The 72,089-nt window shown below is 48.4% G+C and overlaps 1 protein-coding gene and 1 pseudogene across 2 annotated transcripts; both read left to right on the top strand.

The window, feature by feature from the left end:
* The first annotated feature begins 7,069 nt into the window (after positions 1–7,069).
* On the top strand, positions 7,070–11,181 carry LOC136508393 (pyruvate dehydrogenase E1 component subunit beta-3, chloroplastic-like; annotated as a pseudogene).
* A 2,252-nt stretch (positions 11,182–13,433) lies between these two features.
* On the top strand, positions 13,434–17,952 carry LOC136508189 (actin-related protein 6). Of its 2 annotated transcripts, none has more exons than XM_066502815.1 (8): positions 13,434–13,868; positions 14,574–15,350; positions 16,092–16,290; positions 16,365–16,428; positions 16,956–17,040; positions 17,118–17,168; positions 17,292–17,354; positions 17,476–17,952. In XM_066502815.1, the coding sequence occupies exons 2-8, from the start codon at positions 14,644–14,646 to the stop codon at positions 17,603–17,605; spliced, it is 1,299 nt and encodes a 432-aa protein (XP_066358912.1). In that variant the 5' UTR covers positions 13,434–13,868; positions 14,574–14,643; the 3' UTR covers positions 17,606–17,952. The 2 variants fall into 2 exon arrangements, with proteins under 2 accessions (XP_066358912.1, XP_066358913.1); XM_066502816.1 differs by having other exon boundaries at positions 14,603–15,350.
* Positions 17,953–72,089: the final 54,137 nt, after the last annotated feature.

Genomic DNA, 72,089 nt, shown 5'->3' on the forward strand with positions numbered 1-72,089 from the left:
CAAGTGGTCTCACATCAAAAACTCTTCAGAATCAATGGGAATCATCGAAACAAGTCAGCATTCAGAATCTACCAGGGTGCTGCGGCACCGTCTTTTGGTCCATTGGACCATGTATCGTGTTTGGGCCCATTAGAGGGTGCATCCAGGGGGTGACACCCAAGAATCTATAAATACCAGCCATCGCTCTCCTTAGAGTTTGGGTTTTGTTTAGTTCTTGATTTCCTCGTGAAACAGACATCGTTTTACCGTAACTGTGCCGCCAAGGCTGCTTGCTTGCTGTGAACTAGGGCCCTAGTTCTTGATCTTATTCGCCTATGGCGATTAGTCCTTTCGAATAAAGACTTGAACTCCTTCTTGATTTCATAAGCCTCATATTTATTTGCAATTTCAGATTGCGTTCATCCCGTTCTTGCTTGTGTTCTTGATTCGCTTGCAGTAAAGCCTTCTCAGCGAGGTCAATCACGTTCGCGTGGTTGATAACCAACAGAGCAGTGGTGTAACGGTTGTGGGGGTCCAAATCAATCTTGGTTCAAAGCCTAGATCGTGAACGTCGAGTCTCCACCAATCGACGCTATCATACCTTTTGGAAGATCGGACCTTGTCTACATCAAGTGGTATCAGAGACCTTATTGCCTGTTAGGTATAACTTTGTTCTTCCCTTTAGATTGTTACTGTTTTTGCATTACCTATAGTCTACAAAAAGCCAAAAAATATACATCGTCACATATTTCCTGTCCTATAGCCTCATTGTGCCATGTAATTTCGTCTCTATTTCGCGTTGTTGAGTTTGTACCCTAGGCCAAGTTCTTGTTGCTGGTTTTAGATCGTTTTTAGTTCAGTTTGTGTTTTCCCCTTTGTTTTTCATCATAATCCGTGAACATCTCTAAGTCTTATTGAGTTTCCCTTGTATTCATCAAACCCTAGTCTATGCCATCTTATTTGTTACACTTGTCTTCACTGTTTCCATCAAATCCTTGCTGTCGTGACCAATTTTGCGCGCATTGTTCCTGTTTTGTCCTCTAATTTCGGAGTCTGTTCTTAAAACTGGTCTAGTTTTCACATACGAACTCGGATTTCGACGTTCCATATATCAAAATCGATCAAAATTTTTTTTGGATCCGTCCATCCCCCACTTTGTTGGGGTCAGGAGATTTTTATTTTGGTCAAAAAGTGATCACAATATCCTCTTTTCGTGGTCACAAGGTTTTTGTCGATTTTGAGCACGTCTTCTAGAAATTCCACATGCCACGTCTTTTACTTGTTTAAGCTCATATTGTCTGTGGTTACTTCTTTTGTGCTCCTAAGTGAAGAAAAAATATCAAAAAAAATAAAAATAAAAAGTCAAAATTTCTCAAAAAAACAACGACAGTCAAAAAATAGAAAAAAGAGAGGGGCAAAAGAGGAACAATATCTAGAGGAGCACATAGAGATCGTCATTTGAGTTGTGTTTGTGTGTGCTGATTTCTACCTTGTTCCTAATCATATTCTACTGTTCACATCACTTGATACATCTGGTACTTGAAACGTGAGTAGGCCAGCAACTAAGATAAGTACTTAGGATACTTATTCAGCTTTGCTATTCAGTTGCGAATTTTGCTATTCCTTGCTACTATATTGTGCCTGTCCAAGCTCCACTTTCTTCTAACCAAGTACATGTTCGTCTTGCAACTGTTACACTCAAGCTACAACGGTATCACAGTTACCGACCGATTGCACCGCCTGTTGCTTTGGTAAGAACACTTGTAAGACCGTGGTAAGACGCTTGAGAGTTGAGTGCCTTGTTTTTTCCTTGTCCACAACCTAAGTAGTTGATAGGGATAATATTTTTGTGTTGTCTTTTGCTGTCTTTTAACAATGACAGGTTGTTCATATCCACCGACTTATAATGGTATAGGTGCTTATGAGTACATGGAGTGGGAAATTGCCATAGATAACATATTTGCTACTCGCTTTATGTGTCCAAGGAGGAAGATAAAAATGCATCTAGTGTTTTGCGACATTCTGCTTTATCTTGGTGGGAGTTAGATCCTTCTGATAAATCTCAAACTTGGAATGATATGAAAGATTTTATGAGAGAAAATTTTGTTAATCCATCTCTTGTAATTAATTTCAAATGATGAGGTGCATCAACTAGATCAATCTCTTATTATTCCTCCTGCTATACCTAACCTTTTGCAGGGACAATGTACAAAAGAGCGAGGATGACGTGATAGAAAATGAGATGCTCACAGTCTCATGTGACAATTCGGAACCATCAACTATTACTCCTGCTGAACATGAGAGCAAAGGTAAAGCCCACGATGCTAAACTCACGGAAGGTGAGAGTTCTCTTGATGTGCTGAATTTTTCCACCAAGTCATGCTGTGATAGAGCAAATTTTAGTGGAGCCTTCGCTTGATTTATCTTTAGTCACAAGATGATTTGCTTGATGTTTTTTGTGACGAAGATGACTTGCATGATGATATTTATGTTATACCCATGCAATCATTGAAGAATGATCATGCTATATGTGTGCTGAAATTGAGCACTTGTGCTGAAAATAGACTTGTTATTCATAATGCTAGTGAAGTTGACGAGCCTAAAATTGTTGTCTTCTTTAAATACTTTGGGTTACATTGAATTTGATGTTTCATGTAATCTTAGTTCTTTAGAGGAAGAAACTTTATACATATGCTGATTTACCATGGTTCTCTAGACATACATATCATATTTTTGGTAAATATAACAACCAAGGGCAATCTTTGATACAACGAGTTTACATTTGTATAAATCCTAATTCTCCTTTTATTGTGCAAAGTAATGATCAACTAGAGAATAGTAAAATCAATACTGTTGTTATGTCCATATTCCTCTAGTTTTGCTTTTCGAACACAAGTGGAATCCAAAGAAATGGAGCATATGTTTCTTGTTAGTACTAATCTTTTGCAGGATAGTATTGACAAAGATCGTGTGTATTTCAATCGAGCAGACTACATGTCTGTAGGACAAGACATGATGCAAACCTGGACATGTGGTCATATTCTTTCTCACAACATTGTCCATTTTCATTATTTTGGAAACCTCGATTGTCCTCATGTTGTGCAGGATCGACTTCAAACAAAATCGACTGCCGAGGACTACTTTTCGTCAAGAAAGGGAGGATGATGAGGACATGACCTCCATACATATGACCATGCTTGGAGAACCATATGGAGATCAAGGAGATCAGCGAGGGTGTCCTAACCGAGAAGGAGACCCAAAGCTCATCCGGTTCGAGTCCCCAAGGTGGAGACCCAAATCAAGTTCGAGTCCGGTTCGGGCTCCAGGACCAGTCTGCCTTAAACTGGTCACCCAGGACGCATCCTGGACTCCGTTTTCGATGATCCACATATGGATGGAAATCTAATTTGATAAGGAAGCTAATCCAAGTGGTCTCACATCAAAAGCTCTTCAGAATCAACGGGAAATCAGTCGAAACAAGTCAGCATCCAGAATCTGTTAGGGATGCTGCGACACCATCTTTTGGTCCGTTGGACCGTGTATCGTGTTTGGGCCCATTAGAGGGCGCGTCCAGGGGGTGACGCCCAAGACTCTATAAATACCAGCTGTCGCTCTCCTTAGGGTTTGGGTTTTGTTTAGTTCTTGAATTTCCTCGTGAAATAGATATCGTTTTGCCGCAACTATGCCGCCAAGGCTGCTTGCTGTGAACCAGGGCCCCAGTTCTTGATCTTGTTCGCCTATGGCGATTAGTCCTTTCGAATAAAGACTTGAACTCCTTCTTGATTTCATAAGCCTCATATTTATTTGCAATTTTAGATTGCGTTTATCCCGTTCTTGCTTGTGTTCTCGATTCGCTTGCAGGAAAGCCTTCTCGGCGAGGTCAATCGCGTTCGCATGGTTGATAACCAATGGAGCTAGTGGTGTAACGGCTGCGGGGGTCTGAATCAATCTTGGTTCGAAGCCTAGATCATGAATGTCGAGTCTCCACCAATCGACGCTATCATACCTTTCGGAAGATCGAGCCTTGTCTACATCAACATCCCTTTTCAATCCATAATCAAGAATAATTAGGATTTCTAAAAAAAGTAAAGGGTCCACTCATAGGAAAACCTAACCTTTCCCTGCATTAGGCACTAATCTATTTTTAATGAAGTGATGTAGTTGTTCTCATACTTGCTATGAAGTGTACTAATCATGGCGCTTCGAAACAAGTTATCGGCCTGCCATGAACTTTTGCTCCTCCTTAGGAGCAAATTGTTTAGGCTTCCCCTATGCGGCATGATAGCAGTTCATAGCAGTTAACCACAACACCATCTTAACACACCACCATAGAACGTGGGCTCGTAGAACCGCTGCACCAGAGCTAGCAGGTTCCAGTGGTCAGAAGCACGCGTCCTTGCCGAGTTGAAGAAGCACACGTCCAGCAGCAGGTTCCGCCGGCTAGAAGCAGCGCATCGCCTTCGCCACCACCGGGCCATGGCCCTGTAGGCGGCTTGGACTGAGACGGCCGAGGCGCCGAGGATGACACAGCTACCGAGGGTGGAGCCGAAGTCGGCCTTCCACTTTAGGAGCACGCCATCGTCAGTGCCAGCTCGATGTGGAGGCGCCACAGTTGAGCGGTGCACCTTAGAGCGCGAGTGGTGGACTAGTGGGAGACTGTCCGCGACTGGGCGCGGACAGTGGCTCGGAGCGCTAGGAGACACCCGCCGCGGCGAGGGACAGGATCTAGCCGAACATGTGGCGATGCCGTTGACCAGGACACGCGCGATGTGCATGAACGCGCTGCGCCCTCAGCTAGTGCCTGGTGCGGCGGGGAGCCCGGTACAGTGGAGGAGGAGGAGGGCGGCGGGTCGTCGGGATGACGCAGTCGACGTAGACGAAGACGGAGTCGACGAGCAGCACGATCGCGTGGAAGCGGTGCAAGATGAGGGCGCAACTGCCGAGCACCTTGATGTCGCCGATGCGGTTGAGGACGGCCCGCTGCAGGGGCCCTCCTCCTCCATCCCACGCAGGTTACAAGCACATAGATCGAGATCGGGGAGAGGCGTCGGCACGGGGCACGACCGGGCGGGGCGAGAGCCGGGACGGCAAGGACGTGTGCAAGCACGGGCGCTGCGGCACGTGGTGCTGGTGGTGCCATAGGAGCCATTCCTGTTCGCGCCAAGCGTCCACGAGAATAACCTGTAAGGACGTGATGGCGTGATGGAGGCTACTTTCAATTCCGTCACTTCTGTCGTTTTATTTTAACGGAATGCTATTTTCAGTTCACGGTTCAATCTTTTGGTAGTATTTTACAATGACGCATACTTTCGATGGTATTTTACGAAGATCGTGATCTTTCGATGCTACACAACCAATTTTCCCTTATAGATATACATATTGTGCGTGTATATGATGTTATAACAAAAGGACCACTATAGTCGTGAATAAATTTTTTTTGGTTGATTAATTCTTGATATCGGTACGCCAGGACCTCAGTTTACCAAGAATATCTCTCGGTGAAGGAAGTTATAGATAACTTGATTCATTTGAGGTTTCTGTATGTGGCGGAGAAGTAATAATGACATAATGCACGGTATTATTTGTGTATGCACTAATGACACAATGCACAATACGAGGGGGACAAATGAAGGAGCACATGCCCCCTCCCCTACCATCAGATATATGGTAATACCATCAAGTTGGTCAACATAGCCACTATGAAATCATGCTAGTAATCTTATTACTAGATATGAAAGGATGCATGCCGAGCAAATAACGTGTATGTATGTTTCCTAAAAGATGGCACAAGTTGTACGCTGGTGATAGAGATTCAAGGTTCTCAGCGCGTTTTTTTGAACTTCTAGTAGCTGTTTTGTTTGTGCTGTCGTCTGTTCTTTGTGGTAGATGTATCACTCTTTTCGAACTATCTATGTTTGGAACAGTCCGCTGATTTTAGTTTAGCTGTGCAAGGGTAGGCTAAGATTTGAGATAGAACTTTAGTGTTGGTAGGTTGGGTTAGTCAGTTCTTTTGCGTGTCTAGTTCTGCTTCTGTCTCGACTTCTATCATCTCTTGTATTTCCATCATGCTATAATAGAATCGGTGTTTCCTCGCATGGGAAAAAGTGTAAGTCAGAGCTTCCGACTATAGATTGATAGGACTATTTAGGCCTCTGAGTTATTCATTTTTTTGTTTACTTTGAATTACCCCCGTGTCCATGAAAGAATAGATTTCTAGCAAGTTTAGGACAGACTAGCAAGTGAGAGAAAATACCTTACTATCCCTTATTAAACTTCTTAACTTCAACTGCACCCACCACTTACGGAGAAAGTTGGAGCAATAATTTTTGGTGTTTCTAATAATATATTAAATGTTATTGCACCCACACAACATCAACTATTGGAGCATGATGTCTAGTAGGATGCAGGAATAAATGGGAGTCTAGAAGTTGATTTGTTTTGGGACAAATTTTGAGTCTGGAAATATATTTTTCTAAGGAACAGAGGGTGTGTTTTGAGTTAAAAAAATGTTCAAACCCTTTACAAAGAGTCGTTTGCATGTAGGTATTTATCCCAAGAGTTGCTTTTGTCCAACAGCACTTTACTAATGCTGTAAAAATTCATTTTTTTTGCGATTTCTTAGTCTGATTTTGGATCTGTTATAGTTAGTCTGATTTTGGTTCTGTTATATAGTTGGATCTCCTTACTAATCCGAAAAGGATAAATTATTTCAACCTCCTCTTGTTTGGGCTGAATCCTCACTACCGGCCAATTCTCCCCTCTCGACTGAGCCGTAAAGAACAACCAAAGCCTTTCTTGCACGCGTGACGTTACTGGGCCAGCCCGCGCGAGCAGATCAGGTCCATCCAAACAAGAGGGCGGGCGGAGGCCGTCCCGTCGTCGATGGAACCGAGGCTCGCACCGCCGCACCTGCACCCGGTCCACGCGCGCAGCTGTGGGCAGCTGAGTGCGTCGCGTGGGCCCGTCACCTGATGTGGCCGCCGCCACTGCCGTACAAGCGGGACCCAGACCTCCTCGGCGCATAGACCCCGCGCACGGACGGCCTGCCTCCCCTCCGCCCAGTCCTTCCACCTCGTCGCCCAGAAGCAGCAGCTGGTCGCGTCGCCTCGTGCTCTCCGCCTCCCCCGCCTCGCTTCCTCCTCCGCGCTCCCTTCGTCGAGGCGACAGCGAGGGCGTATAAAGCGCTACCCCCCTCCGCGCGCGTCCGCATCGTCGCCACCGCCTCTCCACTCCACTCCTCGACGAGACCAATGGCGGCCGCTGCGTCCTCCGCGCTGCACGCCGTCGGCGCCGTCGCCTCCGCCAAGCCCAGATCCGCCGCCCCAGGTACTTGTACCTTCCCCTGAAAGGCTAACCTCCTCACCCTGTCGCCTCCACCGCGCCGCGCCACAACCGGCGGTTGACTGACTTGACCGATCTGCGTCGCTTGTGCAGCGGTGGCGAGGAGGAGGAGCGCGCGCGTGGCCGCGGCGGCCAAGGGAGGACCGGGCTCTTCGGGGAGAGGCAGGCTGGTTGCTCGCAGCGCCGTTGCAGTTACGTAATGCCTCCTGATGTGCTCTCGCCCCTCTACCTGATGCGCTCCCGCTCTCTGCGTCGTGCTGATCTGTTTGCCCTGTGGGATTGTTGTGCGTTCGCAGGCCAAGGCGGATGAGGCGGCCGCGGCGGCGGGATCCAAGTCAGGCGGGTAAGAATAAGATACTGAGATGACTTGCTGTCAACCTGAATTGAAATTCTGGCATAATTTGGTCTGTGCAAACAATTCGTGTTGGTTTAGATGTCACCATGAGATTTAGCCCTGGATGCGACTGAATTAGCATGTGCGACTGTCCAGCGGGTTATTATCTATAATAGACTCGACAGGACTTGTAGTCCTGTCCTTTGCAGCTGAAACAAATGTTAGCTGGCTGTTAGGCTGTAATTTTACTCCTTAAATTCGGCTACCTCACAAGGTCCTTGCCAGTGGATGTAAGATTGGATCTGTGAGGTTTAGATGTTGAATTCTGTTAACTAGGGTTCGGGACAGGTCAGCGGAGCAAGCAAGGTTGTCTTATTCCTTAATTTAATGTTTTGGCAAGGGTTGTCTTATTCCTTAATTTAATGTTTCGGCAAGTAGGAGTACCACATGGATTGGGTAGAAATATTAGAGATCAAGCTCAACCAGGGAGTTATGCTCACCAACTCTAGCGATCATGTTCAACACTCTTTTAAGCAAACCCTGGTTTGCACACATGCACATTTGATGTTGCTATCGGTATGAAAAATAAAGGTAGCAGCTTTATGATATATTCTTAGTGAATACTGCCTTCTACCTTCAAAAATGTCCAGAGAACAGGAGGTAAACGATTGGTGATCTCTATCTAGCTAAGTTGGAATGTAGAACTGTGCATTTTATCCTTGTGTTAGAAATTAGAAAAGTAGAATTTTAATGAGGTGTTCTATTGCATTTTGCATTATACTGGATTACTGTCAACTAGAGCATTCTTAATAGAGCTGAAATTCAAGTGCTGGTAAATGGTGGTTGGTCTCTTTGAAACTTCCATCGACTTCTTTCCTTTGAGTTCAATGCAAATCTGGTCTCAGCAGATTTGATACCTGGCCATGATTTCCAGTCCATGTATTGAAGGTTAATCCAAAATAGTTTAAACACTGTTGATGCCTGAGGACTGCATAGTCTATGCTGGGCGCTGAAAGGAACTATTGAGTTCTGCTGTTTAGCAGTGCAAATGAACTTGCCTTCAGAATACATAAAAGTGATTGGTTAGAAACATAGACATTCCTATTCCAGTACTCCTTCAAGCAAACTGTGTGGACAAGTTATATACATGAATGTGGAAATAGTAAGGAAACTCAGGCAGTCAGGCAATTAAGGTCTATAACCTGGTTTGTATTTGGCAGCACCAAATGTTTTGTTTCTTTTTTATTATAAAACTGAAAGTGCTTTTTTTCAAGCAAGCCATGTTGACTAGAGGTAGGCTGGTTATTGACATCTAGATGTATTGGTTCGAAACCTTGAACCGGCTAGAATCATAAACTATACTCAGGCATGGACATTGGGGCACTGGTAAAGAACAACATATACCAGTTTTTGACCCAATATCAATGCACCAAAGCTGTCAGCATTAACCAATTGGTTACCACCGGCAATCAGAAACCAGTACTTTGTTAAGCTTTGTCAGGCAATAAAATATGCTATTAGCCCAGTAAAGAACAGCTTACATCAATTTTTGGACCAATCAATGTACCATTGTTGTCAGTAGTAACTAATTGGTTACCACTGGCAATCAGAAACCTGCTGTACTTTGTTAAGTTTTGTTCCGGCTACAAAATATGCTATGAGCCCACTAGTTGAAATCATAAATGAACATAGAAGTCTTGTTTTCTATATGGAATTTTTGTTATACTGAGGGCTGCTGTTGCCTCTATGAGTAAGGGATCTAGACAATTCTTGTTCTCTTATTTTTCGAGTGTCCATGTTGACAATTTTGATTGACTAAAAGTAGACTGGTTCTTGACTTCTAAATGTATTTGTTTGAAACATTAAACCTGCTAGAACCAGTTAACTTAATACTCGGCCATGAACATTGGGATTTGGGACACTTGGGGTAAACAACAGCGTACACCGGAATTTGATTCCATCAACACAGAAATTGTCATCAGCAGCCAATTGAGTACCACTGACAAACAGAAGCTCGTAGTTGGTTAAGCTTTGTCACAGCAAGAAAATATGCTATTGGCCCACTGGTTAACAACCACTTACACCAGTTTTTTTAACCAATCAGTGTACCACTGTTGTCAGCAGTAGCTTATTGGTTACCACTATTCACTAGCAATCAGGAACCTGTACTTTGTTAAGCTTTGTTCCGACAACAAAATATGCTGTTGGTCCACTAATTTAAATCATAAATGGCATAGAAGTCCTGTTCTCTTATATGCAAATTTTGTTATGTGATGGCTGTTGTTTCCTCTTTGATGAGTAAGGGATGTTGAAATGTAATTTGTATTTGATTTCTATTATTTATGATTATCTACATATGCCTGACTATGTTGACCTTTTCTGCTGTTTAGCCATGAGTTGCTGTTGTTTGAGGCCCTTCGCGAAGCTTTGATAGAAGAGATGAATTTGGATCCAACAGTGTGCATCATAGGTGAAGATGTTGGTGACTATGGAGGTTCATACAAGGTGACCAAAGGGTTGGCTGAGATGTTTGGAGACCTTCGGGTTCTTGATACCCCTATCGCTGAGAACTCCTTCACCGGCATGGGAGTTGGAGCAGCAATGAAAGGGCTCAGGCCTGTTGTAGAAGGCATGAACATGGGTTTCCTTCTCCTCGCCTACAACCAGATCTCAAACAACTGTGGTATGCTTCACTACACCTCAGGGGGTCAGTTCAAGATCCCGATTGTGATCCGAGGCCCTGGTGGTGTTGGTCGTCAGCTTGGTGCCGAGCACTCACAGCGGCTGGAGTCATACTTCCAGTCAATCCCTGGCCTTCAAATGGTTGCTTGCTCCACTCCTTACAATGCCAAGGGCCTGATGAAGGCAGCCATAAGGAGCGAGAACCCAGTGGTGCTGTTTGAGCACGTCCTCCTATACAACCTGAAGGAGAAAATCCCCGACGAGGAGTACATCTGTTGCCTGGAGGAGGCGGAGATGGTGCGCCCAGGTGAGCACGTGACCATCCTCACGTACTCCCGCATGAGGTACCATGTGATGCAGGCCTGCCAAGACGCTGGTGAACAAAGGGTACGACCCCGAGGTCATCGACATCAGGTCGCTGAAGCCGTTTGATCTGCACACCATCGGGAACTCGATCAAGAAGACCCACCGTGTGCTGATCGTGGAGGAGTGCATGCGGACGGGCGGCATCGGCGCCAGCCTGAGGTCGGCCATAATCGACAACTTCTGGGACTACCTGGACGCCCCCATCATGTGCCTGTCGTCGCAGGACGTACCGACCCCGTATGCTTCAACTCTGGAGGACGCCACCGTGGTGCAGCCTGCGCAGATCGTGGCCGCTGTTGAGCAGATCTGCCAATAATCGTGATATGACGGCTTTGTTGAGTTAATTGATTTCCGGATTCGTATTACCGTGTTTTGTTCGTTGTCACATAGTGACTGTCATTGTGCCTTAGACAGACATGTATTCTATTTTACAACGCAGAAGCCATACTCATACGAATGCATTTTGTTCACTGTGCAAAGCTGGATGCCCTTTGTTTGTTCTTGTACATCATTTATTAATTATTAGGTTTCAGCATTCGTTAGTAACAGCAGCGCCGTTTTGGTTCGTCTATTTATACGATGATTGGGGTGTTTGGATACGATGATCGGGGTGTTTGATACCTCCTCCAAAACTTTCCCTATCATATAATATGTTTAGACACTAATTTAGAGTATTAAACATAGATTAATTATAAACTAATTATACAGATGGAGATTAATTTACGAGAAGAATCTATTAAGCCTAATTAGTTCATGAGTTGACAATGTGGTGCTACGATAAACATATGTTAATGATGAATTAATTAATTAAGCTTAACAAATTTGTCTTGCAAATTAGTCTCAGTCTATGCAATTAATTTTTATAATTAACTCTTGTTTAGTCCTTATAGTTAACATCCGAATGTCCGATACAGGATTAAATTGGATTCAAACACGAGTCGGTCCCATTTAGTTTCACTCCTGCACCTGAATTTGTTGGTTGCATCTTGCAGAAGATTCGGGCATTGCATTGTGGCCCCATTTCTGCACTCTGATTTTTCTTCTCCCGTTTCATTCCCGTTGCAGCTTGAGCCTCATCATGTTCTCCGTTCAGGCCCCGCTCGCTTGTCTGAATTCTGAAGGAATCTGGATAGTTTGTAGGAATGCTGGATGAATTTGTGAGAGAAAAACACTGTTTCGAATGAAAAATAAGCGGATCAAGCTGGGTTTAAGGACACGCGAACAGAGCCTGATCAATCATGTCACTCAAACCTGGTATTACTAAAAATCAATTTGAGTTTGGAAACCTATATTCTTCTAATTCACTTACACATGTTGCTTTATGCCATGTTTTCTTAGACCTAAATAAAAATGAAGCGGGGCAGCTACTCCGCTGGCTGGGTGACAGCGATGACGCCGTTCACAAGCCAGAGTACAGAAAGCCGTGCGGCTGTGCGAGCTATCACTAGCAGTGGCTGCAGCAGCTAGGGGCCACCCAGAACCGAACCACAAGCATCCTGATGAAAAGTAAAAGGAATGGTAGTGCTAGTACCCGGATGGACGGATTGACGCCGGCATTGTACTCTGTTTTCTTCGCGTGTACCTGTACTCCACGCCCTCGTTCGGAGTCAGCACGCCCGGCTCACGCCGCACGCGGGGACCGTTCGCGCCTCCGCTTCTCATACACATTACAATATCTGATCTACTTTTGTAATACACAGATAAAACATTTACAACATACGTTAAAAATATTTATAACATACGTCTGAAACGCTTACAAAACACTAGAATAACTTGAAAACATATGTGTAGCTATTACAAATATATGCAAACCTCAAGGTGAAACACTTGTGACATGTACGTATTAAAACACCTGAAACACTTGCATATATATGCAAAATCCCAATCTAGTTTTGTAACATCAAAAGATGAAAACAGTTGCAACATACGTCTGAAACAGATGAAACATACACTTGAAACATACTCTACATGTATAGCCATTGCAACATGTGCAACATCTCGATCTACTTTTGCAACATCGATATAAAATACTTACAACATATCTTTGAAACATCTGAAACACTTGAAACATACGCTTGCGACATGCGCTTTCAGTATAATGTCACCTTGCTGCTTGGACAAATGGAGGATTGTCGTTGCGGTGCTCAATGTCGGCGCGGAGCTCGCCGATGCGACAACGGCGTGGGCAACTCGTCGGCGGGGCAGCATCACAATTAGCATCCCCCTCTCGCCTGCTTGCTGAAGGATCCGTCGTGGAGGCTCGCCGGCTTGGTGGAGCGACCACGATGTGCAGATGTGCAGGGAGGAGAAGGAAGCGGGATGCGCATGCGCGGCGCCATGCATCATTGCCGGAGGTGGCCTGTACGGGTCTGGACGTGGGAGGCTAGGAGCCTGTGACGGTAAGGCTGTGAAGGTGGAGCAGTGTGCAGTGAAGACAGAGCCATGTGTGACATTTGCCACATGCACGTTGCTTGGGCCGGTTCGCAGGTCCAGCGAGCAAGCGTCCGTCCACCGGACGGACACCCTAATAACCCAATAATTACCGAAAAGGAAATATTTCAGGTCATTAACGTTTCCCGCTAGCAGGCACCACGTTTCCTACTTTCCTGGTTAGTTTGCGGCCCTAACTTTGGCCCATCAAAAATAGCGCAGGAGCCCACGAGCCAACACAGAGCTGCCACGGGCCAACACATAGCTGAAAATTGGGGCCAAGAGCTACGACGAGGGGCGCTCCAGTGGCCGGAAGCCCAAAATTTCCCCACCCCCAACGCCTCAGCGCACAGTCGCACGGCCGACGGCTTCTCCTGTTGTCCCTCTCGTTTTCCCTCCCGTTCCCCCAAACCCTAGTGCTAGTGGCGAGGGAGCGAGCAGCAAGGCGCCAAGCATCTGCAGCGGCGCGGCGAGGCGGCGTGTGCACCGCGGCAGCGGGGGGCCTCGAGGCGCCTACCTGCAGGCTGCAGCGGTGGAGCGCCGGCGTGGCTAGCCGCTGGGCGGCTGGGCGGGCGGCGGCCGCTCCTGGCCCGTGCTGAGGCATCGAGCTGAGGGTGGAGGCCGCAGGGCGGCAGAGCAACGCCGACTGCTGTGAGCCCGTGACTGCAGGGTGCCGTCTGCTGTCTGCTGTCTGCCGATTGGAGTAGAGACTAACCGGCAACTGTTAATTCAAATTGTAAGTTAGTTTGGTCAACTGGCTTACCATTTCAATACATTCTCGATTGCAATTTACCAATATTTATGAAAAAATGAAACTGAGACGGTGGCTAAGGCAGTGAAATTCACTTTCTTAGAGTACTCTACGTCTTCACTGTTTCACCAATGTTGTTTATTAGTTTGGTTGTTTCATATCCTCTATATGTTTCATTCAGATGTTTATACTTCCATATGTTTTATGTCCTCTATCTATGTATTTTCAGATGTTGCCAATTCGATATGTCGAACAATTGGTATTTATATATGTTAAATAATTTCAAGTTATGCTCAATTCTATGAATATATGAAATCATGCTCAATTATGTTTTATCCTTGTGTATTATACAACTACTACTATGTGGTATTATAACATGCCAAGTAGGGCTTCAGGTTGTGAAAAATGAATTTGAATACCCAACCTCAGAATCCTGGGCCTGCCACCGACTATATGTTGTACTATTGGTGTCACATGTTTCACTTATTATTGCTTTCTATAAGCTAGCTTCTAGATCCAATGTTTGATGTGCAACATTACTTTTCAATCTAATTCAGACCAACTGTCACACTATCTGTATTTGTGTCTTTGGTATGTCTGTTGCTAAGTTGTGTATTGCAGACCTTTCTATGGTTTTGTGCAACCTGCTATTTCCACCGTGTTTATTTGCATCTTTTCATGTGTGTATAGGCCACCTCTTAAATTTCACTGTCACTTAGGGACTCCTTTCCCTGAGAAGAGGCGGAGGCTGGGATAAACAATGACTGTTGGATCACGTGTGGTGGTGATAGACAATGGGGGTGGCCTTCTCAAGGCTGGCTTTGGCGGAGACAATGATCCAATTGCTGTTGTCCCCAACTGTATGGCCAAACCCCCTGGTGGCAATGCTAATTCCAAAAAATGGTTGGTTGCTGATCAGCTGCAGGCAGAAGATGTCGATGTGACTGGCATGACACTGAAGCGTCCTATTGATCGTGGCTATCTTATCAATACCGAGGTGCAGAAGGAGGTGTGGGAACGGGTTTTACGCAATCTTCTCCAGGTTGAACCTACCAGCTCATCCCTGTTACTGGTGGAGCCATTGTTTAACCCTCCAGCGCTACAACACGCAACTGATGAGCTGGTGTTCGAGGAGTTTGGTTTCAACTCTCTTTGTGTTGCAGATGGTCCTTCCCTTGTCCACCTTTATGAGGCTAGCCGCCAACCAATGCTCTTCCGTGCCCAGTGCAGCCTTGTTGTTGACTGTGGCTTCTCTTTCACCCACGCATCCCCTGTGCTTCAGAACTTTACTCTGAATTACGGCGTTCGGCGTATGGACCTTGGTGGCAAGGCCCTTACAAACTATCTCAAGGAGCTTGTCTCATATCGTTCCCTTAATGTCATGGATGAAACTCTCCTCATTGATGATGCAAAGGAAAAGCTATGCTTTGTCTCGCTTGATGTCCCTGGTGATCTTCACCTTGCCAGGTCTGCTGCCTTCATAATCTGTCACCGTATGTATCATATTTTCAATTCTTCTTTCCGTTTGTTTAGGGTTAATGTATAATGATATTTTCAATTAAATTTCAAGGTCACAGCAACCTTAATTTTGAAATGCCATCTAGGAACATGCAGCATTTGGACTCTGTGTAACCAATTTAACTGCCTCTATCGATAGCCTGTTATTTTCCAAACTTGATTTTATAACTTCTTGAACAGAGTGCATGTGCATATATGTGGGGGGGAGGTAGTGGACAAGGTTTTGTAAGTGAAACTTCACTTGGCATTGCAAGGCATGAAACACCTTAACATTTGAATTTCAAGAATGCAAAACTTATCTCCAGCAAATAAATGAACCAAGCATAATGGATTATGTTTCTGGAATCATCCTATACTTGGGTTATGTTTTCTCCATATTGTTGTTTAAAATGTCTTCTTCAACCACACTGGATTTACAGTGCCAAGAGACGATTTTCTCTCTGGATGCTATGGAATGCCCACCATTGATAGGGTGAATGTTAGTGCCTTAGTGGAGACAAATTTTCTTTGCTGAAAGGTTGTTTAGAAGTATCATCCTAAAGCATATTGTGCTGCATTATGTGAAAAAACATGTTAAATGATGTAAAATCACATTCCTTCAAAGTTGGAATGCTTCTAATTAGTTGACTGAACCAAGGGATTTTATGCTACTCAAATCACTTAGCAGCTTGCTGTGCAATTGCTTGGCAGGTTATCATTTAAGGACAACCCTTTTAGGTGTTCTTACATTCTCCCCGATGGTATAACATACAAGAAAGGGTTTGTCAAGGACATGAATGAAGCACTTAGATATCGCTCTCTGGCTCTCGATGAAGAAGCAAAGAGAAAAGAACATAGCATGGATATAAATAAGTCCGAGGACCGGAAAAAGCCAGAATTAAGTCAAAATGTAAGATCGTTGCCTCTTTGGTCTCAGTTGCCTTTTGTTCTTATGGTATTATTAATGAAGTTAAATCTCTGTAGGAATTTGTACTGACAAATGAAAGGTTCCTTGTCCCGGAGATGTTTTTTCATCCAATCGATCTTGGTTAGTGTCAATGTGAAATGTCCTGTATACTTTTGCTCATAAGATTTTAAATATATTATCTCATTTCTCATCTCAATTCTCAAATTGTTTTGGGAGCATATCAGTCTCATGATTTTCTTCTCTGCATTTTGTTTCGTAAAAACATTGCAAAACACAATAGTGATTTGCTCCATTTGCAATGAATTCAGATCAACCATCAGTTCTTTTTTTCTGATGGGGAGGATTTGCACGGTAAACATTGAGATGCAAAACTAGTAACATATAATTCTTGCGAGAGACCCAGGAGTTGCTATTCACTTGACCTGCTGGTTCGCATGCTCAGTAGTTTGGATCTGCTTGCTGAATTTCACATCTATCATTCTTCTTTTCCTTAAATTTTGGCTAACAATAGAACACAAGACGGTGAAGTTTTGTTCATTTTTCTTCTGCATAGGAGTATTGTTAGGTTCATAACTAATACTCCTCGTTGGCACATCTTTTAAGCTGCTCATTTTTGCCATATTAATCTCTACTTTGCATATTTATAGGCATAAATCAAGCTGGACTTGCTGAGTGTATAGTTCGTGCTGTACAAGCTTGCCATCCATATCTTCAACCTGTGCTTTTTGAGAGGTATCGTTTACATCTGCACCTATCTTGATCTTTGAATATGCTATGCATTTGAGTTTACGTTGTTGTGCTGTTTCCAGCATCATCTTGACAGGTGGAAGCACACTGTTCCCCAGATTCACTGAGAGACTGTAAGTTGTTTCTTTAGCAACACTATGTTGTGCTATTTTGTCGTTGCAAAGGGGCCATCAGATACACTTGTTATTTGGTGTATTTCGAGGTGGTCACTGAGATTGCACTAACTGTATTGACAGGGAGAGGGAACTTCGGCCTCTTGTCCCTGACAACTACGAGGTTAAAATAACTCGTCAAGAGGAGTATGCCTATCTCCCTCTCTCTATATCACTGTCTCCATCTCATACATGCCCGGCAAACACTGAAAAGTGAAATACCCATGTATTCGAATGCTATTAATTAATGCTCGGTTACTTCTTGTAGCCCAATTCTTGGTGTCTGGAGAGGCGGATCTATTCTGGCATCAACTCCTGATTACGAATCAATGTGCATTACAAAGTCTGAGTACGAGGAGATGGGATCAGCAAGGTGTCGACGAAGGTTTTTCCACTGAAGAGTAGAGCTTGACAATTTAGTTGTATGTGGAATTAGAAGTTCGGTTTACAGTAGTAACTCCTCTGCGCCTGGGATTATTTTTAGTAAAAAAATCTTTCTTGTAGTTAACTTTTCAGTAGATACCTCATGTACCCGCTAATCTGATCTGACAACTGTAGCTAGTCATGAGATTGAAATGGCAAGCTGCCGAGCTGGTTTATCCTTGCTGCCTTTAGCGCATGAGTTCTTGTGCCACGCTGAACTAGGGTCTGTTCGGTTGGTATTAAAGCCGGCTGAAGCTGATTTGTTGTGTGTAGATTTTAGCTGATAAGCCGGCTGATAGGTTTAAGCGAACACTAATTTCATGCAATGCAACATACATCGTCGTGAAAATGAGCTTCAGTTTTCAAAATTCAGAATTTTGCTGGCAGTACGGATTTTCCATTTGTACATGTATATATATATATATATATATACTTTTGACAGTCAGTTTCTGAGATTTAAGGTTGTAAGAATTGGCTACAAAATATGTTATTTTGTAGCCAGCTATAGAGTATATATATATATATATATATATATATATATATATATATATATATATATATATATATATATATATATATATATATATATATAAAGATAGCTAGGCTCAGATGAGATTTGCGTTAGACCTGAAAAAAAAGAAAGAAAAACTAGATTGGGGGGCATGAACGCTGTAATGCTAGGAACTAAACTAATCCAGCACTTCCATTCAGAAACGAACATCGTAGATCAGGCTGGCTAATGCTGTGTGCCTGCCTTGCAATCTCCAACTTGCCACTACAACGGTGGCGACGTGGCGTTGCAGATCTGAAGTTAGCCTCAGCGGCCAGCGTGCTTGATCCCTGCGCAAGGACACGAGCCCATTTAGAAAACCCTGGAATATATGAGCGAGAGCGCCCCTCGTTTCCCCCTCGCTCCCTCAACAGCACCGCACAAGTCTCTCTCTCTCGATTTTCTCGAGCGTGGGGCACCCCCCTGTCCCGATAGCGGCTTGCGAGGGCACGGCCCATCCACCGGCGCACGAGAAGACGCGGGGCTCGCCCCACTTAGTCCATCATGGGGCCCACATGGGGCCCTTCTCCTCTGGTCTCCCCGAGGGATGGCGGCACCGGGCAGCCCGGGTAGTTCCCTCGTCTCATCTCTCTCCATCTTCCTCTCATCTCTCCCTCTCCCTATCCGGGAATCCCTAATGCGGTGGGTGTAGATGCGGGTTGGAGAAGGTCGACCCATGGCGGCATGGCGGCATGGCGTCGATCCAGCGACGCGCGGCGGTGTGGTGTCGCCGATCGGCGCCCTGGCAGCCTAGATATAGGCCTGAAGCAGCCCGGATGGCAGCCCATAGATATCATCGACCTGGTGGCGACGCCCTACGGGCGCTCCTTTTTTTTTTTGTATTAATGGAGCGGGCATATTGGCCTCCTTTGAAAACTAGCATTAACATTTAACCATTATGATCTTGCAAAGGCGGGCAAGGTACCCGCCTCTATCAATGCTTTTTGGCCGACTGTAAAAGTAGTTATTGCATCAGTGTGTTATATTATGACTAGTTTTCATCTCTATCTCCAGGATTGTTTGAGATCCAAGCCACTATGTACTCTATATAATTAGGCTTACGAGGCTCAATACTAATCATTCAATCAAGGCGGATCTAGCGGTGAGACCGGGGGCTTGAGTCTGTTAGTTCACAAGATTATCGGCTCAGATGAGTCGACCACTTCATTAGTCTTGTCGACCACGACCGAACACGACAGACAGTCGTTCGACCATACACTATAGCTAGATGTAGAAGAAGGAAGAGAGAACAGAGCATACACACAGTAGAGGCACCAGCATTGGCCGGAGCTCGACAAATCTGAACTCTCTATTTACTGAGTTGCAGTAGTAAGTTATTTATACAACTCTATCCATCTAGTCCTTAGTATAGCTATCATGCTGTTACAGTGACTAGATGTGACAGCTAAGGCTGGATAACGAGCCGGCTCGGCTCGTTTCGGCTCGGCTCGTTTCAGCCTCGGCTTGTTCTAGCTCGTTAAGATAACGAGCTAGCTCGGCTCGGTTCGTTATCCTAACTGAGCCAGAAAGCCAGCTCGGCTCGGCTCGTTAAAAGCTCGAGCTGTCTCGTTAAGCTCGCGAGCCAGGTATAAAAAATACACAAAATATAATATTTGCATTTATCTAAAGTTTGAGAATAATAATAATACAAAAGAAATGAATCTAACAACCTTAAATCGAATAAAAAAATTAATATGCGCTAATATATATATAAGTATAATAAAATACTATAGTATTCATGCATCTAACTACCTTAAATGATATTTTTTTTCCTGAAAGCTTGGCTCGTTTAGCTCGTGAGCTGGCTCGAGTTGGCTCGTTATAGCTAACGAGCTGAAATCTTGGCTCGGCTCGGCTCGTTATCTTAACGAGCCGAGCTGAGCCTGAGTCGAGCCAGCCACGAGCCGAGCGAGCTAACGAGCTTCGAGTTTTTCGTCCAGTCCTTAGTGCAGCTGCAGTGCTAACGAGCTACGAGCTTTGGCGTCTGTTCCTGCAGCTGCTACAGTGCCGCTGCAGAGAGTCCTTTTCGACGTCGCCTTCATTTGCTGTGCATTCACATAAGGGATGCAGAAGATTATCTAATAATTCTTCCCCTAATCCTTCTGCTACCCTTGAACTCCCTCCATGTCGATCATCTTCTTCAGCTCCGTGAGTCGAAGATGGCCGAGCGGCTAGGTGAGGACGTCCGTGAGTTGCCGACCAGTTTCAACGAACTCGATAACGATCTGTCCTCCATCGACACAGTCCTTGAGGAAGTAGAACTTTACGTCGATGTGTTTACTCTGGTTGTGGAGAACCGGATTCTTCGCGAGGGCGATGGTGGGCCTGGTTGTCCACCATCAGTACTGGTGGGTGTGCTTCCACACCGATTAGCTCACCTAGCAACCGGCAGTAGCCACACAACTTGGCACGCCACTATGGCCGCTGCTACGTACTCTGCCTCGTACGTAGACAGCGCCACCACCTTCTGTTTTAGCGATAGCTATGAAATTGGAGCCGACCCGAGGAAGACGAGCACGCCAGATGTGCTCCGTCGTTCGTCGATGTACCCCGCCATGTCTGCATCGCTGAACATAGTGAGCTACAGCCTGCTTCTGCCTATCTTAGGGAAGACGATCCCTTAATCCACCGTCCCCTTGACATAGCGCAACAGTCGGTTCACCGTAGCCCAGTTATCCTCTCGAGGATCCTCCATGAAATGACTGACGTAGCCCACGACGAACGTAATGTCCTGGCCTCGTGTGGACTAGGTAGCGCAGATCGCCGATGATGCTCTGGTAGAGTGTTGCATCCACCTTCGCCGTGGTGCTGGCCTTTGTCAAGCTTCAGTCGCTCCTCCATCGGAGTCACACATAGCTTGCACTCAGCCATGCCGCTCCGCTCCAACAGCTTCGAGGCATACGTGCTCTGATCGAGCATGAGCTCCTCCTTCCCCTATCTCACCTCGATGCCGAGGTAGTAGGAGAGTGCCCCAAGATCGCTCATTCAAAAATGAGCCACCATCTCGTGCTTGAAGCTGTCGATGTCCTCCGCACACGCACCGATGACGATCAAGTCATCCACATACATGTCGACGACAAGCTCCTCCTTCTGCCATCACCATGTGTAGAGCACGTGCTCGGTTGCGCACCGCTAGAACCCAAGCTCACCCAGCGTGGCGTCAAGCTTAGCATTCCACGCTCGTGGGGCCTACCATAGCCCATAGAGCGCCTTGTGCAGTTGGAGCACCCTGTATTCCGCTCCCTTGACGGCGAAACCCAGTGGTTGCCTAGGCGAAGACCGTCTCCGCTAGCTCGCTGTTGAGGAAGGCCAATTTTATGTCCAGGTGATGGACGCACCAGTCCTTTGCTGCTGCCAAGGCTAGTAGCAAATGGACAGACTCCATGCGTGCTACTGGCATAAAGACTTTCTCGAAGTCGATGCCCTCACACTGAACAAAGCCTTGGGCGATGAGGCACGCCTTGTGCTTACAATGGCGCCAAGCTCATCCCGCTTGACCTTGTACACCCACTTCAGGCCGATCGGACGACATCTTGGAGGTGGATCGACTGAGCTCCCATGTCTCGTTTTCCTCGATCGCCTTCATCTCCTCTAGCATCGCCAGTCTACATCGCGCTCAGGCCAGCGCGAACGTGGGTGGTTCCTCTACACTGACAAGCAGTAGCTCTTGATCATTGAGCAGCCGACCAGCCATGCCTAAGGACCATGTGCCGCTGATGATATCGTCCAACATGTGGAACCACACTTCCTCATCAGTTGTGGAAGGCATCCATAAACTCAGTGATGTCACTTGGAGGTGAGGCAAACTCGATCGGAGTCGATGGAGTTCCCTATTCTGCCAGAGTGCTCAGCACACCACCTAGAGTGCTCAGCACCCTGGTTGTAGTGCTCAACACTACTCCTAGACAGCTCGTCACCACTCCTGGAGTGGTCTGCACCCCTCTCGGAGTGCTCGGCACCAGTCTTGTAGTGGTCAGCACCACTGCAAGACTGCTTGGCTCCGCTACTGGGAGTGCTCGGCACCCATCCTAGAGTGGTCGACACCACTATTGGGACCTCCTAGCTCCACTCCTACAGTGCTCGGCACCCTTCCTGGAGTGCTCGGTACCTCCCCAGGAGTGCTCGGCTCTATTGCTGGAGTGCTCGACACTCCTCTCAGAGTGCTCGACACCTCTTCCCCAGCGTCTCCACCACCAGTGGATGACCAAGTGCTCGACGATAAGGTGCTGGTGAAGTCGCCAGCTTTCCCCATGCTTGAACTAGTTCTAGTCCCTAAGCCACCTTCTCATCGAACATGACATCGCACGACACAAGTACCTTATCTCTGCATGGGTCATAGAGCTGGTATGCCTTGGTACCCTCCGTGTAGCCCAGGAACACCATCGGTGTGCTCCTATCCTCCAGCTTGGTGAGGATCAGCTTTGCCTTCCTAACATAGCTGATGCTAGCCGAATGTCCTAGAGGAAGGACACGCATGGCTTGTGCCCATGCCAAGCATCAAACACATCTTGCCCTTCAGGGCCTTGGTGGGAGCGCGATTGAGGATGAACACCGCCAGTGGTCACCGCCTCACCCTAGAACCTTGCTGGCATGCCTTTGGCCTTCATCATGGATCGAGCCATGTCGATCCACCGTCTAGTTCCTTCGCTCCATCACTGCCATTCTGCTGTGGCGAGTATAGGCATGGTGTGGTATCGCACCACACCATGATCCGCGTAGTACATAGCAAACTCCACCAAAGTGAATTCGTCGCCTCGATCAGTCCTCAGTAGGTAGAGCTTCTTGCCACTCTCGGCCTCCACGCGCATCTTGAACTTTTTGATCGCCGCCACTACTTCGTCCTTGCTCGTCAGGAGTTGCAGCCACATGTAGCGACTGCAATCATCCACGAGGAGGAGGAAGTATCGCCGACAACCAGTTTGTGGTTGGTGTGATCGGCCCACAGAGGTCGCCATGGACGAGCTCAAGAGCGTCCTCCGCAGTGATACTTGGGTGCTTTTGGGAACGATAGCCTTCTCTGCTTCTCGACTAGGCAGTTGTCACTAGAGCTCACCTCTATGCTCGATGTGGGGTAGCCCTCGGACCATTTTCTCTAGCTGACCAAGCGTGTCGAAGCTGAGATGTCCGAACTGAGCATGCCATAGCCACGGTTCCTCAGGTGTGCCTTGCCGCTAGGCACACCAGCTGCTCTACCTTCAAGTGAAGCAGGTACCACCGGTTCATGGACCTCTTCACCTTGGCAAGAAGTTGCTGTTCTCGGTCCCTGATCCTGAGGACTTCATCCTTGATCAGTACCTCGCTACCGTGCTCATCTAGCTGACCAATGTTGATGATGCTTGAACATAGCTACAGTGATGTAATATACATCCATTAGCATGCAGTGCTCCCTATTCTAGCACCTAAAGATGATGGTGCCGCTGCCCTTGCATTGCCACCCTTGAGCCATCACCAAACTTCACCATACCGGTAACATCGTCGTCGAGCTCAGGAGAAGGCTGCCTTGGAGCCGATCATGTGGTTGCTAGCACCAGAGTCCTAGATACCACCGCTGCTCCTACTCGCTGCCCACATGTCCGAGGTGGACTTGGGCATGCGGTTCGTCGAGGTTGATAGCTTTCAGGGCCTTCCTAGGTCCTTCCACCGTCATCACCTCTCCCTTCTCCTCGGCCTTGATGTCGTGCAGTACACATAACGTCGCCATCAGGATAGTGGCCTCATCATCATCATCAGCTTATGCCAGATGAGCCTCAGCCTTCTTCTCCTACTTGCTGATTTGGGCACTCCCATTCCCAATGGCCCGTCTTCTCGCTACGCCTATAGGTGTTGGGGTCGACCTTCTTCTTCTTCTCCGAAGAAGCCTTACTACGGTGCTTGCCATCACCACCATGGCTAGAGGAGGCTACCCTAGAGTTCCTCTGAGTAGCCCACTCCTCCTCTGTTAGCAGCAGTTTGCCATTGTCCTTCGTTGCTGTTGCCTATTCTAGGCTGCTCCTCCACTACCCGCAGACTGGCCTGGCACATCCTCAATAGTGAGGGTGGACAAGTCCAGCATCGTCTCTATAGAGAGAGCGATCTGGATGTACTTTGTCGGCATGGAGTGGAGGTACTTGGAGACCTGCCTCCTCTTCGTTGATGGTGACGCCGTGGCTCTTCAGCTTGCTGATGAGCGTCTATAGGCTGGAGGGAGAAGTCCTCCACTGATTCACCATCCTTGAACTTGAGGTTGGCATAATCCTGCTTTAGAAGCTAGGCCATCGCCTTCTTTGCGCGGTTGGAACCGATGTGTATCGCCGTAATAGTCTCCCATGCCTCCTTAGCATAGCTCTTCATCCCCAACAACTCCCTATACTACATTGGTGCAACAGCGAGGATAGCCTCCAATGCTAACATGTCATCTTCGTCATTATCGGTGCCCTTGTCAATAGCATTCTAGAGTCGTCGGGCTCTGAGCTTGACCTTCACTGGTCACCGACCACTCTCCATAGTTGGTGCGAGTCAGCGTCGGCCAACTGGTGTCACTAACCTCCCGCACTAGTGCGAACAACGACCTCCTATCATGGTTAGGTAGCCATAGTAGTGCCACTGCTGTCACCCATCTCCGAACCATCCATCATCACCAACGGTTAGTCTAGCGACGGCGCTTGTATGGCTCCAATACCACTTGTTAGCCCACAAGATCACCAGCTCAGGTGAGTCAATCACTCACCAGTCTTGCTGACCATGGCCGAGCACGACAGATGTTGTCCAACCACACATTATAGCTAGAGGTAGAAGAAGGGAGGGAGAACAGAGCATATACATACAGTAGAGGCATCAGCGCTAGCCGGAGCTCTGTATAGGAGATGGCAAATCTGAACTCTCTATTTACTGAGTTCCAGTGGCAAACTATTTATACAACTCTATCCATCTAGTCCTAGTACAACTACCACGCTTCTATAGTGACTAGATATGACAGCAGGGCTGACTTTGGCAGCTGCCCCTGCTGTGGCTATAGTGCAGTAGGTGAGTCGTTCGGCGCCTACCCCTGCAGCTGCTATAGTGCCACTGCAGGGAGCCCTTTTTGGTGCCGCCTTCACCTGCTGTGCATTCACACAAGGGATGCAGAAGATTATCTAATAGAGCCCCCTACCATCATGGGATCCCTGGCCCCTCAAACCCCTAAAATTTCTACCATCGATGCCACTAAGAGGAGCGAGGGAATGAAGGTCGCCTAAGGTTGAAGACGACAACATCCAACTCACAATACTGGCCACAAACAAAAGATCATAGAGGTCTCAACATCCTATGGCGTGCAAACTATTGACACCACGACTCAAACCAGGGCACTTAATTTTATTTATTTGTTAAGTGCTAACAAAACACTAATCAGGCTCCCCGTCTATTTGCATTTCATGTCATATTGGCCTTGTCGTCTATTTTCCTACCCAGGCTCTGCACCACCGGATCGAATTGATGTGTACATGTGCCCGTGTTCATGCCTAGCTTGGGCCTACAACTCTCCTCCATGGCGATATCCCCCTACACACTGTTCTTGTCTACCTCGGCGATAAAAGGGTTACCATCTACTTGAGTAGTGTACTTGTCGGTTTCCACTCTAGACTGAGCCTTCACATTGCTCATGCTATGACAACATGAGGATGTTAGTAGAATATATGGCATGGATCCGAAAGGATGATGTCGGCTCCAAATTCCCCTTCACTGCCGGATTTTGAATCAGTAGTGGCATACCGGTAGTGATGTGGGGTTCACATCACTGCCAATACTCAGAACCACCAGTGATGTGTAGGCATGACTGTTGGTTCCTAGCACCACCCAACAGTGTCAGTTGAGCCAACACTGCCAGCTTAAGCTTTGAACCGACAGTGTTGCTCAAGACATCACTGCCGGCTTGACATGCAAACCGGCAGTGATAGGTTCAGCAACACTACCAGCTCGTAGCTTAAACCGGCAGTGTTGTTGAAGCCATCACTGCCAGCTTGGTACTAGCCGACAGTGATCTCTTTTTCACCTTTTATTGTTTTATATATATTTTTTTATTTTTTTGTGGAATCAGGTTTCACTTTATATTCGCTATGTAGACGACAGGCCCATCAATATTAAACATTACAAATATTACGGTTATAGTTTAAATGTACTTATGAAGCTCTCGATCTCTTGAAATAAAAAAGAAATTACAATAGTCTAGCGAGCCGCTATGGCCTGTACTGCACCTTGTACTTCACGGACTATGCAATGGAGAATGTTCCTTTTTTCCAAGCACTCTGATATGATGAAGGCTGCTAGCTCCGATGATAGAGCTATGACCTCTATTTCTAACTGTCTATTGTGTTTAAATTTCTTGCGCTGTCATAAAGAAACGGTTTCGAAAGGCAAAAATGTTAGAGAAATAAATAGATCATTTTGTTGAATTAGCAGATATAAATGAATGGGGATTATACCCACCAAATGATCTGCCACCTTCAATTTTATGCTGAGGTAGCGAAACATTGCCCACATTACGTAGAACCCGCATTCATTGTTTCCCGTCGGCTGGTCTAGGGTCTCCAATTGCATTGGTGCAACCTAGAATGGGACCTTCGTCCCACTGACCATTCTTGTCTAGACACTATGCCACATTATAAAGTGTGAAAAAGGGACAACATTAGAATATGCTATGTGCGATTAGAAAATAATATGTTATTAGGTTCCCTTATGCATTAAGCACTTCGACTATGAGATTGAGCAAAGAAAGTGGCTTTTTCTTTGAGTCCCACACCTTGATACAATTTTTTTTAATATCGACAACAATGAAGACGAAATGGTTGCTGCAATCATAAAACCCTAGTTAACGAATAATCGTTAACTACAAAAAAACAAGCATAAAAATAAGAGCAGATGACACATACTCACAATTGTAGGCAAGAAGTATTTCTGTTTTATTACTCATCTTGAAATTTTAAAAAATGGCAGTCATTGTCTCCATCAGATCTTCCACTTTATTTCCATGCATGCCTCCGTATGTTCTATCGTTGACTAGCTTGGGGTCCAAGAAAGACATATGAGCGTACTTTGTTTTGAAGCAATGTTTTGCTACACACCTGCATAATTCATGGGGAATGTGCAGTCGTTGACTATTTGTGTATCGAGAGAGTAGTTAATTATAATATCGTGCGAGTAGGGTACTTACATAGTCCACAATGTCAATATTTGTGTATCAAGATTGCGTCTCTAGAATAGCTGAAACAAGTGATCCCAACCGACAAAGTGCTTCTCTTTATTAGGATAATGGAAAACATTCGGTGGGCGAATAATATATTCGAAACTCGCCTACCCTGTCTCAAGTGCTTGGGCCATGTAATAATCATGCAACTCACGCATATATGTTGTCAAATTTTTATACTCCTCGTTCACCAAGAAATTGCCTCTTTGAAATTGCATTGCCGGTCTTGCCGTCTCATATAGTGAATCATAATAGATGTTCGTGGCATCATCCCTGGTTAATCTGGGGTTGTCTTTGACAATCTTGTTTATCTTCCTTTCATCTTCATGGTGTATTTCTTTGACTCTTAATTGATTGTGCTTACTCTCTGTTTGCCTATTGAATTCAGACTGCACCCTCCATTTAGGCAGTGAGGTAAATAGATTCTAGAATCTAACTTTGTCTTCCTTGGAGGATACTTCTAGCTTTTGTTGGTTCATCAAGTTTGTAATGCTGCCACTCATTGTCCTTTTCTTTTTTTGTTGGTCCACTTTGGGAGCATTAGTGATCGAATCTGAGAACCTTTTCTATGATTACAGGGATGCCTTAGATCTTGTTTTGGGCTATTGTGGAGGAGGAGGAGGAGTCTTCTCTTTTGTTGGGGCTAATGAAGATGGAGGATGAGGAGGAAGAGAAGGAGACTTCTGTCTTCTCAGGGATGATGGCAAGGAAGCAGGGAAGGTAGAGTGATCTCCTCTGTTGGGAGATGGTGAGTGATCATTCTAGGCAGTGAAGATTCACCATAGTCCTCATAATCATCCGAAGACAATTGGTGATCAAGCTTAATGGAGCGCTTGCGCTAGGCCACATGAGCGCCCTTGTTCTGAACAAGGCGTTGCCTATCTTCCTGTGCGGGGTAATCAATGTGCATCTTGTTATACTTCTTATCAAGTATAGTATCAATGCTGATGTGGGCATACCCCATTGGAATTAGGCAGCCATTAATGGTCCCATCTCCCGTAGGGCATGCCTGGTAGACCGCCATCTTGTTAGTTGTCCATTGCTGATGGATGTACAGCCTGACATTGATGGGTTCGGTGATGCTCTCCACCAGATGAGGCACATTCGCCTCTTCATCGTCGAGCAGAGTTGATCCACAGCTACCGCGACTCCTAAACTGTGGGCTAAAGCTAGTTGAAATAGGTTCTTATGGTACTATTCCTGATCCCATGGACGCCATAAGTACATTGATTTTTTCTTGAACCCTCTCATCAATTTGTTTTTCAAATTTGTCTTCCATCTCTTTCAGAATCCTCATATACTCTGACTCTTGTGCCGCTCTACCCCTCGAGCGGCTCCGATAAGTGGAAGATTCTTCCTTGAATGTTATTTTTCAAGGAACAAGACTTGCTCCTCTAGTGCAACTAGGGTGCACCTTGTTTTCAAGTGCTTGGGTGAGCATGTCATTCTCCCTATTAGTAGTGCGGGTCCCTTTCCTCACCTCATCATTTACCTCAGAGATCCTCTGGACAAGGCTGCTCATGGCTAGATTTGTGGAGCTAAAGCTCCCATCAGGGCCATGGTGTACCCCCTCGCCGTATAGAAATATATCGATCTAGGCTCCCAATTAGCAGTCTTAGACTCAATGCCAAGGCATTCCACCTCCTCAAGTTCACTTTCAAATTCATCCATCTTACTGACGTAGCCATGAGAGCTGATTTTATGAGGATTCGTCGCTTTAAGCGAGTTCTCCTTATTTTTTCTGCTCAGTTCCAAGTACTCCTCAGATTACCTGTATTGCTTGAATTCCTGCCAGAAGTCCTTCTGCTTGGCATACACTCCAACATCCCAATTTGGCTCTTTATCCTTGAGGATAAATTTCTTGTACAATGTTCCCTTAAAAGTCATGAAGCATGTCCCATGATTTCTTTTGCTTTTTTCTTGACTTGCTCCTTGTCATAGTCCTATGGGAAAGTGAAATACTGTGGGATCCATTTCTCCCATATGTCATCCTTCTCACTTTTGAGAACCTTCCATAGATTATTATCTTTCTCAATCCACGTCCTGTACTTAGTTGGAATGTAGTCCCTTAATAGTGCCCTGATGACAGTCTTGTATTTGGCAGCAGCTTTTTAGGTGCGAGTGGCTCCCTGACTTGGTCAAACTCAATGATGTGCCAGTGTGCATTCCTACCAGTAGGAAGCTATGACATGCCTCGCTTGGTTCTGGCCTTGCTGCTACCTGAACCATCTAGCTGCTCGGTTGGCTGAACCTCCTACTGGAGACACCAAGTAAGATAATAAACTCTCAATTAATTAGCGTGTGTGGCAACCTAGTCACATGATACCTAAGTTACCTGGTCATCTTGGTAATCTTGATCAAACTGGTGAAGAGTGGTAGGGGTCCATGGTACCTCGTTCTCACCATCCTGATTGTTATCGCCACCATTTGTTGGATCATGTCGCTCTCTCATCCCACCGATATTAGCTGCTTCTTGTTGCCTATCGGTTCTTGGGTGACGGGTTAACGGGCGACGACAAGTCATGACTGTGACATGATCGTGGTCAGTTTTGGCTATGTACAAATACTAGTAGCATTTGTGCATATATATATATATATATTACCCAACTAATAAGATTTAATGCAAAGTCTAATAATAAGTCCACATACAGTTCACGTAGATCAAATGCTGTTTGATTGGCTCCATACAACAAACTCCACCTACTATTCTATGAAACAAAGCCTACATCAACTTCCAAATAAGAAAAGCAATGACCATAGCCATAAATAAAAGCATGGCATCTTTCCAAGACCAAGGAACAATTCTCCTAATCTTCATATCTCCAGCGGGTGGCTCCTCTCCAATCTCCAGTGCCGGCGGATGACCATGGTTTGCACTCATTGGACCATAGTAGGCCCTCAAAGCTTCAGCTTCTGTGTTGTATTTTTTGGAACAATTACCTGGGTATTGATTGACTTGAGCATAGCAATCTTCTCAGGTTAGGTAGATCCTAGGCACCTGACCAACATGCACTACATACCATGCCATGGTTGCCTATACATTTAACTAAATTAGGTTGTCATTCAAACATGTTGTAGACCAAGCAAACTAAGTTTAGTTTATCGAGCAAAGTTGTAGACTATATTCAAATATTCAAACTTCAATTTCCAACACAACTAAATCATGAATTTCAGCATCTAACTCATTTCAATGTATGTTTGAGAACTAGTATGTATTCAACCATGCTTCAAATGACCATAGTGTTTTAAGCTAATTTATTCACCATAGATCAAAGAACATTTGCTACTAAGAAAATTTGAAGTGATTCTACATGAAATCTTGAGAAAAAGGGATAAACAGGCTGCTGTCATCCTCTCGAGCATTTCAGCGAACACCTAAGGGGCATGGCCGAAGGCACACACTGTGGGAGGGGCGGTAGCAGCTCTCCACGCGCTCCTAAGGGGCTTGGTTCATGGTCGGCTTTGGCAGATGAAGGCGTGGACAAGGGAATGGCCGGCATGGACAACCAAACAAGGGTGCGGGCGACAGCGGTGGTCCGGTGGTGTCAAGGAAGATGAGGGTGCTGGCGTGTCACGGACGGTGTCGGGTGGTGTCGAGGAAGATACGGGCGTTGGGCGTCGGACGGTGGCACTGGGGACGGCACGGTGGCATGGAGCAATGTGGCGTGGAGGACCATGGGGTAGGGCATGGTGTCGGGCGGCTTCCTCGTTGGGGACCACTAGGCGCACTATGAAGAACGACCGCCGGTGTGGAGGAAGAGGAAGGTATGAGCGCAGTGGGCGACGGGGCGGGTGGAGGCGATGCTTCGCTGGTGTGGAGGAAGAGAGCGGCGCGGGCGTTCAAAAGAGGGAGAAATATTTCACGAGCGCGTGCTCCGGTTATATACTGATGGCGCATCGTTGTCAATGGCCAAGCCAAACCAAGAGTGATGAGCCTCATCACTGCCGGTGGTAGCCTAGAATCGGCAGTGATGAGCTGCTGCTGGTTCCGCTTAGCCTTTATGTAGAGTTATTTTGAAGTTCCTTACTAACTCATACTTTTAGCACAGCGGTGAAGGCACCGCACTCTGTACCCCATGGCCCGGGCTCGAACCTTGTGTAGCGCAGGCGGGCCAAACTTTTTGATTTATTTTTCAATCACCTAACTGCACTATAAATGAATAAAAGCAAATAAAAAACTAACCCTAACTCAATTACTTTCCTAGTGCAGCGATTAAGTCTATACACTTTGGAGCCCGAGACCTGGGTTTGAACCCCGGGCGGGCCAATTTTTTTAATTTTGTTTTATTTTCAAATATAAATTTACTACACTATGTCTAAATAAAAGAAAGTTAAAAACTACAGCTAACACAAGTACTATCATAGCGCGGTGGTTAAGGCCCGCTACTCTAGACCTCAAGACCCATGCTCGAACCCGAGGCTGGGTCATTTTTTTGATTTTTTTTAAAATATATCTATCACTGTCGGTTTTCAAAATAAAATCAATAGTAGTAATTGTCATCACTGTCGGTTTCTGGCCATCACTGTCGGTTTTTCTAAACCAACAATGTTGATTATATATATATATATACATATATATATATATATATTCTTTTTTAAACTGAATAAATTCGCGCATTTATATTCCTATTGCACCTATGTCCAAATGGCTTGAATTTTTTTGCAAGCATGTACATCTAAATTGTGGCCCCAGACAAGATCTTAGGTTTTTCTGATCATTTTCTTTATTATTATATTTTTTTTTGTGCTAGACAAAACAAAAGATGCCAAATTACATCTTGGACACACTAGAATTTTGCATCCACCTTGACCAAAAATTGGTCCCTAGGGCACATGATACCCTGTGAAAAAGTTTGGCACCATTCCAAATCATTTCAGGGGTAGGCTCAGTTCAACCTCTAATTAATCGGTGACATCACATGAAAATTCAATTAAACAGCAGAAAGTACCAAACCATCTTAGAAAAATCCCAAACTTGATGGTTCATTCACCCATAGCATGTGCAAGTCTAAGAAAAAGTTTAAGAATAACATGACACCAGAATACATATGAACCATAAAAACCTTAGAAACCTATGTGTTTAGTCATTATAACATTTTATAGTTTCTATAAGTTTGTGAAGCAGGTATGACTTAATTTTTTTTACAAGCATGTACACCCAAATTATGGCCCCACATAAGATCTTAGGTTTTTTTTTATCATTTTCTTTATTATTATATTTTTTGTGCTGAACTGGACAAAAAAGACCCAATTATATGTTGGACACACTAGAATTTTGCATCCACCTCGACCAAAAATTGGTCCCTAGGACACATAAGACTCGTGGAAAAGTTTGACACCATTTCGGATAGTTTCGGGGGGTAGGCTCCGTTGAACCTCTAATTAATCGGTGACATCGCGCAAAATTTCAATTAAACAGCAGAAAGTATCAAACCATCTAAGAAAAATCCCAAACTTGGTGGTTTCTTCACCCGTGGCACATGAAAGCCTGAGAAAAGTTTGAGACAAATACGACACCGTAATGCATATGAACCATAGAAACCATGAGAACCTAGGTGTTTAGTCATTGTAACATGAGATGACTTCTATAGGTTTGTGAAGCAGGTATGTACCGCCTATGTCCAAATGGCTTGAATTTTTTGCAAGCATGTACACCCAAATTATGGCCTCACACAAGATCTTAGGTTTTTCTAATTATTTTATTTATTATTATATTTTTCTTTGTGCTAGACGGGACAAAAGACACCCAATTACATGTTGGACACACTAGAATTTTGCATCCACCTCGACCAAAATTGGTCCCTAGGGCACATAATATCAGGTGGAAAAGTTTGGCATCATTCCGGATCGTTTCGGGGTAGGCTCACTTCAACCTCTAATTAATCGGTGACGTCGCGCGGAAATTCAATTAAACCAGAGAAATTACCAAACCATCTCAGAAAAATCCCAAACTTGGTGGTTCCTTCACCCGTGGCACGTGCAAGCCTGAGAAAAAGTTTGAGACCAATATGGCACCGGAATTTAGAGTTCTTGTTCCACAGCACATTAATTACACGACAAACACAAGCCGAATTAAACTTAAACCTAAACAAACACTAATGAGAGGGTGGATACGCAACACCATACATTTGCAGCCAAGTATAGTAATTGATGTCACAGATTGTATAACCATAGCTTTCGATGAAGGCTAATGCCCGTACAATTGCACTCTCTCATGCCTCAAAAGACAGGTGATATGGTCGTCTATAGATATAACCTCATGAACGACCATTGGCCCTGTTTGTAAATCTTATGCAGAACTAGCGTCCTGTAGTAGTGTGCTGGCCGAGGTTCCTAGTACAGTACTCCCAGTCGTACCCGAGTCTCTATGTAGCTTGGTCCAGAATGGCCGACAAGCCCAATGTAGCATATACACTGTCATGGAGCACCACCTGCAAGCGGGGAAAACAAAAAAGAGAGATCATTATTACAATAAAAACAATAAATAACCATGACTCAGTATCAGTGACGTCGACTTTACCACATCCATGTGGTTGTAGCTCGTCCAGTATTCACTTACTTGCGGAATGGGGATATCACCAGCACGCAACGCTTCTATCTTGAAGTGCGAGAAATTGGGCTCCTGCTGGCAAATGTGCTGAAGTGCCACCAAACAGTTGCGCACGACAGAGAACTGGGCGCTTCTCCTACTAGGCATCCATGATCCCGTCCGCTAGATGAATTCCTGATGCCCTGATGGTAGCCTCGAAGGGATGTAGAAGCTTAGTTCACATGTCCAAGTTTGACCATCATCAGTAGATGACGTGTTCTCAACGATGTCTGACACCATGAGCAAGCTAAGTGCGGCTTGCAGCCACTCTATCGGGGCTATCGTCTATGACATATGGAACAATGATATTATTTAAACGAGTCCATACATATTATGAAACAACAATTATTATGGAATTTAAACTACAATTATTAATTAATTAGCATCCAAAAATAAGATGTTGGAAAATATTTCATACGATAGCTAGAATAGGGTGGTTTGGAATGGCCACATCATGATAGAATGGATCATCGCCAGGGTGGAAACCTGGTTCTTGTGGTGGGGGAGGTCCGTTCATCCCACCTAATAAATTCAAGAAATATGACTATAAATATATATTTCATTATATAAAATGTGCCAAGTAAAATATAGCAAACTAAATAAATATAGATCGATGCATATATATACATAGCTAAAATATGAAAGAGGAGAATATATATATTGCATTGTACCTAATAAAATTCAAGAAATATGAATAGAAATATATATTGCATTATATAAAATATGCCAAGTAAAATATCGCAAACTAAATAAATATAGATCGACGATGCATATATACATAGCTACAATGTGAGAGAGAACATATATATACCTACAATGAAATATCCAGGAGCCATGACCAAATCACATAGAGTGAAAAGAGTGAGAAGTGAGAGTACGTGAAACTGAAAAATGAGAGTAAAGTGAGGGTGCGTGCGTGTGTATGTTCCTGGTGGTTCCTTTTTATAGGGGGCAGACACATCACTGCCTGTTTTAAAACAAACCCAACACTGATAGTGTACGTCACTACCAGTTTTGTAATGAACCCGACAGTGATGTGACACTATCACTGTCGGTTTTATATGAAAACCGACAGTGATGTGGCTGACACCATGTACTTCCATGCATGCATGCATGTAATTGCATGCTACAATAAAGGTCATTACTTATGAAAAATATTAATCCTATGATCTTTATTTAATGCTTAAAATATTGTCAAAAAATTTTGTATCAATTGCATAATTTCATATGGGTACGAAAACACTGTCATCCACCCAAAAAATGCTAGATAATTAATTATTAGGGCACCATATATATGTATAATATCCATACATGTATTGCCATTTGAAGAGACAAACATCGATATATATATATATATATATATATATATATATATATATATATATATATATATATATATATTTCAATTACAGAAATACAACATAAAATAACAGAAACCTTAAAATAAAATTACATATACGATAACAAAGACATGACACTAAAATTAAATATACAATAACAAAAACCTATTTTCATCTAGGTTAATGTTACAATCGAAGTGTTAAACACATTATAATATAACCAGCTCAGAAACATTCTTCTAGCACCCAGGTAAGGTCAAATAGGCATTAGAGAGTGCCAAAGATGGCTGATGAGCTACGCCTTTGGGAGACAAACGGAGAGGTTGCCGGGCACTGTTGAACCTATGCCTCTCCAGACAGACAATCTAGAGTACATTGGACAGTTGCCGAGCACCGATGAATCGCTCTGGACAGACAGGCCAGAGCACACCTTATAGAATGACTATCAACCTCATGGCGTCCCTAAGTTTCGACGTTGCTCTATCTTCAGAAACATTCTTCTAGTATCTTTTGTGTGCACCATCCTTACGGATGACCGCGCTTATTGAAATTTGTATGTGGAGGGCTTTCTGTCACTAAGAGCCTATAGATGTGTATACTAGCTAGAGAGAGCAAAGTGAGAAATAAGCAGCAAGAGGGTGGCAAGACTTGGCTATTGAGAGGCTCTCGGTCGAGGACCATTTTATAGGGGCTAGCAGTCATGGTAGGTTATTTTTTTTAACTAAGGCTATTGGGGTAGGTGGGAGCAGTGCTCCTGCTATGGTGGTCAGTGGAAGCACTGCTGGCCTGTGAGGAGCATCTAGACATCACTGTCGGTTTTGGTTTAAAACCGATAGTGAGGGTGGCCTTCTGTGCCGGTTCTAGGAACCAACGGTAATAGCTTGTATCACTATTGGTTTTTAAACTAAAATCGATAGTGATGGGCCCTGCGACACCCAGCAGCTAGGCTGCTTGCCATCGCAACCTTTTTTATAAAAAATATAAAAATTTCCCGCGCCTAGGATTCAAACCCAGGTCTCGAGGTTCTTAGTTCGGAGCCTTAACCACTGCGCTAGAGTAGGAATTACGTTAGAATTAGTTGTACATTTTCTTTTATCCTATCGTAGCGCACTACTAAATAATAAATGAAATATCAAAAAAGTTTGGCCCACCTAGGATTCGAGCGCGGGTCGCCGGGTCGAGAGTGTGCGGCCTTAACCGCTGAGCTAGGATAGGGAGTTCGATTAGATTGGTTTTTATTTTTTCTTTTATCCCAACGTAACGCACTACTAAATAATAAATGAAAAATCAAAAAAGTTTGGTCCGCCTTGGATTCAAGCACGGGTCTCGGAGTACAGAGTGCGCGGCCTTAACCGCTGAGCTAGGATAGGGAGTTTAATTAGTTTGCTTTTCTTTTTTTATTTATTAATAGATATAATGCATATAGTTTATATTCTAAAATAAGACAAAAATTTGTGTCTTGATTATTTAATTTTATGATAATTAATTAATGGTCCATAATTATCAAATAATAGTGTTTGTGAACATTATCTCAATATTTGATTACATAGTGAATAATTTAATTATAGAGATGTGCACAAAATATAAATTAGATATTCAGTGCAAATTACTGATACACCATCTGAATAATGATTACATAGTTAATAATAATCTAACTATCTTCATCAGGTCCAACAATGAGGGCCTCATCGTGATCACATCAGACATAAGCAGGTTCATCACCCTCTTCAAGGATAGGTAGGGGTATTTTGCCCTGAATGCAGGCATTTCCTGATAGCCCCTGTAGTCTTCTTCGTCCATCACTCCATCGACATCGACAATCTTCCTTTTTCCTTCCACGACTACTTTTAGCTTTCCTTTTATCTTGTTGTCCCCTGCATAGAAGATTTGCATAACGTCTTTTGCAAGGATAAAGGGGTCATCTCTGTATGCGGTCTTGGTGAGATCAACGGTAGTGAACCCTTCTCTGTCAGTGGTGATTTCCTTGAGCCAGACCCACTAGCAGCAAAAAAGAGCTGCCTTCAACCGACCATAGTCTAGCTCCCATACCTCCTCTATGAAACCATAGTACGTCGCTTGCACGTTGCTGTTTTCATCGTGAGCATCAAAACAAACACCACTGTTTTGGTATGTGGTCTTTTCATCTTGCTTTTGTGTGTAAAATGTAAATCCATTGATCTCATACCCTTGGTACTTAAGCAATATACTCGAAGGTCCCTTGGCTAAGATATCTAGCTAATTACCCAATGTTGTTCTAATTAAGCGACATCGTAACCAACTAACAAATTCCGCCTTATGTTTTTTATCAAGCCAAGCCTGCGACCTACTTGGATACAAAGTTTACAGCGATTGCCTATGCTCATCAATGTATGGCATCACATCCTCTGCTTGCTGGAGAATAGGGAACTGTGCCTATCTGAAAGAAATGGGGTCATCTACTATGATAGATTTATCCCTGATCGTTCCTTTTCCACCTAGTCTTCTTTCGTGACAAGATTCTAGAACTTTGACCCTATTGATGTCTAGATAATATGTGCAGAACTCAATGGCCTCCTCTGTTGACCATCCTTCAACCATGCCCCCTTCTGGCTTGAATCTATTCCTAACATACCTCCTAAAAACTATCATCAACCTTTCGAAAGGGAACATCTAATGCAGGTACATTGGGCCAAGGGCTCTAATTTTGTCAACAAGATGAACGAGCAGATGCACTGAGATATCAAAGTAAGTTGGCAGGAAATGCATCTCAAGCCTAACGAGAGTTTTGGTTATGTCCCGCTGTAGCTGCTCCAGCATGGACACATCAATGACATTTTTTGAGATCGTGTTGAAGAACGAGCACAACTTTATGATTGGGGCATTGACCTTTGGAGAAAAGATACCATGCAGGGCAACAGGGAGTGGCTGAGTCATAATGACATGACAGTCATGGGCCTTCATAGAGCCATAGTTGAACTTGAGTTCTCTCATGTTCACTAGCCTCTTCAGGTTCGCATAGTAGCTTGTCGGGACTTTGAGTTCATTGAAGAAAGAAATAAGCGCACGCTTTTCTTCCTTCTTCGAGGTCCATGATGCAACCGGAAGTTCGAACTAGCCATCCTCTAGCACCACAGGATGCAACTCCTTCTTGATTCCCAAGTGCTGCATCTCCAGGCGTGTGGCTAGTGAATCCTTCGATGTCCCCCGGTGTCCATCAAGGTGTTAAGCGTGTTACCGCACACATTTTTAGTAATGTGTATGGGATGAAGATAGTGGCATACACTTAGCACTGGCTAATAAGGTGCTTTCTAGAAAACTATTTTTTTTCTTTCAGACGCTCCCATTAGGTGCTGCTACTACATTGCCCCCGTTCCCAAGGACAACCTCTAGTTTGTTGACTTATCGAAGTATCGCAGGCCCGTCTTGATAATTTAGAGGTAAGCGTTTCTCAATAGTCCTATCAAAATATTTTTTGTTCCTACGGTAAGGGTGATCCTTAGGTAGTAACCTACGGTGTCCCATATAAACTATCTTTAAGTTCTTTCATAGATGTACCACATCAGTGTTGTCCAAGCACTCGACACATCCAATATAGCCTTTTCTCTTCTCTTCGAACAAGCAAACTCGACCTGGTAGGTTAGTGATTGTAGCGATAAGTACTGCCTTGATCGTGACATGTTCCTTTTTGTACTCTGTTGGCACAAAAATATGGTAGCCGCATTGGGTGGACACGCAGCAAGTCAGAATAATCTAGAGATCTGTCTGGCTTCAACGTAGGACTTGTTGATCCTACGAATTCCCAAGGGCATGCCAGTCAATTTGACCTACAATTGACAAGGAGAGAAAGTTTTATCAGTAATTTAGGGTGGAACATGCTGATTTTGCCTAGACAATTCCAAATGTGCCGGTTCGAGAGCAGCCAGACGAGAAAATCGACTAAATAGCCGATACGAGAAGAAATTGACTGTTAAGGACTGTAACGCTCGTGGGTCATGATTAATTTTATGGTAACGAATACAATGCACCTAGTTTTAATGATCCTTTCCCTTAAGCTATTAACATGTATGCGTTAAAGATGCATCACTAGCTAAATTAGCTTTGATCAAATACATGGTTAAAAGCCAATGAATTCGGTAAAAAAGGATATACCACACAAACAATCGACTGTTTAATATAAATAGACCTATGAACTATCTAGATCTAATTCATTACCACCAACAGTGAGGTTCGACCGAATCGATGTAGCTATAATTATGATAATAATCTAGAACCAGAAAATCCATAGAACTGATCATACTTCAATAGGTTCTTGAAAGCATGCCATATTTGTGAAAGCACAGGCAAATAAGCTAAAATATCTGATTTAGGTAGAAAAGGAATTACAACATGTGAACAATTGACTGTTTAATATGGACAAACCTATAAACTCTTTAAATCTAACATGTTATCCTTAATAGTGGGGTTCTACCAGATCGATGGTAACCATGAAAAAGATAATAGATCAAACCTTTAAAATAAACAGATCTATTCACATTTAATAGAATCATGAAGATACACTATAAGCGTTGAAGTATGGGCAATCAGCTATTTAGCCGACGCAGGCATAGCAAACAACCAAGGTCATGCCTGGTTGAGAGCAAATCTACCATCTAGCATACTTTGATTTAAAGTGCTAATAGTGGGGATCGACTGGATCGTTAAAGCCATAATAGCGAGCTATAAACCAGATTCAACTAGCTTGTAAACCTTCTCAAGATCAAATATGCCTTAGCCGTGTACTATGCATGATTAAGATCGAAGTAGAACGGCCGATAAAACATAATCCATCGTTTAGAGTAAGAACCATCGCAATGTGATAAAATAAACGATGGAATAAAAGGATGTGAGACCGATCTAGATCAATCTCGATCGGGCAGGTTGATATTGCTGAAACTAATGACAACAAGAACATCAGCAAGATCGGTAACTTAATGAATCTACCCGAAGGATGCCACCCTTAGGCAGAGCCGATAACTTGACCTTAATCTAATTCGAGCAGTGGAGGTTGAACTTAACCGATGCAGCCGTACTTGAACTAGATAAGGATCAATAACTAACTTATACTAGAGTTCGTAAGAGGTCGACCAGACCGATGCAGCCTTACAAACAAAAGTATAAGCCATGACAGTACTTACAGACAAGCCAGAGGTCGACCGAATCGATGAGCCACGCTTGTTGAAGAACTCACCGAGATCTACAGTACTCCTACTCCTAAGGGTTGGCGTGAAGCTAAAAAGAAATTAATTGGTATTGATTGATTCTTCGATCCTTTTTTACAATAGCCGGGGTCCAATATTTATACCCAGAATCTAAATATGAATCCTACTCAAGTACGACTCATTACAATATTTGGAATAAAAGAAACATTCCTAACTTGAGATAACTTGGACCCTAATCTTTCCTTTTTTGTAGAGTCCGACATTTTTTTCCCGACACCAACCGTAGCTCATTGACGTTATCTGTTGACGTCATCCGAAGAGAGCCGATCCTAGTACCGCGTCTAGATCAGCTAATATCGATCCTTATACAATCGATTCGTTGATGACACAATCTTGGAAGCTTCGAGTTCCTATGTTCTTCTTCTAAAATTTTGGTGTAAACATACTCGTCCCAAACATCCTCCATCCCTTTTCAAACATCTCCACTAGTTCATCGATTACTGGTTTCAGAAACACATCCATGTTATTCCCATATTGTCTTGGCCCTTAGATCAGTAGTGGCATCTAGATGTGCGACCGCTTCATATAGAGCCAAGGTGAAAGTGTCAGTGTTTCGGATCGGGGGGGGTCCTTAACCAACGAGTGAATTTGTGCTGCGTGCCCCTAATCCCCAATGGTGATGCAAAGAGACACAAGGTTTATACTGGTTCAGGCAATCAACGCCCTACGTCCAGTCTGAGAGATCGATCTTGTATTTCTTGCACCGGAGTGCTCGTAGTAGGGGGTTACAAGCTAGGTGAGAGAGGGAGCTAGCCCCAGGTCTCGGCCGGGGGTGGTGTGACTGCTTGAGGCATTGTTCTCAAGCAGCGTAGAAGTGTGTGGTTCTATTGGTGAGTTCCTCTTTCTGCTCGTCGTTCTCCTCGTACCTAGAAATGGCCCCGGCCCCTCCCTTTTATACTCTAAGGGAGAACCAGGATGTACATATGTTGCTACATAGCGTCCGATAAGTGGGGATGGCGTGTCCGAGCCCTGCAGCCGGCCACTATTGTGGTATGGTTGATGGAGTGGCCCCGTCCTTGTCGTGCAGAAGTGACACGCCGGTCATACTTGATCTTGTGCGTCATGGGGCTCTAGTACAGCTTGAGGCAGGGCATGGCAGGTGATGTGCCGGTCATCGTGCGATGACATCGTAGGGGGCCGAGGCTCTACAGATGCCGAGGCCGAGCCATCGTGGGGCTCGGCGGACATGGATCCCTAGGCTGCCGAGCCCCTGAAGCAAACTGCCGAGGCTTTGGAGGGAATTATTGGTCCTGGGTACCGATTCTGAGGCCACAGTATCCCGGTCGTGGCTCCCCATGCCACGTTGTTCTCGGAGCAGGAGTTGGCAGCACAGTGAGGCATGGGCGTCAACCATGTGCATAGCGGTGGGCACAGTGGCGGGTAACCCCTGTCTAGTCCCGCCCCCTATCCCATCGGCCATTCCGCTGTACTGTGCCGAGCATGCGGCCGATGTCAGTGGCAGCAGTTGGCTGAGTTAATGCGACGCGATGTTTTGTTAGAGGGACAGGTGAAGGAAGAGGCAGCGGAGTGTTGCTGAGCCCACCTCATGTGAGGCGGAGGGTCGGTGACCCGGTCGAGGCCTGCGATGAGAGGGGGTCGGTCGAGGCCTTCGGTGGGGGATCGCCCGAGGCCAGCGGTGAGGGGGCCTCGAGCGATACGGAGAATTGGCCGAGGCCTTTGGTGAGAGGTCGCCCGAGGCCAGCGATGAGGGGGCCTCGGGCGAGTCGGAGAGTCGGCCGAGGCTAGCGATTGTTAGCTGGTTTCGATCTTTACGAAGTCTATGCAGTCGTTTTTTGGTTCTTGCTTAGGGTACCCCTTCTCGTGGTATCCGACAGTAGCCCCCGAGCCTTGGGGGAGTGGAGGCACTCCCCTTGAGGTTCTGACGAGAATTGGCTCTTGATAGTTCCTGTCGGGATGGTGTTTCGTACTTAGGGTTTCGGTGGGTGCGCGCGAGCGCACCCACCGGGTGTAGCCCCCGAGGCCCTGGAGGAGTGATTTCACTTCTTCTAGGGCTTTTGTCTCTTTTGAGTGAGGGGTTTTCATTGTGTTTGCCGAGCCCGTGGATGCGAGTTCAGATCGCTGGGCCTCAACGATGCTGCGGGAAGAGCCCCTTAGCCTCTGCTTGGAGCGGGAGGGCCGTTAGGGGTTCCCCTAGCTTTTTGTATGACCCTCGTGCTTCCTTTTCGCTCGGAAGGAGGGGTGGAAGATGCCATGCTACCCTCAGTGGGCGCGAGCGATGGCATTTCCGGTGAGCTGTTATCGGGTAAGTCCGAGTGGAGGCCCGTACCCCATTCACTGGGGGTAGGTAGCGGTCCAGGGACGCACTCCAAGAGTACCGGAGGGTTTCTCTAGTGGGTGCCGAGGCCATTCGCTGGGCCTCGGTGGCTCGGTGCCTCCGTACGGTGGGATCCCATTCGGAGACCTCCCTACCGGTCTCGGACATGACACAGGGCGTCCCAAGCGTTTGCTTGGGCCTCGGCCTCGTACAGGCTCGCCCGTAGTCGCCCCTGACTCTGTTGCCCTGGGGCGGCTGTCAAAACCCCTAAGGGCTCAGCCTTCGAACCCCTGGACTGTAACGGGCTTGGGTCGCTTGCCTTTATCTTGGGTACAGGAAGAGCCCCTGAGCCTCCGCACGGAGCGAGAGGGCGATCAGGGGTCCTTCCGACTTTTTTGTCCGTCCCCCGCACGTCCTTTTCACTCGGACGGGGGGTTGTTTGCTGAGCCCACTCGTGTGCGAGCCTGAGCCGCTAGGTCTCGGCAAAGTTGTAGGAGGAGCCCCCGAGTCTCTCGCACGGAGTGAGAGAGCGGTCAAAGGTCCCCCTGGCTTTTGGTTCGCCCCTCACGCATGAGGGTTTGTCTGCCGAGCCCCCCTCGGGTGCGAGCCTAGGTCGCGGGGTCTCGGCGTCTTTGCAGAAGGAGCTCCCTAGCCTCTACATGGAGCAAGAGGGCCGTTAGGAGTTCTTCTGGCTTTTTGAACGACCCTCGCGCTTCCTTTTTGCTCGGAAGGAGGGTTTGTTTTGCCGAGCCCTCTCGTGTGCGAGCTTAAGTCGCTGGGCCTCGGCAATGTTTTGCAGGAAGAGTCCCTTAGCCTCTGCGCGGAGCAAGAGGGCCATCAGGGGTTCTCCTGACTTTTTGTTCGACCCTCGTGCTTCCTTTTTGCTCGAAAGGAGGGGTGGAATGTGCCACGCTACCCTCGGTGGGCGCGAGCGATGGCATTTCCGGTGAGCTGCTATCGGGAAAGTCCGAGTGGAGGCCCGTACCCCGTTCACTGGGGGTCGGCTAGCGGTCCGGAGACATGCTCCAAGAGTACCAGAGGGTTTCTCTAGTGGGTGCCAAGGCCGTTCGCTGGGCCTTGGTGGCTCGGTGCCTCCCTACGGTGGGATCCCATTCGGAGACCTCCCTGCCGGTCTCGGACGCGACACAGGGCGTCCTAAGCGTTTCGCTTGCTTGGGCCTCGGCCTCGTACAGGCTCGCCCATAGTTGCCCCTGACTCTGTTGCCCTGGGGCGGCCATTGAAACCCCTAAGGGCCCAGCCTTCGAACCCCTAGACCATAGTGGGCTCGGTGCCCAGTTCCTTTGCCCAAAAGGAATCGGGTGGGGGTTATTTCTCTCCCTACGGCTAACAACGGCAGGCGCGTCTTTTGAGGCGGCTTTTTTGGGGGAGGCGAAACGGCGCCTGCTGCTGCTGTGGTTGGACGCGACGTGGTGTTAGCCGACGGGACGTAACCATACGCGCAATTAATGAGGAGGGAGTGGGCACGTGGGCGGTAAGACCGGATCTGGATAACCGCAACGAATTTTTTGGGGGTAACTTCCCCGATTTTGTCGCCCACGATTTGCTCCCTTCCCTGCATAAATACGAAACGAGCCTCACCCCTTCTCCCCTTACCTTGCCTGTGTCTGCCTTTGCTGCCTTCTAGCTGTTGCTAAAGAAAAACAGAGAGCACCGGGAAGAAGGGAGAAAGGGGGGAGTGAGAGGCAGAAAGCGAGCCTTACCGCCGTAGTCGCGACCTCCACCGTGCGCATGGCCAACGTCGTGGTCCTCCCGGTGGACCCATGGGATCGGTCTGACATGACCGTGGGAGTGTTGCAGTCGCTCGTCGATGTCGGTCTCCTCCGCCCGATCACCAATCCTAGCAGGCCGGAGTGGATGGCTCCGGGAGGCGAACCAGAGCCGAGGCCTCGCGACGGCTACGTCGTGAGCTTCGTGTCCTTCCACGAGCGTGGTTTCGGCCTTCCGGTGGATCGGTTCATGCGGGCGCTCCCGCATTACTATGGTGTGGAGCTCCACAACTTCAACCCCAACTCCATTGCACAGGCGGCCACCTTCGTCACCGTCTGCGAGGGGTACCTGGGAATCCCTCCCCATTGGGAGCTGTGGCTTCACCTGTTTCGGGCGACGCATACCACCAGGCCGACGGGTATGACGGGCACGAGGAAGGCGATGAGGACCGGCGGCTACACTCTCCAAGTGCATCAGGACTGGCTGAACCTCTACGTCCTAGCCCAACTTATGTTGTCCAATCGTCGCTGGTACTCCAGCTGGTTTTACCTCCGCAACGACGACGGCGGGCTTCCTCCTTATACTAGGAGGGTAGTGGAGGTTCAGCCGGAGCACTGGCGGTATGGCATCCCGAGCGAGGAGCAACACAGGCTGCGGCCACTGCTGAAGGCACTGGAGAGGCTGCGTGATCATGGCCTTATGGCGGCAGTGGCGATGGCGGCCTTCCATCGCCGCAGGGTGCTGCCGCTGATGGTGTGGCGGCGACATTTGTTCGAGATGACGCCGGACGAGCTGATCGACGACATCTGGATGTCCGCCACGCCCCTCTCCGACAAGGAGGTTCTGCACCAGGTGAATGAGGCGGTCAAGGGGCGGCAGAAGATCAGTGGCTTGTCCCCGTTCCCGATGCGCCCGACGCCGAGGTACCTTTCCCTGGTGAGTTGTGTGCGGCTGCAGCCTCCGAGGCCTCCTTGTTCCTCTCCTTGGCCTGAGCCCTTATTCGTATTCGTCGTTTTTTGCAGGGGATGAGGGACATACGAGCCTCCCCACTGCCCGTCCCTAAAGACGCACAGCGGCGGGTGGCGAACCGGGCGTACGCGGAGGCCCAAAAGAAGAAGAAGGACGCTAAGACGGCAAAATGTAAGAAGAAGATCGTTGAGCGCGACGCTCTAGAAAAGCATCACCGGAAGCAGAAGCTCGAGGGTCTCCCAGTGGAGGTGTCTCCATCGACGTCGGTGGAGGGTTCGAGCAGCGACGATGGTGGTGAGGTGGAGCGAGGTCCCCTCAACCGCCTCCCTGATGTCAGGGAGATGGTTCTTGGGGCGTCGGCGGGCGGTCCAGCGTCCCAAGGAGGAGGAGGAGACAGCGACTCGGGGCAGATGAGTGCCCGCCCCACGGCCGAGGCTGATACGCCCAAGACAAGGGCATTGGGAAAGCGCGCCGTCAGCCCGCTGGGCTCGACGGCAGAGGTGGAGCAGGTGGCTGCGGGGCCAGCTCCACTGGGGGTTGAGCGAGCGCCGGAGTCTGGCGAAGGTCGGCCGGCCTCAGCAGATATGAGGGCCGCGCCACCGCCGCCGTTGTAGAGGAGGGACGCGGTGAAGAAGCGGTTGGGCATCCGCTCGGGGTGAGTATTTCGCTAGTGAAGTGTTTTAACATCTCCTGCTTTTGTTTTGGTCGCGGGTCTGACCGTGTTTTGCCCTCAGCAAGAAGCGTCAGGCGGAAGTGCCTGCCTTTGCACCGCGCAAGGCGCTCAAGGTGGGCACGGGTTCCATCACCCCAGGGGCGGTGGAGGTACAGGAATTGGTCGCCTAGGTAGGGGCTACCCAGGCGGCCATGGGGTGAGAGGAGGAGGAGGAGCCTACACTCCATGAGGCCGCAGCACCTGCAGCTATCGAGGCCACTGTGGGTGCGCCCGAGACCCCCTCGGCCATGGAGGCCACCGAGGGCGAGGTCGGGGTCGAGGCCCCCTCTGTCGTCGAGGCCACCGAGGGCGAGGTCGACGTCGAGGCCCCCACGGTCGCCGAGGCCCTCTGGACCTCAAGGGCCGAGGTGGTGGAGATCGCAGCGCCCGGGAACTTTGAGGACGAAGTGGTGGAGGCCAGAGTGAGCGCGGCAAGGGCGGCGAACCTCGAGGTGGAGATGGAGGCGAGGCAAGCCTCAACCCTGCCGCTAATTCAGAGCGTGCTTCCGGTACAAGGGAGTGCCCAGGAGGCGGAGGTCCACCCGATCCCTGTCGACAATCCTTCCTGGGGGAAGGGGGTGGCCGATGCCGGGGCAGCCAGTGCCGTGGAACAACCGGCTTCGGCTTCGGGCGAGGGAAGTGCGGCCCTCGTGCGAGTGCGTCCTGAGCCGTATGGATGGGATCACCGGCGCGTCTGGTGGCGGAGCCGGGACGACCCTGAGGGGGAGCCCATCTTTGCACTTAAGGATGTGGCCGAGGGGGGTCGCTAGGACACACTCGAGCAGTACCGCAGCCTAGCGGAACGGTTGCTGTGGACAGCGCTGTCCGTCGTGGCCAATGACCTGCCCGGGGTTTCGCAGGTACGTATCCCCCTTTTCTCGTGTGATGTCGTCTTTCTCCGGGTTTATCCATAGTGCTCAACTTGTGTTCTGCCTATCCAGGAGCTCGAGGCCCGGTCCTTCGGGAAGTCGCTGTTCCTTCGGCGAGAGAGGGGCGCCTAGGACGAGCTCTGTCGGTAGAGGGAGCTGCTCGCCCACGCTAACGAGCTTCTGTCGGTGCGGAGCATGGAGGTGGAGGATCTCTGTCTTCGCTGTGACAACCGGGAGGCTGAGGCGGCCATGGCTCAGGGGCAGGTCGCCCCTTTGGTGGCATGGGTCAAGGAGCTGGAGGAGGAACTGGCCCGGGTGGCCGACGAGCGAGACGCCTCCAACTCCCGGGTGGAAGAAATGAGGGCCACCGCCATAGCCACCGCCGGGCAGCTGGGTGCGGAGCAGCAGGCACACGAGCTAACGAAAGGTGCCTTGGCAGAGGCCACCAAGGCGGCCGAGGCTTCCCAAGGCGAGGCCCTAAAATGGAGGGAAAAGGCCGAGGGTGAGTCCTGTTCCCTTTGTCTCGTTCGTCTTTTCACGTGTTTGACACCTGACTTCTTATCGCGACGCAGAACTGGAGAAGGAGGCTTCCAGGGCAGCTGAGGCCTCTCGAGTCGAGGTCCAGCGCTAGAAGGAGAAGGCCAAGGGTGAGTCCCACAGGCCTCGCACCCCCGTTTGGCCTGTTTTCTTTGACGCTTAATCCCATTCTACTTGTTTTGGCGCAGGGTTGGATGATGAGGTCTCGCGGTTGACCGAGGCCTCCATCGCGCTACAGACAGTGCTCGATCGCGAGATCGAGGAGCATGAGTTGCTACAGAGCGCAGCTCGCGCCGTCTGCAAGGCCCTGGAGATGGAGGGGGTTCAATTGGGCAGCTCCCTTAGGAGCCGCCTGACTGCGTTGATTGGCCAAGCGCGTCAGCGACTGCGAGAGGCGCTACACACAGGCGTCAAACGCGCCCTGGCCGTCGTCTCCTCGCACTACGCCAGCATCAACGTCGAAGGCGTCAGTGATGGCTATGTCCTGTCCGAGGATGCCGTCGAGGCTGAGGAGGAGCTGACGAAGCTAGAAGCGGCAGTCGAGGGCCCCGGCACGGCGTTGGCAAAGCTATTCGAAGAGGAGGTGGTCCCTCCTTCGCCGTCTGCCGACGCGGGAGACCCTGCACCTTGACCTGGGCCGAGGGGGCCATGTAATAAGTTAGATTTATTACTGTATCATGACGTTTGTGGCCATCGAGGCCTTTGTGAGGTGCTTGTATATATACGTTTTTTCTAATCACTTTATTGTATTTCCAAGCCTCTGTCCTCTGTCTCGCCTCCGAACGTATCATCTGTAAAAACTCCCTTGGAGCCTAAGTTGTCCCTCGGGTAAAAGGTGGTGAGGGAGTTGCCGTAGCCCAGAGGTGTAGGTCATTCTCACGGCTTGGCCAGCCTTTTAGCCTTGAGACATACTTTTGGTCCTTAGGTTCTTTACAAATGATCTGTTAGAGCGCGCTAGAGAGAGTTTGGCGTAGGAATTTAACTAAAAATCGATTAAGAAATGGTGTCCGAGACTTAGGGGGGTTCCCCTCCCTTCTAGCCCCCGAGGGAGGTTCGGCCATGCGGAGGCATGGCCGAGTCTCCCTTGAAGCGTTATCATAAAGCGTTTTACCTTTTGTTCCAATTTCTAGACAAGTCCTTTTGAAAAAACCCCCTCGGAGCCTGGGCTGCCTCTCGAGTGAAAGGTGGTGAGGGAGTTGTCGTAGCCCGGAAGCATAGGCTTGTCTCTCAGCTCGGCCAGCCTTTTGCTCTTGAGGCGAACCTCTGGTCCTTAGGTTTTTTTTTGTAATCGACTTGTCCTGGTACGGGATAGGTTCCCCTTGATGGGGGTTTCTCGAAAAATTAGAACAACTAAAGACGCTTCTTTAATGTATTTCGAGAAACCAAATATACAATGCTCGGAAATTTAAGGGTAGAAGCGACGTAGCTGTTCTATGTTCCAAGCGTTGGTGAGGACTTCGCCCTTCTCGTTGGCTAACTTGTAGGTCCTGGGCTTCAGCACTTGAGCGACGATGTATGGCCCTTCCTAGGGTGGGGTCAGCTTGTGGCGGCCCTTGTTGCTCTGCCTCAGCCTCAACACCAGGTCGCCCACCTTCAGGTCTCGGCTTCGGATGCATCGGGCTTGGTAGCATCGTAGGGCTTGCTGGTACCTGGCTGAGTGTAGCAGCGCGACATCTCGGGCCTCCTCCAGTTGGTCGAGGGCGTCTTCGCGGGTAGTGCGATTGCTTTGCTCGTTGTACGCCTGTAGCCTTGGGGAACCATATTCTAAGTCAGTGGGGAGGATGGCCTCGGCTCCATAGACCAAGAAGAATGATGTGAATCCCGTGGCTCGGCTCGGGGTGTTTCTTAGGCTCTAGATGACTGACGGGAGTTCGGCAAGCTATTTCTTGCCAAACTTCTTCAACCGGTTGAATATTCTTGGCTTAAGGCCTTGTAGGATCATGCCGTTGGCACGCTCTACTTGGCCATTCGTCCTAGGGTGTCCTACGGCCGACCAGGCCACCCGGATGTGGTGGTCATCGTAGAACGTCAGGAACTTGCGACCGATGAATTGTGTCCCATTGTCAGTGATGATGGTGTTAGGAACCCCGAACCTGTGGATGATGTCAGTGAAGAATAGAACCGCTTGCTTGGATTTGATTTGCGTGATCAGGCGAGCCTCGATCCACTTGGAGAACTTGTCGATGGCTACCAGCAGGTGGGTGTAGCCCCCGGGGGCCTTCTGTAGAGGCCCAACCATGTCCAGACCCCACACGGCGAATGGCCATGTGACAGGGATGGTTTGGAGGGCTTGGGCCGGGAGGTGCGTCTGCCGCGCATAGTACTGACATCCCTCGCAGGAGCATACTAGCTTGGTGGCGTTGGCAACCGCCGTTGGCCAGTAGAAACCTTGGCGAAAGGTGTTTCCGATGAGTGTCCAAGGCGCCGCATGGTGCCCGTAGGCTCCCACGTGCAAGTCCCAAAGTAGGGCCTGGCCTGCCTCGGTAGTGATGCATCGTTGGAGGACGCCTAACGGGCTTCGCCTGTACAACTCGTGGTCACAGAGGACATAAGTTTTGGCTCGTCGTGCAAGCCGTCGGGCTTCGGTCCTGTCTATAGGGAGCTCTCCTCGGATGAGGTAATCAAGGAGCGGGGCTCGCCAGTCCATACCCTGGTTGGCCTCGGGAGGCTCTGCTTCGATTTCCATGACTTCAGGCTCGACTACGGAGGCCTCAGTGGTAGAGGGGGCCTCGGGCCCTTCGATGGGCTTGACTGGTGAGCCATCTTCCGCCGCCGGGGTGCAGTCGATGGAAGGTTTGCGGAGGTCTCTGGCGAAGATGTTTGGGGGGACCGGGGCCCTCGCCGATGCCATTTTTGCCAGTTCGTTCACGGCCTTGTTGTACTTTCGCGCAACATGGTTGAGTTTGAGACCATCGAACTTGTTCTCTAGGCAACGTACTATTGTGCAGTACGCCTTCATTTTGGGGTCATGGCAGCTTGACTCTTTCATCACCTGATCGACGACGAGCTGCGAATCACCCCGTACGTCGAGACGTCGCACTCCTAGTTCAATGGCGATTTGTAGGCCGTTGACGAGGGCCTCGTATTCGGCCACATTGTTGGAGGCGGCGAAGTGAAGCCGGATCATGTAGCGCATGTGTACTCCGAGGGGCGAGACAAGGAGCAGGCCCGCGCCAGCCCCAGTCTTCATTAGAGACCCGTCGAAGTACATGGTCCAGCATTCTGATTGGATCTGAGTGGGTGGTAGCTATGTGTCGGTCCACTTGGCTACAAATTCGGCCAGGACCTGTGATTTGATCGCTTTCCGAGGCGCGAAAGACAAAGCTTCCCCCATGAGTTCGATAGCCCACTTGGCTATTCTACCCAAGGCCTCCCGGTTTTGGATTATCTCTCCTAGAGGAAAAGACGACACCATAGTCACCGGGTGGGACTCGAAGTAGTGACGCAGCTTGCGTCGAGCCAAGACTACGGTGTAAACCAGCTTCTGGATGTGGGGGTAACGCGTCTTAGTCTCAGAGAGCACTTCGCTGATGAAGTAGACAGGTCATTGGACGGGTAGAGCATGTCCCTTCTCCTGCCTCTCTACTACTACGGCCGCGCTGACCACTTGGGTCATCGTGGTGACGTAGAGTAAGAGGTGCCCGCCCTCGGTGGGCGGAACCAGGACGGGGGGGTTGGTGAGCAGTGCTTTTAGCCTAGCGAGGGCTTCCTCGGCCTCGGTGGTCCAAGAAAAGCGCTCGGACTTTCTCAAGAGGTGGTACAAGGGCAGGCCTTTTTTGCCAAGGTGCGAGATGAAACGGCTTAGGGCCGCAAGGCATCCCATGACCCTCTGTACCCCTTTGAGGTCTCGGATTGGGCCCATGTTGGTCACGGCCAAGACCTTCTCCGGGTTGGCCTCGATGCCACGTTCTGAGACTATGAATCCCAAGAGCATGCCTCGGGGAACCCTGAAGACACACTTCTTGGGGTTGAGCTTGATGCCCTTCTCTCTGAGGCATGTGAAGGCAACCTCCAAGTCACCGACGAGATCACCGGCCTTCCTGGACTTGACTACGATGTCATCCACGTAGGCCTCGATGGTTCACCCGATGTGTTCGCCAAAGACTTGGATCGTGCACCGCTGGTAAGTAGCCCCTGCGTTTCTAAGGCCGAATGGCATGGTTATGTAGCAGTACATGCCGAATGGAGTGATGAAAGAAGTCGCGAGTTGGTCGGACTCTTTCATCTTGATTTGGTGGTAACCGGAATACGCATCAAGGAAGGAGAGGGTTTCGCATCCTGCAGTGGAGTCGATGATTTGGTCAATTCATGGTAGTGGGAATGGGACCTTCGGGCATGCTTTATTTAGACCAGTGTAGTCCACGCACATCCTCCACTTGCCACTTTTCTTCCTGACTAATACAGGGTTAGCCAACCACTCTGGATGGAATACTTCCTTGATGAACCCGGTTGCCATGAGCTTCTGCACTTCTTCGCCAATGGTCCTGCGCTTCTCCTCGTCGAACTGGCGCAGGTGCTGCTTCGCCGGCCTAGAGCCCGCCTGGATATCTAAGGCGTGCTCGGCGACCTCCCTTGGTATGCCCGGCATGTCCGAGGGACTCCACGCGAACATATCGATGTTCGCACGGAGAAAGTCGATGAGCATGACCTCCTATTTGCTGTCGAGGGTGGCGCTGATCTTCAGTCCTCGGCCGTTGGGGACGGTGGGATCGATAGGGACGAGCTTGACGGCCTCCACAGGCTCAAAGGTCCTGACGCGCCGCTTGGTGTCGGGAACCTCGCTACCAAACTGGTCGAGATCGGCGATGAGGGTCTCGGCCTCCACGATGGCCTCGGCGTACTCGATGCACTCAACATCGCAGTCGTATGCATGTTCGTATGTGGACTTGACGGTGATGATGCCGTTGGGGCCTGGCATCTTGAGCTTGAGGTAGGTGTAGTTGGGGACCGCCATGAACTTGGCGTAGCATGGGCGCCCGAAGATGGCGTGGTAAGCCCCCTTGAATCCACCACCTCGAAGGTGAGGACCTCCTTGTGGTAGTTGGAGGGAGTGCCAAAGCAGATGGGTAAGTCGATGCGCCCGAGGGGTTGTGTGCGCTTTCCTGGCATGACGCCATGGAAGGGCGCGGAACCGCCTCGGAGCCATGACTGGTCGAGCTCCAGGAGCTCCAGAGTGTTGATGTAGAGGATGTTGAGGCCGCTGCCTCCGTCCATGAGCACTTTGGTAAGCCGGGTGTTGCCGACGATCGGGTCGACGACAAGCAGGTACTGCTTGGGGTTTGGAACATAATCGGGGTGGTCATCCCGATCAAAGGTGATTGCCTCCCGAGACCAATCGAGGTACCGGGGGGTGGCCACCTTGACCGAGAAGACCTCCTGGCGTTCCCTCTTTTGCTGGCGCGCCGTGAGGCATGCCGAGGGTCCACCGAAGATCATGAAGGCATTGTGTACCTCGGGGAACCCATCATCTTTATTGTCGTCCCTCTCGCCGGCGCCCCTTTTCCTAGCGTCATCGTCGTCGGGGAGCCCAAGCCTGACGTAGTAACGCCGGAGCATGGTGCACTCCTTGAGGGCATGCTTCACCGAACCTTGATGGTAAGGACAGGGCTTCTTAAGCATGTCGTCAAATAGCCCGGGGCCCCGGGGGCCTCGGGGATTCCTGCGATCTGCTGCGGCGACATGGCTGGCCTCGAGGACCTCCTGCTTCCCTGGGCGACCCTTCTTCTTTCTCTTGGGGACGCGGGTGGGCGAGGCCTCGGGGGCCTCGTCCTTCTGCTTCCCCTTGGCGTCATTGTTGGGGAAGATGGCCCCAACTGCCTCTTCGCCTGAGGCAAAGTTGGTGGCGATGTCGAGGAGTGTGGCCGCTGTGGTTGGTACATTCCGGCCTAATTCTCGGACCAGGTCTCGGCAGGAGGTGCCAGAGAGGAATGCTTAGACAATTTCCGAGTCACCGACGCGGGGCAACTCGGTGCATTTCTTGGAGAAGCGCCGGATGAAATCTTGAAGAGATTCGTCTAGCTTCTGGCGGCAACCTTTGAGGTCCTAGGAGTTCCCGGGGCACATGTAGGTGCCCTGGAAATTTCCAATGAAGACCCTCACCAAGTCGTGCCAGTCGTGGATCTATGCGGGGTTAAGGTGTTCGAGCCAGGCTCTCGCTGAGTCTGATAAGAACAAAGGGAGGTTGCGGATGATGAGCAGGTCATCGTCCGCACCACCTAGCTGACAAGCCAGGCGATAATCGGCTAGCCATAGCTCGGGGTTCGTCTCGCGTCTATACTTTGTGAGGTTGGCAGGTTGCTAGAACTGGGCTGGGAAGTGAGCGTTGCGGATGGCTCTACTAAAGACCGGAGGGCCAGGTGGCTTGGGAGAAGGACTGCGGTCCTCTTTGCTGTCGTAGCGGCCGCCTCGGTGTGGGTGGTAGCCTCGACCGGCTCCGTCGTCGTGGCGCCATCGCCTGCCCACTACTTCATGGTTGCCTTGTGCCTCGCATTGGTCTCTAGGTTGATCACGCACCGAGGGGGCCCCGTTGGCCGTCGGTGCGCGAGCGGGCTCGGGACGGACCGAGGCACCCTAGCCTTGGCAAGGTTGCGCCGTGGGTTGCTCCGAAGTGCCTCCGCGCCGGCGGGAGGTGGAACTTTCGGCCTACTGCACCACAGCGGTCTCGAGGAGGTTGCGGACCTCTCCGCGGACCCATCGCCCCTCGGTGGTGGAGGGCTCGGGCATTGCTCGGACCAGCATCACAGCTGCTGCGACATTCTGGCTAGCGCGATTAAAGATTGGGGGTGGCTCACCCCCCTCGTTGTCGTTGATGCGATGATGGACGTCGCGGGCCCTCCGTCGGGCTCCTCCGCCCTCCCCATGCCCTTACTGCTCCTGCTCGAGAGTTTCCCGAAGCTATTGTAGGAGGAGTCGGTCTTGTTTGATGTTGGCTTGAAGCTCGCGGAGCTGCTCTAGGTCTAGGCGTCGATGCTCCCCACGGACGGGATTCTCGTTTCATGCTGCCGGGGCTTCGAGATGCGGAGGTGTGGCATCGCCCGCCCCTGGCCGAGGCGGGGAAGGGTTGCCTGTCCTCTCGTCCTCTTTGCCCGCCCTTGGCATCCCGAGCCCAACGTGGAAGCACTCATGAGACGGATCATAAGTCCCTTCGTCGTCGGAGTCGGAGTAGCCGAAGCAGTAGTCGCTTGCAGTCATGAAGCGGCGCATGGCTTTGGGGTCACAAAGACTGGAGAAGTCTGCTCCAGCCCACGTCTTGTCTTCTTCCGAGGAGTCGGCGTGGGCGTGCGCCGATGTTGCGGGGGAGAAGTCGAGGGCGAAACGTTGGTGGAGTTCTGAGGGCTCTGCGTGCTTGGAAGCATAGGTGGAAGCGAAGGCGGCGGCAGCGTTTATTAACCCGAAGGGGTACGGGGATGGTGCTACTGCCGGGCGCCGCTTTGCCGGGCTGGCCCCTCAGGAGGTGGCGGGACAGAGCTTGATGACGAGGCGTCGCCGTGCGTCGCTGGAATCTTTTCCTTGCCCAAGCTCAGGTTAGATAAGTCCCCGACCAGGGACTCTGCACCAACAGCTGGGCAAGGGATACCGGCAGAGCGCGGTGCGTCGCCCCGAGCTTGCGTGGTGTCAGAGCGTTCCCGCTCGCGTCGCGCCTGGCGAGTGCTATGGGAGCCGTGGCCCGGACGCTGCCTGCGCCTAGGCCGCGGGTCTGTGGTAACGTCGTCGGGCTGTGGAGCTCGGGGTGTGAGGAGTACCATATCGTATCCACATCCTAGAGACATGAACTCTAGGCTCCCGAACCATACCACCATGCCGAGACGCAATGGTCGTACGGGGTCTGCCATTCGGAACTTGCTGGGACGATGAAGCTAACATGCAGCGTGCCCCTACCTAGCGTGCCAACTGTCGGTGTTTTGGACCGGGGGGTCCTTAACCAACGAGTGAATTTGTGCTGTGTGCCCCTAATCCCCGATGGTGATGCAAAAAGACACAAGGTTTATACTGGTTCAGGCAATCAACGCCCTACGTCCAGTCTGAGAGATCGATCTTGTATTCCTTGCACCGGAGTGCTCGTAGTAGGGGGTTACAAGCTAGGTGAGAGAGGGAGCTAGCCCCAGGTCTCGGCCGGGGGTGGTGCGGCTACTTGAGGTATTGTTCTCAAGCAGCGTAGAAGTGTGTGGTTCTATTGGTGAGTTCCTCTTTCTACTCGTCGTTCTCCTCGTACCTAGAAATGGCCCCGGCCCCTCCCTTTTATACTCTAAGGGAGAACCAGGATGTACATATGTTGCTACATAGCGTCCGATAAGTGGGGATGGTGTGTCCGAGCCCTGCAGCCGGCCACTGTTGTGGTATGGTCGATGGAGTGGCCCCATCCTTGTCGTGCAGAAGTGACGCGCCGGTCATACTTGATCTTGTGCGTCGTGGGGCTCTAGTACAGCTTGAGGCAGGGCATGGTGGGTGACGTGCCGGTCATCGTGCGATGACGTCGTAGGGGGCCGAGGCTCTACAGATGCCAAGGCCGAGCCATCGTGGGGGCTCGGCGGACATGGATCCCCAGGCTGCCGAGGCTTTGGAGGGAATTATTGGTCCTGGGTACCGATTCCGAGGCCACAGTATCCCGGTCGTGGCTCCCCACGCCGCGTTGTTCTCAGAGCAGGAGTTGGCAGCACAGTGAGGCATGGGCATCAACCATGTGCATAGCGGTGGGCACAGTGGCGGGTAACCCCTGTCTAGTCCCGCCCCCTGTCCCGTCGGCCATTCCGCTATACTGTGCCAAGCATGCGGCCGATGTCAGTGGCAGTAGTTGGCTGAGTTAATGCAACACAACGTTTCGTCAGAGGGACAGGTGAAGGAAGAGGCAGCGGAGTGTTGCCGAGCCCGCCTCGCGCGAGGCGGAGGGTCGGCGACCCGGCCGAGGCCTGCGACGAGAGGGGTCAGCCGAGGCCTTTGGTGGGGGATCGCCCGAGGCCAGCAGTGAGGAGGCCTCGAGCGATACGGAGAATTGGCCGAGGCCTTTGGTGAGAGGTCGCCCGAGGCCAGCGATGAGGGGGCCTCAGGCGAGTCGGAGAGTCGGCTGAGGCCAGCGATTGTTAGCTGGTTTCGATCTTTACGAAGTCTAAGTAGTCGTTTTTTGGTTCTTGCTTAGGGTACCCCTTCTCACGGTATCCGACAGAAAGGTTGTATATATAGAGCGTCACTGGCCAGGTGCTATGATTGCTTCTAACCTGGTCGAAAGGATTCATCCCATCTGTGTTCAAACCAAACCAAAGGTGCCTTACCTCTCCACCGATGTTCTTATAGAACATAGTATTGACTGTCCTCCAGTCCTTGCCGTCGGTGGGGTGCCTCATCATTGTATCTTTCTTACGCTCTTCGCTATGCCGCGCAATAGCTTGGCGGACTTTGCACATGCAAACAACCTATGCACCCCGGGGAGCTATAGGAAAATACCAAATGACCTTCATAGGACCTCCTATGGTCTTGGTACCCTCATCTGATGGCCCTTCCTTGAACCATGGAGCTTCACACTTGGGGCATGCATCTAAGTCTTTGTATTCGTCTCCACGGTACAATATGCAATCATTGGAACACACGTGGATTTTTCAACCTCGAGGCCAATGGGGCAGATCATTTGCTTGGCTACGTATGTCTTTTCTGGCAACTTATTTTTTTCTAAGAATATTTTTCTTATTATACCTAACAACTGATCAAATCCTTTATCGCTCAATTTGTTTGTCGATTTGAACTCTAACAGCATGATATCGGCTTCCAATTTACTCATTGGACAATTTTTATACAATAGTGTTTTCCCATCTTGTATCATTTTCTCTAATTTTCTCAGCTGTCTTTCACTAAGACATCCGGTCTCTACATTACGTAGCAGGTGAGAAATACCATCGTTATCCTCGGTGTTGTTAGCTAGCGTATTCCTAACACATCATTAACTATGGCCATAGGTTCCATGTTGACACTAGATTCCTCGTCAGCATCGTGGATGGCTACGTCAGGCATGGCCACATCATCATCTTTCCTGTAGAACATTCACACCAACCTTGCCATGCATAGTCTATATCGTATAGTTTGACATGAACACCCTGGTAATCAAGTGCATTCATACAGACTCAATTTGAGCCCATTTTCTTTGATTCATGCAATCTTTGCATGGGCAGAAGACATGGTTCCCATTTTCAGTATGGGCTTTGGCATTGGTGATAAACTTGCTGACGCTATGCATGTACCGCTTGTCCGTTCGGGACAAATGCATCCACTCTCGATCCATCTCTGCACAAAAAATATTGAGACAGTAATTACAGAGAAATTAATAAGAAGTCGAGCTTCATGAACAACAATTGTAACTCGAAAGTACCATTTATTCTACACTTATTTAATTTAGTCACCCCATTTTTAAAAAACATTATTGTACACTGATTATTAGAAAATTGAAATTGGTAGCCCCGGGCATATAAATTAAAAATTGTAGCCCCGTAAAAATAATAATTATTGCATAATAATGAAGATCAATTATTCTACTCGATGCCACATAAAAATGGAGACACTAATTTAAAAAAAGACTAAAATTGGAGACATGACCATAGACAACAATGTAGCTCCAAACAATATGTTGGTAGGTGACACATTGATTAATTTGCTCACCAAAATTGTAAAAGAATCTACTCTACTCTTATCAAGAACTAATTATAGTATCACATACTAACACTGATCTTGACCACCACGTAATTAGCTAATAATCTAAATATGTTTAAAGACACCAACCTTTTGGATGATGGATTCACTACAATTTGCTTGGAAGCCTTGCACAAAGTTCAATCGAAAAAATGCTGTCTAGAATGGAGAAAGAACTATTATGAGAATCAAGCAATGTAGCCATCAAAACAATGCTAATTAAGCAACAAAATCAAATAAGTGGATGCTTGTTACTAAACTTAAAGCAAAAAGATCAAGTCATTCTTATGAAGAGCAGCCGCAACAATGGAGGGAAGGGCCCAAATACGCGCCTCTGTGCTCGGGACGGAACAGAGGAGGAAGGAGAGGACGACGCCAGCTTTTTTGTACTGCCATTTAATCACCGTCGGTTCTTGGCTAGATCCGACAGCGATAGCACTAAATCACTGTCGGTTCTTGGCTAGAACCGACAGTGATAAGTGGCCGCCAATTCACCACCGGTGCAAGCCACAAACAGACAATGATGTGGTCCTTCACTGTCGGTTTTAGCCCAGCCTCAATCATTTTTTTATTTTTAAGCTCAGAACCGATGATGAAGGTACATCATTATCGGTTTCCACAAATCTGACAGTGATAAGACGGACAGCGATATCAAATATACAGTAGTTGTCTCTTTAGCTAGCAGGATTGCTTGGGATCCAAATTAGACCGTGCTCATCAGTACAAAGCGTTCAATATTCACGTCGGGTACACATGTACTGCTGGTAGCTGTAAAAAGGGAAGAACGAGCTAGTGAAGTTACCGTCACTTTTTACCAGACCACAGGGCCGGAAGCGATCGTGTCCCTGTCGCCCATTATGGGAATGGCCTCTATTGCCAAGAATGCATAGTCCAATGATGAGGCGCTGAGGCGGATGCAGTCTGTGCTCAGTGCTGCTGCTCGTCAGTACTATAGTACATGTACAGCAGGCGCGCGGCTGGCCAACTGCTGCGGCATGCTGCTGAGCCACAGTACAGTGGTACGGTGGCAAGAAGGACACTGGAGCTGACCTGGACCAGCCCCAGGCCCGTCCTCAGAGCTTCTAGTCGTGGTCGTGCACGTGCCTCATTGTCGCACAGGACAGCACACAGACACCACTTCGGGGGAAACGGATTCTTCGCTGAGTCCAAACTACTTCATCGAGTATCAAAAATCGAGCGGTCGGCAAATACCTTCTTTGCTAAGTACCACACTCGATAAAAAATTATACTCAAGTAAAAAATTTTTTGTCGAGTGCCGGACACTCGATAAAGAAGGACACTTGACGAAGAACTTCTTTGCCGAGTGTGAGGCTCTCGGCAAAAGAGCGGCACTCAGCATAGGCTGCCCCGCGTGACGGTGTTCGGCCATATCCTTCTTTGCCGAGTGCCTGCTGTTAGGCACTCGACAAAGATTTTTTTTTTCAGAAAATACTTTGCCGAGTGCCCCTGACACGACGCTCGACAGAGTTTCAATATTTTTTTTGAAATGTTTTTGCCGAGTGCCTTATTCTTGGCACTGGGCAAAGACCCCCTTTGCCGAGTGCCATGCCCCGGCGCTCGGCAATTTTTTTTTCTTTTTTGTTTTTTGCCTCCAAATTTTTTGTGCATCCCTTTTTAAGTATCAGAAACTCCTCGTTAGAATTTGGGGATTTTTTGTGGCTTTTTTATATATTTAGTTACTTTATTTCGTTAACTTGAATTTTTTCGAAAAATATAAATTTGAACTGCACGTGCTACGAATAATAGAATTTAATGATTCAAAAAATGATAGTCATGTTACTGATTGTAGCGTGAGGCCATATCCAGGAACGGACCCAAATTTTCGGACATCTGGTTCACGAAACATGACCGCGAACTTGCGTGCAAAGTGTTTTTAAATTCTATAAAAAGAAAACGAAGTCTGAAAATTATGAAACTTGTTGAGATGTCGTGATATCGTATGTGGAGGCTATAATAAAAATTTTAGAAGATTTCGTGCACGTTGTCACGTACGATTCTTACAAACCAAGATATCTCCACATGTGATCACTCGGCAAAGAATTGTTTTTTAAAAAAAAACCTTCTTTGCCGAGTGCCAGGCCAGGTGACACTCGGCAAAGAGGCGGTTAAAAAAATTAAAAAAACACTTTGCCGAGTGCCAGATCTGGGGCACTCGGCAAAGGGGGGATTTAACCCCGCCGGCTGGGCCGGCCCACACACCCCGCACGCACGCACACATGAACGCGCCAGCGCCCGCGTCCGCGCCGCCTGGCCGCCCGCGCCACCCGCACTGCTCGCACCGCCCACGCCGCCACCGCCCGCGCCCACGCCGCCAGGTCGCCCGCCAGCCACCGGGCCGCCGCCGATGCCACGCGTCGCCGCCCTTCCCCACGCCGTGCTCCGCCCGCCACAGCCCCTCCCCGCACCGCGCGTCGCTGCCTACCCCTGACCCCGCCAGCCCCTGCGCCCGCGTGTGGCCGAGCGTGGCCAGCTCGCCCACGCCGGCCTGCCAACGCCGGTGGGTGGAGGAGGGGAGGAGGAGGAGGAGGAGGGCAAGGAGGCGGGGAGGAGGAGGGGGAGGAGGCAAGAAGGAGGAGAGAGGAGAAGGAGGAGGAGTAGGAGCTGGCCCTGCCCGACCGTGCCCCGTGGACCGCCCGCCCCGACGCCGCCCGTGCCCGACCCCATTCCCGACTCCGGCGACCCCCAACCCCAACCCCGATGCCGCCTGACCCTGACCCCCGGCGCCCGTCAGGTATGACCTCTCTCTTATTGTTGTCATGGTAGTGATAGTTGTAGTAGTATTAGTTGTAGTAGTAGTGCTAGTGGTAGTAGTAGTATTAGAAGTAGTGGTAGTAGTAGTAGAACTAGTGGTAGTAGTAGTAGCAATAGTGGAAGTAGTAGTAGAAGTAGTGGTACTATTTGGATATATTCTTCTGTATGGATTGATATCCAAACTACATGGCTTCTGTTGAGACATATGTCATTGTCGGCCATCGTGCTGTTGTTTTTTGCAGGTTTTGGAAACCTCACCGTGCTGGGGAGGTTCTACCAATTTTTTTTAAATGACAGTATTTTGTTCCATTTTTGTAGAGAAGAGCTCGTCGGAGCCGAGTTGGAGTTCCCGTCGCCTTGCCAGTCTACCTACACCGCGTCACCTCACCACTGCACCGACCCGCCATGGCCCCGCTAGCCTGACTCTGCCGCCACCCTAGGTATAATCCCTCTTTCCGTATCATGGTTGTAGATCGCATAACCCAGTTAGGCGTTTCCCGTTCGAAAGAGATATGGTTGGAGGTATGCACATCTTTACATATCTATGACCGTATCTATTTAAGATTGTCCACATTTTTTGGACAGCCCACGAATGCGTAGATGGGTTAGTTTCCATGGTCTGCTCTGGTCTGAGACAGAGTTTCGGCATCACCTCCCTGTTGTTCACCGGATATGCACTCTTCTTTGGCAGGACGTGTATCTGGAGAATAGCGGGGAGGTGCTACCAAAATTCTATCTCGGATAAGAGTAGAGCATGGAAACTAACCTCATCTACACATCCGCAGGTGAGATTAGGACCTATCCTCACCTATTAGATAGTAGGAACACCATGTAGATACAATTGATGGTTATATTACTCGTTGATACATATGTTAGAGGATGGATGACCGTCAGTGGATGTACACAGGCTGAAGAAGTCAGAGTGATTACACCACGGAATGGATGAACGAGACCGATGCTTTCTTGAACAGTGCATTTGGCAAGGCTGCTAAAGGACATTGCCTAGTTTTGTGTCCCTACAGCAAATGTGGAAACAGGAGAAGGGTAAATAAGGTGGAAATGGGTAAACATCTTGTGAAGAATGGATTTTCACCAGACTACACCCGGTGGGTCCACCATGGTGAAGCCCATCGTATGAGAGAGCAGGTGGTGAGACCACGAGTGGTGGCTTTTGATGCTGATGCCGGGGTAGCAGACATGTTAGATGACTTTCACCAAGGATAGTTCGATGAGGGACGTGAGAAGGAGGAGATGGAGGTAGCCGCATAGGCGTTCTACGACATGATGGACTCGGCACAGAAACCCCTTCATGATCGGTCAATGGTGTCTCAACTGGATGCCATTGGACGCTTAATGGGGTTGAAGTCCGAGTTAAACTTGAGTCGAGAAGGCTTCGATAAGATGTTGGCCGTGATTGGCACCCTGCTTCCAAAGGGCCACATTCTGCCAAAGAGCATGTATGAGTCACAGAAACTCCTTCGTGCATTGAAGATGCCGTATGAGTAGATACATGCTTGTTCGAAGGGGTGCGTCCTATTTAGGAAAGAACACGAGCATGCAAAGTTCTATCCAAAGTGTAAATCCTCTAGGTACCTGGAGGTAGACTCTGATGATGGCCAGAAGAGGCAACTTACGATCCCCATGAAAATCCTACGGTACCTTCCGTTCCTACCGAGGATCCAATGGCTATACATGACCGAGGAATCCACGAAATAGATGACATGGCACAAAAATGGCAAACGGTACAATCCTGACAAGATGGTACATCCATCCAATGGTGAAGCTTGGATCCACTTTAATGACAAACATTGTGACAAAGCAGATGAGGCTCGTAATGTACGTGTCGCGCTAGCAATAGATGGGTTCAATCCTTATGGAATGATGGCTGCCCCATACACATGTTGGCCCATCTTCGTTATCCCCCTTAATCTCCCCCCTGGTGTCTCCTTTCAATGACATAACATATTCTTGTCATTAATAATTCCTGGACACCCTGGGAGTAATATGGGTGTGTTCATGGAACCCATGTTTGATGAATTGGTCCATGCTTGGGACGAAGGGGTATGGACATATGATCGAGCTACAAAGACAAACTTCAAAATGCACGTTTGGTACCACTACTCCCTGCATGACTTCCTGGCGTATGGGATATTCTGCGCCTGGTGTGTTCACAGGAAGTTCACATGCCCAATATGCAAGGAAGGTGTGAGGTTCATTTGGTTGTAGAAGGGTGGCAAGTATTCATTGTTCGACAAACATCATCAATTCCTACCTCTTGACCATCCATTCAGACAAGACATCAAGAACTTTACGAAAGGTGTCAAAGTGACAAACCCTACACCATGGATGATGACTGGTGCCGAGGTTCATGCTCAGATAGATGCTCTCGTGCCCAATGAAGAAGGTGGTTTTGTGGGATATGGTGAGCAACATATGTGGACTCATATCTCGGGCATGACGAGGCTCCCCTATTTCGATGACCTTCTTCTGCCACATAACATTGATGTAATACACACTGAAAAGAATGTCGCCAAGGCACTTTGGGCAACACTCATGGACACTAAAAAGTCTAAGGACAACCCTAAGGCTAGAGTGGACCAGGCAACATTGTGCGATAGACCAAATTAAGAGATGTAGACTCCTAGTCGTGGCAAGACCTGGAGAAGGCCTAAGGCTGATTTCATCTTGAAAAAGGACCAAAAGAGGGAAGTACTTGAATGGATCCAGACACTAATGTTCCCTTATGGGTATGCAGCGAATCTAAAGAGGGGAGTGAACTTAGGCACTCTGTGAGTCAACGGGATGAAGTGTCATGACTACCACATATGGATTGAGCGGCTTCTTCCGACGATGGTTTGAGGCTATATCCCAAAGCATGTCTGGCAAGTGCTGGCAGAGTTGAGCTACTTATTCTGCCAGCTTTGTGCAGAGACTGACGGACATTACGGAGTTCCTACAAGGGCTTGGGCAACGTGTGGGCTTCTCTCTGCCAGCTGGGCTATTGGTTCCACCTCCGCCTCCATGTCCTGTAGCTCCAGCTACTCCTATGAGTATGAAAGTTTTTTACTTTCGCTTGTGATTTGCTTGTATGGCCTCTACCTTCCTAGATTCGCTATCCAAATAATCTTGTCTCACATGCAATCTTTTCTCCTTTGTGCAGTCTCCATCTGACGGTGGTTCGAATATTCCACCTCATGCACCTCCGAATGATGGAGCTGGGCCTTCACCACAGTCGCAGTGGCCGAGATGAGTGCATGTTGTATTTTTTTCATTTGTTGTTCACTTGGTGATGGACTTGTGATATACTTGTGATGCACTTGTGGACTTTGATGGACTTGTGGATTTATTTAGATGGACTTGAGCACTTATTATTATATATGTGATATATATTGTGATGGATGTAATATGTGTGGATGGATGTGTGGATGGATGAGATATATATGTGATGGATGAGATATATATGTGATGAATGAGATATATATGTGATGGATGAGATATATATGTGATATATGTTTGTATGAATTTATTTGTCATGATGGAATGTAAAAAATTAAAAATTGCCGTTCTGGGTCACTTTGTCGAGTGTTGCACTCGGCAAAGGACCCATTTACCGAGTGCCATGGTCACAACACTCGGCAAAGCTGGAAAAATGGGCGCTTAGAAAACCATTTTTCCAGCTTTGCATGGCACTCGGCAAATATTTTTTTAAAAAAAATTCAAACTTTGCCGAGTGCCGGCCAGAGGACACTCGGCAAAGATTTTTTTTTAAAAAAATTCAAACTTTGCCAAGCGCCGAATAGAGGACACTCAGCAAAGATTTTTTTTTATTTAAAAAAAAATAAAAAATCTTTGCCAAGTGCCTGTAGGGTTGGCACTCGGCAAAGCGACCGTCAACGGGGCCGGCGCCGTGACGGTTGCTTTCTTTGCCGAGTGCCCCCGGGGCTCTCGACAAAGCCTTTGCTGAGTGCCCGATAAAAGACACTCGGCAAAGAGGGCTTTGCCGATTAATTTTTTGCCATGTGTTCTTTGCCGAGTGCAATTTGGCCTTTGCTGAGTGCCTCAGGCACTCAGCAAAGAACCTAAATCTAGTAGTGCACAGGGCCAGAAACACGCACTTGCGCGCGCATGCATGGGTATATATATGGCACATTGGCATGGCAATGCATAGCATGAATAATATCGTGCGCGCGCGGCGGTGCACACCGGCCGGTGGCTTATCGGGGCCTTCGTCATTCGCCTACGTCGACACTGCAAACTTGCAGTGTAGGAAAAGCAGGAAGCTTCAAGTTTAGGTATCAGCTTGTTTGTTTGTTTATTATATTCTTATAAACATCTTATGGAGAAAAGCAATGCAACAAGGTATTAGAAGAAAGCAAAGATGTGACCAAGTCCTACAAGGAGATATGTCGGTCATCGAGGAATTTTCGGAGTAGCTATGCAAGTTAGATTAGCTCACTAGTGTGGGTCCAGGATGGATCATGATGACATATTACTCGACGCGTGTGCACACCTAGTGGCACCACCATGTGGCTGCAGCACACAGGGGACTCCAGGTTCCGTCGCGGCACCAAAGTCAGTGATCATTATACCATAATAGAGCATACCAACAAGTGCAATTCCAAGTAGCACAAGATGAGCTTGGAAAGACCAAGGAATATAGCAAGGATGTGGATATGAAGTCAAGTAGGCATAAGACAGTCATCCACCTAGAGGTGTTAGTAAAGCAACTTGAAGAAAATGAAGCTCAAGTAATAGCATAAAGGGCCTCATTGGATAGGTTTGGGAAGCAAGGTAAGAAGATCAACATGTATGCTGGTTCTTTAGATTTATGCACATGCATCAACCATTATGAGCATAATCAAAACTCTATAATCTAGATGCACAGGAAGCAATTTTAAAACATCATACCAACATGACTATTATATTAGGTAATTGTTTTGATTAACATGAACAACAAGTTTGCAGGACATCTCAGGTGTATCAAGTTAATATTACTGCTTCTGCCTATCTTAGGGAAGACGATCCCTTAATCCATCGTCCCCTTGACATAGCGCAACAGTCGGTTCACCGTAGCCCAGTTATCCTCTCGAGGATCCTCCATGAAATGACTGACGTAGCCCACGACGAACGTAATGTCCTGGCCTCGTGTGGACTAGGTAGCGCAGATCGCCGATGATGCTCTGGTAGAGTGTTGCATCCACCTTCGCCGTGGTGCTGGCCTTTGTCAACTTCAGTCGCTCCTCCATCGGAGTCACACATAGCTTGCACTCAGCCATGCCGCTCCGCTCCAACAGCTTCGAGGCATACGTGCTCTGACCGAGCAGTGAGCTCCTCCTTCCCCTATCTCACCTCTATGCCGAGGTAGTAGGAGAGTGCCCCAAGATCGCTCATTCAAAAATGAGCCACCATCTCGTGCTTGAAGCTGTCGATGTCCTCCGCACACGCACCGATGACTGATCAAGTCATCCACATACATGTCGACGACAAGCTCCTCCTTCTGCCATCACCAGTGTGTAGAGCACGTGCTCGGTTGCGCACCGCTAGAACCCAAGCTCACCCAGCGTGGCGTCAAGCTTAGCATTCCACGCTCGTGGGGCCTACCATAGCCCATAGAGCGCCTTGTGCAGTTGGAGCACCCTGTATTCCGCTCCCTTGACGGCGAAACCCAGTGGTTGCCTAGCGAAGACCGTCTCCGCTAGCTCGCTGTTGAGGAAGGCCAATTTTATGTCCAGGTGATGGACGCACCAGTCCTTTGCTGCTGCCAAGGCTAGTAGCAAATGGACAGACTCCATGCGTGCTACTGGCATAAAGACTTTCTCGAAGTCGATGCCCTCACACTGAACAAAGCCTTGGGCGATGAGGCACGCCTTGTGCTTAACAATGGCGCCAAGCTTATCCCGCTTGACCTTGTACACCCACTTCAGGCCGATCGGACGACATCTTGGAGGTGGATCAACGAGCTCCCATGTCTCGTTTTCCTCGATCGCCTTCATCTCCTCTAGCATCGCCAGTCTACATCGCGCTCGGCCAGCGCGAATGTGGGTGGTTCCTCTGCACTGACAAGCAGTAGCTCTTGATCATTGAGCAGCCGACCAGCCATGCCTAAGGACCATGTGCCGCTGATGATATCGTCCAACATGTGGAACCACACTTCCTCATCATTGTGGAAGGCATCCACAAACTCAGTGATGTCACTTGGAGGTGAGGCAAACTCGATCGGAGTCGATGGAGTTCCCTATTCTGCCAGAGTGCTCAGCACACCACCTAGAGTGCTCAGCACCCTGGTTGTAGTGCTCAACACTACTCCTAGACAGCTCGTCACCACTCCTGGAGTGGTCTGCACCCCTCTCGGAGTGCTCGGCACCAGTCTTGTAGTGGTCAGCACCACTGCAAGACTGCTTGGCTCCGCTACGGGAGTGCTCGGCACCCATCCTAGAGTGGTCGACACCACTATAGGGACCTCCTAGCTCCACTCCTATAGTGCTCGGCACCCTTCCCGGAGTGCTCGGTACCTCCCCAGGAGTGCTCGGCTCTATTGCTGGAGTGCTCGACACTCCTCTCGGAGTGCTCGACACCTCTTCCCCAGCGTCTCCACCACCATGGATGACCAAGTGCTCGACGATAAAGGTGCTGGTGAAGTCGCCAGCTTTCCCCATGCTTGAACTATTCTAGTCCCAAGCCACCTTCTCATCGAACATGACATCGCACGACACAAGTACCTTATCTCTGCATGGGTCATAGAGCTGGTATGCCTTGGTACCCTCCGTGTAGCCCAGGAACACCATCGGTGTGCTCCTATCCTCCAGCTTGGTGAGGATCAGCTTTGCCTTCCTAACATAGCTGATGTAGCCGAATGTCCTAGAGGAAGGACACGCATGGCTTGTGCCCATGCCAAGCATCAAACACATCTTGCCCTTCAGGGCCTTGGTGGGAGCGCGATTGAGGATGAACACCGCCAGTGGTCACCGCCTCACCCTAGAACCTTGCCGGCATGCCTTTGGCCTTCATCATGGATCGAGCCATGTCGATCACCGTCTGGTTCCTTCGCTCCATCATGCCATTCTGCTGTGGCGAGTATAGCGTGGTGTGGTATCGCACCACACCATGATCTGCGCAGTACATAGCAAACTCCACCAAAGTGAATTCATCGCCTCGATCAGTCCTCAGCAGGCAGAGCTTCTTGCCACTCTCGGCCTCCACGCGCATCTTGAACTTTTTGATCGCCACCACCGCTTCGTCCTTGCTCGTTAGGAGTTGCAGCCACATGTAGCGACTGCAATCATCCACGAGGAGGAGGAAGTACCGCCGACCACCATTTGTGGTTGGTGTGATCGGCCCACAGAGGTCGCCATGGACGAGCTCAAGAGCGTCCTCCACATGATACTTGGGTGCTTTTGGGAATGATAGCCTCCACTGCTTCTCGACTAGGCAGTTGTCATAGAGCTCACCTCTATGCTCGATGTGGGGTAGCCCTCGGACCATTTTCTCTAGCTGACCAAGCGTGTCGAAGCTGAGATGTCCGAACTGAGCATGCCATAGCCACGGTTCCTCAGTGTGCCTTGCCGCTAGGCACACCAGCTGCTCTACCTTCAAGTGAAGCAGGTACCACCGGTTCATGGACCTCTTCACCTTGGCAAGAAGTTGCTGTTCTCGGTCCTTGATCCTGAGGACTTCATCCTTGATCAGTACCTCGCTACCATGCTCATCTAGCTGACCAATGCTTGATGATGCTTGAACATAGCTACATGATGTAATATACATCCATTAGCATGCAGTGCTCCCTGTTCTGGCACCTGAAGATGATGGTGCCGTGCCCTTGGATTACCACCCTTGAGCCATCACCAAACTTCACCGTACCGGTAACATCGTCGTCAAGCTCAGAGAAGGCTGCCTTGGAGCCGATCATGTGGTTGCTAGCACTAGAGTCTAGATACCACCACTGCTCCTGCTCGCTGCCCACATGTCCGAGGTGGACTTGGGCATGCGGTTCGTCGAGGTTGATAGCTTTCAGGGCCTTCCTAGGTCCTTCCACCGTCATCACCTCTCCCTTCTCCTCGGCCTTGATGTCGTGCAGTACACATAACGTCGCCATCAGGATAGTGGCCTCATCATCATCATCAGCTTATGCCAGATGAGCCTCAGCCTTCTTCTCCTACTTGTGATTTGGGCACTCCCATTCCCAATGGCCCGTCTTCTCGCTACGCCTATAGGTGTTGGGGTCGACCTTCTTCTTCTTCTCCGAAGAAGCCTTGCTACGGTGCTTGCCATCACCACCGTGGCTAGAGGAGGCTACCCTAGAGTTCCTCTGAGTAGCCCACTCCTCCTCTGTTAGCAGCAGTTTGCCATTGTCCTTCGTTGCTGTTGCCTATTCTAGGTGCTCCTCCACTACCCGCAGACGGCCTGGCACATCCTCAATAGTGAGGGTGGACAAGTCCAGCATCGTCTCTATAGAGAGAGCGATCTGGATGTACTTTGTCGACATGGAGTGGAGGTACTTGGAGACCTGCCTCCTCTTCGTTGATGGTGACGCCGTGGCTCTTCAGCTTGCTGATGAGCGTCTATAGGTGGAGGGAGAAGTCCTCCACTGATTCACCATCCTTGAACTTGAGGTTGGCATAATCCTGCTTTAGAAGCTAGGCCATCGCCTTCTTTGCGCGGTTGGAACCGATGTGTATCGCCGTAATAGTCTCCCATGCCTCCTTAGCATAGCTCTTCATCCCCAACAACTCCCTATACTACAGTCGGTGCAGCAGCGAGGATAGCCTCCAATGCTAACATGTCATCTTCGTCATTATCGGTGCCCTTGTCAATAGCATTCTAGAGTCGTCGGGCTCTGAGCTTGACCTTCACGGTCACCGACCACTCTCCATAGTTGGTGCGAGTCAGCGTCGGCCAACTGGTGTCACTAACCTCCCGCATAGTGCGAACAACGACCTCCTGTCATGGTTAGGTAGCCATAGTAGTGCCACTGCTGTCACCCATCTCCGAACCATCCGTTATCACCAACGGTTAGTCTAGCGACGACGCTTGTATGGCTCCAATACCACTTGTTAGCCCATAAGATCACCGGCTCAGGTGAGTCAATCACTCACCAGTCTTGCTGACCATGGCCGAGCATGACAGATGTTGTCCAACCACACATTATAGCTAGAGGTAGAAGAAGGGAGGGAGAACAGAGCATATACACACAGTAGAGGCATCAGCGCTAGCCGGAGCTCTGTATAGGAGATGGCAAATCTGAACTCTCTATTTACTGAGTTCCAGTGGCAAACTATTTATACAACTCTATCCATCTAGTCCTAGTACAACTGCCACGCTTCTATAGTGACTAGATGTGACAGTAGGGCTGACTTTGGCAGCTGCCCCTGCTGTGGCTATAGTGCAGCAGGTGAGTCATTCGGTGCCTGCCCCTGCAGCTGCTATAGTGCCACTGCAGGGAGCCCTTTTTGGTGCCGCCTTCACCTGCTGTGCATTCACACAAGGGATGCAGAAGATTATCTAATAGAGCCCCCTACCATCATGGGATCCCTAGCCCCTCAAACCCCTAAAATTTCTACCATAGATGCCACTAAGAGGAGCGAGGGAATGAAGGTCGCCTAAGGTTGAAGACGACAACATCCAACTCACAATACTGGCCACAAACAAAAGATCATAGAGGTCTCAACATCCTATGGCGTGCAAACTATTGACACCACGACTCGAACCGGGGCACTTAATTTTATTTATTTGTTAAGTGCTAACAAAACACTAATCAGGCTCCCCATCTATTTGCATTTCATGTCATATTGGCCTTGTCGTATATTTTCCTACCCAGGCTCTGTGCCACCGGATCGAATTGATGTGTACATGTGCCCGTGTTCATGCCTAGCTTGGGCCTACAACTCTCCTCCATGGCGATATCCCCCTACACACTGTTCTTGTCTACCTCGGCGATAAAAGGGTTACCATCTACTTGAGTAGTGTACTTGTCGGTTTCCACTCTAGACTGAGCCTTCACATTGCTCATGCTATGACAACATGAGGATGTTAGTAGAATATATGGCATGGATCCGAAAGGATGATGTCGGCTCCAAATTCCCCTTCACTGCCGGATTTTGAATCAGTAGTGGCATACCGGTAGTGATGTGGGGTTCACATCACTGCCAATACTCAGAACCACCAGTGATGTGTAGGCATGACTGTTGGTTCCTAGCACCACCCAACAGTGTCAGTTGAGCCAACACTGCCAGCTTAAGCTTTGAACCGACAGTGTTGCTCAAGACATCACTGCCGGCTTGACATGCAAACCGGCAGTGATAGGTTCAAGCAACACTACCAGCTCGTAGCTTAAACCGGCAGTGTTGTTGAAGCCATCACTGCCGGCTTGGTACTAGCCGACAGTGATCTCTTTTTCAGCCTTTTATTGTTTTAGATATATTTTTTTATTTTTTTGTGGAATCAGGTTTCACTTTATATTCGCTACTGTAGACGACAGGCCCATCAACATTAAACATTACAAATATTACGGTTACAGTTTAAATGTACTTATGAAGCTCTCGATCTCTTGAAATAAAAAAGAAATTACAATAGTCTAGCGAGCCGCTATGGCCTGTACTGCGCCTTGTACTTCACGGACTATGCAATGGAGAATGTTCCTTTTTTCCAAGCACTCTGATATGATGAAGGCTGCTAGCTCCGATGATAGAGCTATGACCTCTATTTCTAATAGTCTATTGTTTTTAAATTTCTTGCGCTGTCATAAAGAAACGGTTTCGAAAGGCAAAAATGTTAGAGAAATAAATAGATCATTTTGTTGAATTAGCAGATATAAATGAATGGGGATTATACCCACCAAATGATCTGCCGCCTTCGATTTTATGCCGAGGTAGCGAAACATTGCCCACATTACGTAGAACCCGCATTCATTGTTTCCTGTTGGCTGGTCTAGGGTCTCCAATTGCATTGGTGCAACCTAGAATGGGACCTTCGTCCCACTGACCATTCTTGTCTAGACACTATGCCACATTATAAA

Source organism: Miscanthus floridulus, chromosome 15, assembly GCF_019320115.1.
Source record: "Miscanthus floridulus cultivar M001 chromosome 15, ASM1932011v1, whole genome shotgun sequence".
Taxonomy (NCBI): domain Eukaryota; kingdom Viridiplantae; phylum Streptophyta; class Magnoliopsida; order Poales; family Poaceae; genus Miscanthus; species Miscanthus floridulus.

Bases quoted from the DNA above. Each gene is read 5' to 3' on its own strand.
- LOC136508189 (XM_066502815.1), top strand. From the start codon at position 14,644: ATGACTGTTGGATCACGTGTGGTGGTGATAGACAATGGGGGTGGCCTT. The intron at 16,429-16,955 runs GTTAGTGTCAAT...GCATATTTATAG, and splicing joins TTTTCATCCAATCGATCTTG to GCATAAATCAAGCTGGACTT. The intron at 17,041-17,117 runs GTATCGTTTACA...TGCTGTTTCCAG, and splicing joins CAACCTGTGCTTTTTGAGAG to CATCATCTTGACAGGTGGAA.